Source organism: Engystomops pustulosus, chromosome 10 (genome assembly GCF_040894005.1).
Source record: "Engystomops pustulosus chromosome 10, aEngPut4.maternal, whole genome shotgun sequence".
Classification (NCBI taxonomy): Eukaryota; Metazoa; Chordata; class Amphibia; order Anura; family Leptodactylidae; genus Engystomops; species Engystomops pustulosus.
In genome coordinates this window covers 30,980,721-31,044,056 of record NC_092420.1, presented here as the reverse complement: position 1 = coordinate 31,044,056, position 63,336 = coordinate 30,980,721, and the positions used below count along the sequence as shown (strand labels likewise).

At 44.1% G+C, this 63,336-nt stretch overlaps 3 protein-coding genes across 5 annotated transcripts; 2 read left to right on the top strand and 1 right to left on the bottom strand.

The window, feature by feature from the left end:
- The first annotated feature begins 8,963 nt into the window (after window positions 1-8,963).
- Window positions 8,964-30,706, top strand: STIMATE (STIM activating enhancer). The gene is made up of 8 exons (XM_072128743.1): window positions 8,964-9,284; window positions 18,166-18,214; window positions 20,933-21,028; window positions 24,783-24,904; window positions 26,826-26,938; window positions 27,617-27,700; window positions 27,842-27,991; window positions 30,307-30,706. Exons 1-8 carry the CDS (start codon window positions 9,140-9,142, stop codon window positions 30,421-30,423), a joined length of 876 nt encoding a protein of 291 aa, XP_071984844.1. The 5' UTR covers window positions 8,964-9,139; the 3' UTR covers window positions 30,424-30,706.
- A 6,998-nt stretch (window positions 30,707-37,704) lies between these two features.
- Window positions 37,705-44,948, top strand: MUSTN1 (musculoskeletal, embryonic nuclear protein 1). Of its 2 annotated transcripts, XM_072128744.1 has the most exons (4): window positions 37,705-37,864; window positions 43,104-43,224; window positions 43,753-43,844; window positions 44,102-44,948. In XM_072128744.1, the coding sequence occupies exons 1-4, from the start codon at window positions 37,850-37,852 to the stop codon at window positions 44,267-44,269; spliced, it is 396 nt and encodes a 131-aa protein (XP_071984845.1). In that variant the 5' UTR covers window positions 37,705-37,849; the 3' UTR covers window positions 44,270-44,948. The 2 variants fall into 2 exon arrangements, with proteins under 2 accessions (XP_071984845.1, XP_071984846.1); XM_072128745.1 differs by lacking the exon at window positions 43,753-43,844 and having other exon boundaries at window positions 37,706-37,864.
- Window positions 44,949-47,752: 2,804 nt separating this feature from the next.
- Window positions 47,753-61,560, bottom strand: EIF3D (eukaryotic translation initiation factor 3 subunit D). Of its 2 annotated transcripts, XM_072128742.1 has the most exons (17): window positions 61,336-61,560; window positions 55,498-55,556; window positions 53,749-53,881; window positions 53,337-53,382; window positions 52,763-52,899; window positions 52,556-52,641; window positions 52,372-52,444; window positions 51,543-51,664; window positions 51,231-51,363; window positions 50,967-51,114; window positions 50,483-50,613; window positions 49,742-49,827; window positions 49,530-49,659; window positions 49,300-49,442; window positions 49,010-49,202; window positions 48,422-48,515; window positions 47,753-47,869 (listed from the first exon to the last, which is right to left on the bottom strand). In XM_072128742.1, exons 3-17 carry the CDS (start codon window positions 53,869-53,871, stop codon window positions 47,856-47,858), a joined length of 1,659 nt encoding a protein of 552 aa, XP_071984843.1. In that variant the 5' UTR covers window positions 53,872-53,881; window positions 55,498-55,556; window positions 61,336-61,560; the 3' UTR covers window positions 47,753-47,855. The 2 variants fall into 2 exon arrangements, with proteins under 2 accessions (XP_071984843.1, XP_071984842.1); XM_072128741.1 differs by lacking the exon at window positions 55,498-55,556 and having other exon boundaries at window positions 61,336-61,559.
- Between the last annotated feature and the right edge of the window lie 1,776 nt (window positions 61,561-63,336).

Below are 63,336 nucleotides of genomic sequence, written 5' to 3'. Positions count from 1 at the left end.
AAATGTAATGATAAAACTTTAATGAAAAGAATTTACAAAAAATAAAGACCATTTCAGGTGACTACCTCTTGAAGCTCATCAAGAGAATGCAGAAGAGTGTACAAAGCAATAATCAAAGCAAAAGGAAGAAACTAGAACATAAGACATATTTTCAGTTGTTTCACACTTTTTTGTTAAGTATATAATTCCACGTGTGTTAATTCATAGTTTTGATGCGTTCAGTGTGAATCTACAATTTTTATAGTCATGAATATTCTGAAAACTCTTTGAACGAGAAGGGGTGTCCAAACTTTTGGTCTGTATAGTATATCAAATATAAAATAGCGCTGAATATGGCACGTCCTGGGCTGCCTGTGACTGCAGGAGGAAGTCTTGAGTCCTGTATGGCTGGGTAATGGCCTGGGTGCCCACAGAGTGGGCTCCGAGTGCCATAGGTTTGCCATTGCTGCTATAGACAGTACAGCGAATGCCATAGGAACTGCAGCTATGTCACATTGAAGAGAACAGGATAGCGCTGTAATTCCCTGCACAACTGCTACAATGTAGGTAAGAAGCTTTTGCATTATTTGTTGGATCTCTGAAGCCCACAGCTGATTGGTGGGGAGCCCACAATCTGATATTGATAAAGTTAAGCAGATGATCAACCTAGAACTCAACATAGAGAAGCAACATAATTAATAAAAAAAAAAAAACGATAGATGAAAAAGTTTTATTGGTTTATGTCACACACATGCCACATACTTACACCAATGTGCACTATTTACCAGTGGGAGGTGTGTGAAAACATTCATGATTAGCATTTCTCTCCATGTTATTTGCTATGTCAATAAAATCTTTCATAACACATGTTCTTTCTTTCCCGTTCCTGAAATATCCTACCCAGTTTAAGGGAAAAAGAAGTAAGACCTGTCTGTTTTATTTTTTATAACAATGTCTCATAAAGAAATTGGAAGCCATAAGTGACATTATAAGCTATTAAAACCTTACATTGGCATATGTAAATTTACTTTGACTAGTCATGGGGGCGTGGCAGCCTCACCTAGTCACGCTGTCATCCAGGTCCAGCATTAGGGGGCGGCAAACTTGGCATTTGCCCAGGGCCCCCTGTCCTAAAGGGGTCACTTGCATGTGGACTTTAGTGGGCATAGGAGGTATTGCTCCTTTAATACCCGTTGGTTGAATGCCTGGGTAAAGATGCTGATCATCTGTCTCCTGTCTATATATCTATTACCTATCCGTCTAGTTATCCATCTCCTATAATGGGCAACTTTTACTTACCGATCCGGAGTTGTTCATCGAGAGTATATTATCCTATGATAATGCACTCTGCTGCGATTCACTAAGATTGTGCACCCGATATCCTGCATGTGTCGCTTCCCCGCTCAGGTCCGCCGGAGTTCACTTTCTTCTTCCTGGTGCATGTAAGTGCATTGTCTGTTAAATCCTGTGCTCAGTCCGAATCAGTCGGATCGTCTGACGGGCCGCCCCCCAATTTCTGTCGCATGAAAGCCAGCTCATCTGCCCCAAAATCCGATCTACTGTTTGTTACTTATCAAAACGATTCTGATTGCTCCAGCCAGAGACACTCAACTCACATCTGACTGTACGGGACTCGCGGCAGCAGCGAATAAAGTAGACCTGTAATTTGGGGCACACATTAAAATCCAAACCCACAAGAAATGGTGCAAATGTGTTTTTTCATCATTTTCACTGCATTCAGAATTTTTTCCCGCTTCCCAGTACACGGCATAGAATATTAAATACCGTTCAATTTGTTACACAGAAAACAAGCCCTCACACAGCTCTTTACATGGAAAAATAAAAAAGATTTTTGAAGGTGGGGAGTGAAAAATAAAGACGCAAAAACAAAAAAGGGCCAGGTCCTTAAGGGGTTAAGGACGCAGGCAGTGTATAGCTTAAGGCTCAGCCCCATTTTATGGATTCTGACATGTCGCTTTATATGGTTATAACTTTTGAACACTGTTACTTGTTTTTTTCCTCACGTTGTACTTCATTTTAGTGGTAAATGTTGGCTGAAAAATCGATTTTCCATATTTTCAGAATTGACTATATTGGGGATAAATACCGTTATGAATGAAATTTTATATATTTAACATAAAAAAAAACCCTATATAATCAACCCATTTTAAAATCTGCACCCCTCAAACTATCAGAAACAGCTTTTAGGAAGATTGTTAACCCCTTCATAGTAATTACCGTATATACTCGAGTATAAGCCGAGTTTTTCAGCACAATTTTTGTGCTGAAAATTCCCCACTCGGCTTATACTCGGGTATATTAAAAAAAATAAACTCAATACTCACTATTCCGACGGCCCGGGCAGCTCCGCTTCCATCTTCATGTCCGCGGCGGGTCCGCGGCATCTCCGTCTGCAGCGCCTCTTCTCCTTCAGACCGGCGCTAGGACCGCGACATCCCCGTACACACGACCCGGCCGGCACACAACTGTGACATCAGCAACTGTGATGTCACAGTTATGTGCCGACCGGGCCGTGCGTACTGAGACATCGCGATCCTAGCGCTGGCCTAAAGGAGAAGAGGCGCTGCAGACGGAGATGCCGCGGACCCGCCGCGGACATGAAGATGGAAGCGGAGCTGCCCGGGCTGTTGGAATGGTGAGTACTGAGTTTATTATTTTTGGGGGCTGGCAGGCTGGCTGTATACAACGGGGGGCTGACAGGCTGGCTGTATACAACGGGGGGCTGGCAGGCTGGCTGTATACAACGGGGGGCTGACAGGCTGGCTGTATACAACAGGGGGCTGACAGGCTGGCTGTATACAACAGGGGGCTAACAGGCTGGCTGTATACAACAGGGGGCTGACAGGCTGGCTGTATACAACAGGGGGCTAACAGGCTTGCTGTATACAACAGAGGGCTGACAGGCTGGCTGTATACAACAGGGGGCTAACAGGCTGGCTGTATACAACAGGGGGCTGACTGGCTGGCTGTATACAACAGGGGGCTAACAGGCTGGCTGTATACAACAGGGGGCTGACAGGCTGGCTGTATACAACAGGGGGCTAACAGGCTGGCTGTATACAACAGGGGGCTGACAGGCTGGCTGTATACAACAGGGGGCTGACTGTATACAACAGGGGGCTGACAGGCTGACTGTATACAACAGGGGGCTGACAGGCTGACTGTATACCACAGGGGGCTCACAGGCTGGCTGTATACAACAGGGGGCTGACAGGCTGGCTGTATACAACAGGGGGTGGCTATATACTGGGGAGGCTGTGACCAATGCATTTCCCACCCTCGGCTTATACTCGAGTCAATAGGTTTTTCCAGTTTTTTGTGTTAAAATTAGGGGTCTTGGCTTATACTCGGGTCGGCTTATACTCGAGTATATACGGTACATCAAAATGGAGGTGAAATTTAGAATGGTCAAATTGTGTCGGTTATACGTTCATTTAGCCCTAAAATGTGCACATTTCCAAAAGATAAAAAGAGAAAACCCATCTTACAATTTGTTCTATAATTTCTCTGTGGGTGAACAGAGACCCCCCACACGTGGCCGTTACTTGTTTTATGGGCACACAGCGAGATGCGGGAGTGAAGGAGGGACCTGCAGCTGCCAGGATTTTACTTTCCTCATTGGCCCCTTTTGTATGCTATAAAATTTTCGCTTTATTGTTATTGGGGCCATGTGATGGCATTTTTTTTGCGGGATGAGAAGCTTTTTTCAGTGTTACCATTTTGTTAAAAATTTAGGAACTTTTGAGGGCAGGAGTAGAAAAGCATCAATTCTGTACTGAATTTTTTACTTTTTTCTGGTGTTCACCGTGTAGCCTAAGGCCCCTTCCACACTAGCGAGTGTGATGCGATGAACTCGCATCACACTCGCAACGCAAGCTGCCGGGAACGCACGGCCCGAACGCTGCACCGCGGGAGTGAACTCAGCATGTCAGTTCACTCCCGCGGTGCAGCGTTCGGGCCGTGCGTTCCCGGCAGCTTGCGTTGCGAGTGTGATGCGAGTTCATCGCATCACACTCGCTAGTGTGGAAGGGGCCTAATAATCATGTTATCTTTATTCCATGGGTCGATTACAGGGATACCAGACTTGTTTTATTAAATTTGCCAAATAAAACCCTAATGTGGGGGAAAATCTATCATTTTGTATTGCCGTCTTACAAGTGGCATAACATTGTTACTTTTTTGGCTACAGAGCTGGTTGATGGCTTGTTTTTTTGCGGGACATGTTGTACTTTGTAACAGTATCGTTCTGGAGTACATATGTTCTTTGATCACTTTTTATCATCTGGTTGCTTGTTCATGATAATACTCTGCAATACTGACAACTGTGCCTTTAAGAAGACGTCATCTTACAGTCACTGCCTGCAGGCAGCTCTGGGGTTAAACACCCGCAATCTGAGCCCACTCCGACCGCGGGTGTTACACTGGGGTGTTGGCTATTAGTTACAGCCGGCACTACGTTTGTTCCGATGCCGGTTTGGCTCAGATCTTGAGTTCAACCGTTATCAGCTCTGCGTCCTATATATCGGACACTGAGCGCTAAGTCAGTGCGCTCAGTGTCATATATATCATACGCTGAGCGCCAAGAGGTTAATGAGGATGTTTGCTAGCCTCTGATGAAACAGCTAGCACACATCCTGAACTCCTTGCCAAAATGGATCCAAAATGGATTCAAAACGCCATGTGTGGCATCACCCTTAGGCCACGTATACAAGTCTTCTACTGAATGTGAGCTTAAAGGGGTTGTCCGGGACCTAGGTTCCCCTGTCTAATCTAAAGCTATGGGTGCATTAACTAACTTTCTAATATACTTACCGTTCCCGAAGTGGCTGGTTCCCCTCGATCCGGAGCCGGTCACGTGACATCGCGTCTTCTTCTTTCTTCACTTCCGCTGACGTCACGTCCACAGCTCTCGCTTCCAAACGTTGCCGCCCCCGGGACGGATAGGCGGAGTCTTCTCCTCTTCGTCACTGGACGGGCGGGGAAGACGGCATCTGTCCGACGCATGCGCAGTAGAGGCAGCGCTTCGATGCGCCCACTGCGCATGCCCGGAATATTAATAATCTGCAATGCCGGGTTGCGCATGGCACGTCCGCTGCTGCGTATTCTCGTCCAATCACAGCCCAGCTTGCTTGCTTAGGTGCGGAGTGGCTTGCTGGGCTTGAGAATTGGACGAGAATAGAGAATATTACAAGAGCAAATTACCTTATTTTGTTAATGTATGTATATATACCTAATATGCCTTATGTAATTTTGTCTTGGGCTGTGGGTGGCCCGTGTAATGGAGGTCATTGACACATATGAGGTCCATTTAATATTTTTCTTTTGTCACATATGACATGGACCTCATATGTGACAATCCTCTCCATTACATATGTGACCACACACATCCCAAAACAAAATGTCATAACCCCATCACCCCTATGGCATGGTCCATGTTTATTAGTCATAGGTCACATATGAGCCATAACATATATGACCACCCCCCTATAGGTACACAGTGTATGGTGGAATTTATATAGTGCTTGTATGCCAGTTTCTGGTATACAAGCACTGAAATGATTGCAATTACTTGCAGACTGTTCATCAGAGTAATGGAGCAGACGTCCGGGCATGACGGTTCTGCTCCATTAATCTCTATGGAGCTGACGGAGATTGCTGAGCGCAGCGCCCAGCAATCTCTGTCAGCTCCATAGAGATGAATGGAGCAAACCGGTCATGCACAGCGGTCTGTTCCATTACTCTAATGGCTCCGTCGGAGGTACATGGGACCTCATCGAGCTCCTCGTTTTTTATATGTTTGGGGGTAACGGAAAATACCACCCAAAGTCGGAATTTTTTTGCCATTTTGAAAAATTAAAAAATTCAATAAAAAGTGATCAAAAGGTTGGACAGTCCTAAAAATGGTAGCATCGAAAACGCCATCAAAAGTCGCACAAAATGACACCACCCACAGGTTTTAATTTTTGTAAATGTATAAAAACATTATAAAACACATTTGGTGTCCCTGTGATCGTACTGACCAAAAGAATAAATTAGACATTTCATTTGGGACACACAGTGAAAGCCGTAAAATCCAAGCCCACAAGAAAAGCACTCAAATGTCTGTTTCACAATTTTCACGGCATGTCGAATTTTTTTTCCCACTTCACAGTGCACGGCATAGAATATTAAATACCATCACTATGCAGTGCAATTTGTTACGCAGATCACAGCCCTGTATGTGTAAAAATAAAAAAATTATATATTTTGTGGAGTGAAAAATTAAAATGAAAAAACAGGATGAGGAGATGACACAAGAGCTTACAGTCTAGGAGGATGAGGGAGTGACACAAGAGCTTACAGTCTATGAGGATGAGGAGGACACAAGAGCTTACAGTCTATGAGGATGAGGGGGGACACGAGCTTACAGTCTATGAGGATGAGGGGGTGACACAAGCTTACAGTCTATGAACATGAGATGTGACACAAGAGCTTACAGTCTACTCTATGAGGATTAGAGGTGACACAAGAGCTTACAGTCTATGAGGATGAGGAGGGACACAAGAGCTTACAGTCTATGAAGATGAGGGGGTGACACAAGAACTTACAGTCTATGCGGATGAGGAGGTGACACAAGAGCTTACAGTCTATGAGGATAAGGGTGGACACAAGAGCTTACAGTCTATGAGGATGAGGGGGGACACAAGAGCTTACAGTCTATGAAGATGAGGGGGTGACACAAGAACTTACAGTCTATGCGGATGAGGAGGTGACACAAGAGCTTACAGTCTATGAGGATGAGAGGTGACACAAGAGCTTACAGTCTATGAGGATGAGGGGGGACACAAGAGCTTACAGTCTATGAAGATGAGGGGGTGACACAAGAACTTACAGTTTATGAGGATGAGGGGGTGACACAAGAGCTTACAGTCTATTGAATATAGAGTAAAAAAAAATATATATAATATATAGAACAAATCAGGGGCATAAATAAAGTAGTAGTAGCCATAGCAGCTACTATGGGGCCAGCTGTGTCATGGGCCCCAGCATCTGGCCTGGCACATGGTCTTGCTGCGGCAGGGTACCACCAGGTCGTTCCGCAGGTGCGACTAGCCCGTGGTGGCTGCCAAGGTAGTAATGCAGGAGACAATCTGTACCCGGGGTGATGGCAGGAGAATAGCACAGAAAGGCACACTAGGACACTAGGAATCGCAGGAGCTGGAACATGGATCAGGAATACAGGAACTGCCTGGCACACAGGAACGGCCTGGCACACAGGAACGCAGGAGACACAGGAACGGCCTGGCACACAGGAACGGCCTGGCACACAGGAACGCAGGAGACACAGGAACGGCCTGGCACACAGGAACGCAGGAGACACAGGAACGGCCTGGCACACAGGAACGCAGGAGACACACGAACGGCCTGGCACGCAGGATACACAGGAACGGCCTGGCACACAGGAACGCAGGAGACACAGGAACGGCCTGGCACACAGGAACGCAGGAGACACAGGAACGGCCTGGCACACAGGAACGCAGGAGACACAGGAACGGCCTGGCACACAGGAACGCAGGAGACACAGGAACGGCCTGGCACACAGGAACGCAGGAGACACAGGAACGGCCTGGCACACAGGAACGCAGGAGACACAGGAACGGCCTGGCACACAGGAACGCAGGAGACACAGGAACGGCCTGGCACACAGGAACGCAGGAGACACAGGAACGGCCTGGCACACAGGAACGCAGGATAAATAGGGGAGCTTTCTCTTCAGGAGAAGGCTTGAAGATCCGACAAGGGTCACAGGAAGGGGCAGGAATTTATATGAGACCAGCTGCAATTATCCTAGGAGACGGACATGGCATGATCAAAAGACTATTGCGGTGCCAGGGACAGAATGCATCATATCATGGAAGATGATTTTTGCTTCACAAAATGTTGCAGAGGCAACACTAGAATGATTAGAGTGTCAGCTCTTCTACAAATGCAACAGATATTGAATTCTGTCCCCGTTAGTGCATTTAGCACTTTACACTGCACTTCTCACGTTCTGTCCTTTGATAAATAGAATATCTATATATATCTATATCTATATATATACACATAGATAATTTGATAAAAACAGCAGATTGATATATAATACCTAGATATAAATATATACATAGATGTGTAGTAGGATGCATATCATATAGCATAGAACTAAGAGAGCCCTGCCGTTACAGATACTAATTTATAGTATAGTATTACAGTATCATTCATAACACTTTGCTATCATTACCATTATTTTATTGTGTGAGGGATCTATTGCCTTTGCCTTGAAAATCTGACTGACACTTTGCTGAGGAAAGATGCAGTAGCTGGACAGGATGGAATATTCTCTGTGCACTGTGTAGGAAATAGGAAGGTGTAGTGGGCGGGATGCAGCAGAGCCTGGAAGGTGTAGTGGGTGGGGTTACCAGCACCGTGTAGGCTGGAATGGGTGGATACACTCCCTGCTGTGTTTACAGTACAATGCACTGTGGGGAGTGTAGTTTCTGCAGCACAAAAACGTCCATACAGGAAGCTGAGATTGTAAACATTTGCAGGCTGATGTGTAACCCCATATGCAGGGAGGATTCAAAGTTTGAATCAAGGTAAGGCATGGTCATTAGGGTGATGATTGATGACTACTGGGAACATCTGGTGAATTTTTATAGTCCCGGATAACCCCTTTAATGTGAGATCAAAGCCGCCTGCTATTTTCAATAACTTATTTTTCCATCCCCTTTAAATGTGCATCCATAATCATCAGCCAATCAGAAAGCAGCTTTCATTTTTGGTACTAAGCTTTGACTATAAAACAAGTGATCTGATAGGTTTCCAACCCCTCATAACATATTTAAACGCATGGGACCCCTGCTCCTTCCATGTAATGTATACAAGAATCTGAGTAACAATGGGTTAAGCGACGGCACCAATTACTACGTCCTGACGGTGACGGCCTTGACGTGTCTCCTGCTGACAGCCCCGCCCCCTGAGTGTCTGACAGAACGCCCTGGGTAGTGTCACGTGTCTCTACGGGACCCCATGTGACCACCTGACACGTCCCCTCCCGGCTACCGTCCTGTGGTTGCCGCGGTGACCAGCTGGGGCTGGCTCCGGGCCCGGTAACGGAGCCATGGGCCCGATCACCGGGAGCAGGAACATGACCACCGGAGCTGGCCCCACCACCTCCCCGGGATGCAGCAGCGGCGCTCTCATGGGCAGCTTTGGGATCTTTCTGCAGGGCCTCCTGGCGGTGATGGCCTTCAGCATCCTCATGTGTAAGTAACGGAGGGGGAGAGAGGCGGGCATTGTGTCCTGTGTAACCGCAGTGCTGGAAAGTTATTAACATTACACAGACAGTATGGTCACCCCCCCCCCCCCCCCCATAGTGTAATGTGCCGGGGGTATAGTCACCCCCCATAGTGTAATGTGCCGGGACTATGGTCACCCCCCATAGTGTAATGTGCCGGGACTATGGTCACCCCCCGTAGTGTAATGTGCCGGGGGGTATAGTCCCCCCCATAGTGTAATGTGCCGGGGGGTATAGTCACCCCCCGTAGTGTAATGTGCCGGGGGGGATAGTCACCCCCCATAGTGTAATGTGCCGGGGGTATGGTCACCCCCCGTAGTGTAATGTGCCGGGGGGTATAGTCACCCCCCGTAGTGTAATGTGCCGGGGGTGATAGTCACCCCCCATAGTGTAATGTGCCGGGGGTATGGTCACCCCCCGTAGTGTAATGTACCCGGGGGTGTAGTCACCCCCCGTAGGGTAATATGCCGGGGGTATAGTCACCCCCCATAGTGTAATGTGCCGGGGGGTATGGTCACCTCCCGTAGTGTAATATGCCGGGGGTATGGTCACCCCCTGTAGTGTAATATGCCGGGGGTATGGTCACCCCCCGTAGTGTAATGTGCCGGGGGGTATGGTCACCCCCCGTAGTGTAATGTACCCGGGGGTATAGTCACCCCCCGTAGTGTAATATGCCGGGGGTATAGTCACCCCCCGTAGTGTAATATGCCGGGGGTATAGTCACCCCCCATAGTGTAATGTGCCGGGGGGTATGGTCACCCCCCGTAGTGTAATATGCCGGGGGTATAGTCACCCCCCATAGTGTAATGTGCCGGGGGGTATGGTCACCCCCCGTAGTGTAATATGCCGGGGGTATGGTCACCCCCCGTAGTGTAATGTGCCGGGACTATGGTCACCCCCCGTAGTGTAATGTGCGGGGGGTATGGTCACCCCCCCCCATAGTGTAATGTGCCGGGGGGTATAGTCACCCCCCGTAGTGTAATGTGCCGGGGGGGATAGTCACCCCCCATAGTGTAATGTGCCGGGGGTATGGTCACCCCCCATAGTGTAATGTGCCGGGGGTATGGTCACCCCCCGTAGTGTAATGTGCCGGGGGGTATAGTCACCCCCCTGTAGTGTAATGTGCCGGGGGGGGATAGTCACCCCCCTGTAGTGTAATGTGCCGGGGGGGGATAGTCACCCCCCATAGTGTAATGTGCCGGGGGGTATGGTCACCCCCCCGTAGTGTAATGTGCGGGGGGTATGGTCACCCCCCGTAGTGTAATGTACCCGGGGGTATAGTCACCCCTCGTAGTGTAATATGCCGGGGGGTATGGTCACCCCCCTAGTGTAATATGCCGGGGGTATGGTCACCCCCCGTAGTGTAATGTGCCGGGGGTATGGTCACCCCCCGTAGTGTAATGTGCCGGGGGGTATGGTCACCCCCCGTAGTGTAATGTGCCGGGGGGTATGGTCACCCCCCGTAGTGTAATGTGCCGGGGGGTATGGTCACCCCCCGTAGTGTAATGTGCCGGGGGGTATGGTCACCCCCCGTAGTGTAATGTGCCGGGGGGTATGGTCACCCCCCGTAGTGTAATGTGCCGGGGGGTATGGTCACCCCCCCGTAGTGTAATGTGCCGGGGGGTATGGTCACCCCCCCCCCCCCGTAGTGTAATGTGCCGGGGGGTATGGTCACCCCCCCGTAGTGTAATGTGCCGGGGGGTATGGTCACCCCCCCTTGTGTAATGTGCCGGGGGGTATGGTCACCCCCCCCCTTGTGTAATGTGCCGGGGGGTATGGTCACCCCCCCCCCCTTGTGTAATGTGCCGGGGGGTATGGTCACCCCCCCCCCCTTGTGTAATGTGCCGGGGGGTATGGTCACCCCCCCCCCCCCTTGTGTAATGTGCCGGGGGGTATGGTCACCCCCCCCCCCTTGTGTAATGTGCCGGGGGGTATGGTCACCCCCCCCCTTGTGTAATGTGCCGGGGGGTATGGTCACCCCCCCCCCCCTTGTGTAATGTGCCGGGGGGTATGGTCACCCCCCCCCCCCCTTGTGTAATGTGCCGGGGGGTATGGTCACCCCCCCCCTTGTGTAATGTGCCGGGGGGTATGGTCACCCCCCCCCCCCCTTGTGTAATGTGCCGGGGGGTATGGTCACCCCCCCCCCCCCCCTTGTGTAATGTGCCGGGGGGTATGGTCACCCCCCCCCCCCCTTGTGTAATGTGCCGGGGGGTATGGTCACCCCCCCCCCCCTTGTGTAATGTGCCGGGGGGTATGGTCACCCCCCCCCCCTTGTGTAATGTGCCGGGGGGTATGGTCACCCCCCCCCCCCCTTGTGTAATGTGCCGGGGGGTATGGTCACCCCCCCCGTAGTGTAATGTGCCGGGGGCTATGGCCACCCCCCCGTAGTGTAATGTCCCGGGGGGTATGGACACCCCCGTAGAGTAATGTGCCAGTGCAGGGGGTATAGCCACCGCTACATGTTGTGTGCCCCTCTACCAGTCCTGGGGGTGTATACTATACCCCATAAGCCATGTCCTTCCTGGTCCCTTTTCCTGCGATGCCTATGGGCTCCGCTCTCCGGCTCCAGGACCTGTATAATCTCCCAGTGTACCGGGTGCCTGTGTATATGGTAATGCACAGCTGTGCGAGCTCTCCCCGCAGGCTACTACTTAGGGTGATCCCGTGGGTGACAGTCTTGTTTTTCTATAGTTTCCTTGTAGTTTTTGGAATAAATTGTCCTGCACTTATGTTGTCAATTTAAATAATTGAATGAATATTCCAATGATGCAGATAATAATGGCCGCCATCATTCCTCCCCAAATGTGTCTCTGCGGTGCTATGGGTGCCATGCAGCAGCTGGGAACAGGGTGTAGTCCTTATGACTTGGCTACGTTATAACCTCTCAGTCCTTGGAAAACAGCTGATGTTTGCTTGGTGAGAAGGCTCAGCGCTGGGGCGGCAGGGGATCTGTCACAGCTGTAAGGTGCATACATTGCCCCATGCAAATACTGCATGTACAACACAAACAATTTTTGGGGATTTAACCGTATCCTGAGTTTGGGACAATCTGCACCTCACCGGATGTGGAGGGAGGCCACAGTCTGCAGATGATAACACAAAAAATACATTGTGTCCTCTGTGTGTTGGGGGTAGGGGCACTTGATTTTTGTAAGGGACTTTCTCTTTTGCACATACCCGTTACTGGTGCTCGCTTCTGCTTGTAGAGTCAGCATTTTCTGTAGTTTTTTTTTTGCTTTAAAAACAGAACCCCGCATCACCATCTTCCTCTTTTTCTAGTTTGGTGAAAAGTTTTCCATTACATCTAAATTTTCTATATTTTAATTTAAAGGGATAGCACCAACCTAAAGGCAGCCCTATGTATTAGTTAGCAGGAGAGGGGAACCACAAATCCATTCTTTCTAAGTTTGACTTAATCTGTCTTATGTTTTATCCTGTTGAAAACACCAGATTTGGTTAACCTTTGTTGTTGGGTATGGAATGGGAAGTTTCCTCTTAGATCACTGGGGACACTCTGAGAGCAATGCATTGTCTATGAATTGTACAAAGCAGAACACCCCTTTAAAGGAAATCTGCCTACAAAATATATACACTTAACTACAGTCACGATGCCTGGATCTATGAGTATCTTCTTATATTGGTTTTGCATGGACTCCTCCTTTGTAAAAGCAACTTTCAGAATTTTGATTTTGGTGGTAGATTTCTTTTAAGCACCAGTGTGAGCGCTATAATATTATTCATGAGATCACTAAATTATTAACTATTCTGAAATGTGAGCAGCTTGTGCCATGCGGCAGTATAACCGGCTTGTCCTGGCTCACTGATGTTTTCTCATGAGAGCGGAAAGTAGGAGACCGCGGTGACATCACTGAGTGCAGGACATCTGTTACAGGAGATGTCCAGGAGCCTGCCCTCCTCCTGCTCCATTCTGCTTCTAGGCCCACAATCTTGACACATGGATACTTTTTCTTAAAATGTTTAATACTGAAAAAAAAACATGTAGCAAAAAGACAAAAAAAAAACAGATTTGCAGTGACGTCCTCAGTACAAATGGTCCTTTGGGTTTAATGGCACGCAGGTTCTCTTCTTCGACCCAATACTGCTGTAAAAGAGAAGGCAGCTTCCTGTATAATATTTCAAATTAAAGAAGGCTTCTTTTTTTTCCAGCAACTAGATTTAAGGTACATTCAGACGACTGTCTATGGGGACGTATATGCGGTCGCATATACGTCCCCATAGACGGCAAAGGATGCCCGGTGGCGGTACGGTGCCAGACGTGTGGCACCCCTCCGAGCCATACGCCTCAAACAGATAGAGCCTGCCGCCGCTGTTTCTTATGGAGGGAGGTGGGTCACCGCCTCCTCTCCAGCACACGGCAGTATGCCATGCGTGAATGCACCCTTAGTTTGTTTAAAGAAAAGTTGATGCTTTCCGTATCCAATTCCTCACTGTTTTCTAGATCTCTGCTTGCTGTAATTTTAAAGGAAGCTTTCTTGTTTATGTCCTGTGGATAAAAAAAACGGTCCATGGTCATGTGATGTCATCCAGGTGCACGTCTCGTTATATATCCCTGGTCATGTGATGTCATACTGGTGCACGGCTCGTTATATCCCTGGTCATGTGATGGCACACTGGTGCACGGCTCGTTATATCCCTGGTCATGTGATGGCACACTGGTGCACGGCTCGTTATATCCCTGGTCATGTGATGGCACACTGGTGCACGGCTCGTTATATCCCTGGTCATGTGATGGCACACTGGTGCACGGCTCGTTATATCCCTGGTCATGTGATGGCACACTGGTGCACGGCTCGTTATATCCCTGGTCATGTGATGGCACACTGGTGCACGGCTCGTTATATCCCTGGTCATGTGATGGCACACTGTTGCACGGCTTGTTAAATACCTGGTCATGTTATGTCACACTGGTGCACGGCTCATTAAATACCTGGTCATGTGATGTCACACTGGTGCACAGCTCGTTATATCCCTGGTCATGTGATGTCACACTGGTGCACGGCTCGTTATATCCCCGGTCATGTGATGTCACAATGGTGCACGGCTCGTTATATCCCTGGTCATGTGATGTCACAATGGTGCACGGCTCGTTATATCCCCGGTCATGTGATGTCACAATGGTGCACGGCTCGTTATATCCCCGGTCATGTGATGTCACAATGGTGCACGGCTCGTTATATCCCCGGTCATGTGATGTCACAATGGTGCACGGCTCGTTATATCCCCGGTCATGTGATGTCACAATGGTGCACGGCTCGTTATATCCCCGGTCATGTGATGTCACAATGGTGCACGGCTCGTTATATCCCTGGTCATGTGATGGCACACTGTTGCACGGCTCGTTAAATACCTGGTCATGTTATGTCACACTGGTGCACGGCTCGTTAAATACCTGGTCATGTGATGTCACACTGGTGCACGGCTCGTTATATCCCTGGTCATGTGATGTCACACTGGTGCACGGCTCGTTATGTCCCTGGTCATGTGATGTCACAATGGTGCACGGCTCGTTATATCCCTGGTCATGTGATGTCACACTGGTGCACGGCTCGTTATATCCCTGGTCATGTGATGTCACACTGGTGCACGGCTCGTTATATCCCTGGTCATGTGATGTCACAATGGTGCACGGCTCGTTATATCCCCGGTCATGTGATGTCACAATGGTGCACGGCTCGTTATATCCCCGGTCATGTGATGTCACACTGGTGCACGGCTCGTTATATCCCTGGTCATGTGATGTCACACTGGTGCACGGCTCGTTATATCCCTGGTCATGTGATGTCACAATGGTGCACCGTTCGTTATATCCTCGGTCATGTGATGTCACAATGGTGCACGGCTCGTTATATCCCCGGTCATGTGATGTCACAATGGTGCACGGCTCGTTATATCCCCGGTCATGTGATGGCACAATGGTGCACGGCTCGTTATATCCCTGGTCATGCGAAGAGACTAGGCGACCACGCGGCCATCTTTATGAGGCCTTATAAGATATCACATGACCATGGACAGGTTTCTGTCCAATGGAAGTAAACAATGAAGCCTCCTATAGGATGAAAGCAAGCAGAGATCTATAGAGGAATTGATACAGAATTTTTTGGGAAAGTTGTATAACTTTTCATTGCACAAACAATATTGATAATTTGGACACCCCTTTAATGCTTTATTAGTAAGGTTATCTATGAAAATGCAATGTTTCAGCCAGTGGGACCTTCTTCAGACACATTGATGCATGAAGCTTCAGCATTCCCGGGTGCTATGTAGCAGAGCATTGTATGGGTGCCTATGCATTCTGGACATTCAGCTCCTCTTCATAGCATCAGTGGTGTCTGAGGAATGTCCAAAGGTCTGAACGTTGCGTTTCTGTGAATTACCATCCTAGTTAAACCTGAGCAATGTTACCTGGGATGCCGAGTCCTGCAATAGAGATGGGTGGGAAGGTTTTATTGGTGAATTGTTGCTTGGAATACTTGGCTGCTATTTGACTTTCTGTGGGTGAGTGAGGAACCTATCGGAGACCTCTCCCTCGCCTGCCTATAACACCAATGACACAACCTCTGACTTGTAAAGAGCGGGGCACACCTTAATCTAAGTAAGGGAGGTTTCGGACGGATGTGGCCGTGCAGACCAACAATTGTCTTGTCTCCCCGGGTCCCTTCCTCCACCTATGGCAATAATGATTACAGTTGGGGCTGCTGTTTAGCTGGGAGCAGAGACTGTGCATATACCGGGTGTAACAAAAGCATTGGGATGCTGGAATATCTCATGAAATACACATCGGAATGAAAGTCTAGAAATGTACTTGTTAAAAAAATTTTCAAAAATCTATCGAATGATCCCAAACCCGGCCCCTTACCCATACCCTAACCCCTATAGGCATGGGGGGGGGGGGGATCTTAGTTAGTGCAGGGTCTGGGCTGTGATGTCTTATTGCTCTGTAACAATGTGAACACTGTTTCCTTTGTTATCCCGTTACATGGTTTGCAGTCTGCGATATGAATCCATGTTGTATTATGTAGTGTTTTATTATTTTACTGTAATGTACAACGTTCTGTTTTCTTTCCTATGAAACCGTCTTTAAAAAAAAAAAAAAAAAAAAAAGTCTCACCTTTCAGTCGGCATCAGGCTTTTGGTTCTGTGTGCTACAGAACCAGAGATGTGTGCAATTAAACACATTCTTGGAAATGCAAATTCACACATAAAGATCCATTTCCCGCCTATGTCTGTAAAGGGGTTTTCCCACGAGCCAAGTTAGGGCCTAACCTGTGGAAAGGGCCCATCTACCGTTCTACATCTAAATGACAGAAATTGCTGCGTGCAGCGCTTGGCGATCTCTATCAGCTCCATAGAGATGAATGGAGCAGAACAGTCATGTGCGCCAGTCTGCTCCATCTCCGGGAGCGACGAGGGTCCGACTGAGATACCTGGGACCCCATCGGACCCCTCGTGATCTGTGGGCTCTCATCGCTGAGACCTCCACCGATCAGTAAGTTAGGCCCGATCCTGTGGTTAGGGCTTAACTTGGTTAGTGGGAAAACCCCTTTAACTGTCGGTGTCTCAGGTTCTGTAGAACACAAAACCACAAGCCTGATGGGATGCGAAAGAAGAGATTCTTATCTTTAATTTGACACAATGTTTCTAGCTACTATACAACAGAAAATAAGGTGTATGAAATCACACTCCCCCTGCAGCCTCTAAACTTGGCTCATCTCGGGATGATATCTCAGATATACTGTTTGAAAAAAAGTATCATTTCTGGTGTGTATGTAGCTATTGGTGGCCTGGATTGCCCTTCCGCCTCCTCCCTATGCATGTTATATGTATGGTGTCGGGCAGGTCCATGTTGACTGGATACACGGCTCGGCTCGCTGACCTTTCCACTCGTTCCACTGTGTAAATAACATGGAGTGTGCAGACACAGAGCAGTTCCGTCTTACTGCCCTCATTTCTCTGTGTCTTGATGAAGATTACTACACTGCTTTGGGTCGTTGCTTCTTATGGTCAGGATTCATGGCTCTGACGAGTGACACAACCATTGGGCACAGTCATGTTGCAGCACTTGCACAATTAACACCATCTGGGTTCATGTTTATGGAGCCACATAGTGTCCTTCATGTCATGTGACCAAGGCTGGTACGCAGCCATCACCTTAGGGGTAACATATCCTTGATCCAAAACTGTGGGCTGGAGCTGGATTGTCTCCATAATGCATCCATATCACCCTACAAGATGTCTGAAACCAGTCAGATATTGCCATTGTATATGTTAAAGGGGTTGTCCAGAGGTTGGAAAATATGGCTTATTTCTTTCAAACACAGTTCCTCTCCTGACCATGGATAATGCGTGGCGTTGCAGCTAATCTCCATTCACCTCCATTTACCTGAGCTGTAATACCGACACTAACCATTGTTGGGTGTTTTTGGAAGAAATTAGTTTTTTAATCAAAGAACAACCTACTTAGCCATTGGCATACGGGACTAAACTCTACAACTGTCTATGAGCATGGCAGCCTCTGGACAAAGATGTACAACTCGTTGAGAAAAGACTAGGGGAGCAGCTTAACCCCTTCCCCTTTTTGGCATAAAAGGGTGATCTGAGTGTGTATGGGTGAGGAACTCATTAATGGCCAGAAAAATAAAGGTTCATATCGCAACCTATAGGCATCCTCAGTAATCCGCTGGTTGGGTCTGAAGATGTAATCATGTACGACCCCCATTAATACTGACCATGTGTGATCATATATTGTGCTGAAATGTTTGCTCCTTTTACCTGCATGTAGTGATGTGGTACACAGCGCCCATGGATAACGGTTGTGTCTCTATTTACAGTGAAACGTTTCCGAGAACCAAAGCACGAGCGGCGTCCCTGGCGAATTTGGTAAGTTTTAAATGAATTGCTTTGTGTATTCTGATTTGTGCGCTGATAGTTTAACTCTGTTTGGGATACCAAGATGGCTACACTAAAACGCTACACAATTGACTTATTTTTCGGACTATAAGACATGCCTTACTATGAGACACTTTAGATTAGGTCCTCCAAAAAAAGGAAGAATATATTTGACGTCAATTAATACATCTGTTTCCCGTGCACGCTCGGCTCGGCTACATCTGTTTCTCGTGTCCGCAAAAGGGTTTAAGGACCTTTCAGCGAGGCTGAAAGCATGTGATCGGTCACTTGCGTCTGACATCACACTAGTTCCTTCCGTCGGGACGGCCAGGTAAGAGCAGGGGAAAAAAAGCGAGTCGGAAAAACTGTACTTATAATGGCCTTTGTAGGTTGTGACAATTCACAACAATGCTTTCATATAATGGGCTGGGTGCCTTGTGTAGGTACTCGCTGCTCTCTTGAGGGGTCCACTATGGGTTGGGTTGTGTGTAGGACCGCAGTATCATGTAACTCATGGGAGAGGAGGCTGTGCTCATACAGACTTCTCCATAGAAATGTATTATGCTTTTTTAGCAGCTGCTATGAATCAGTAAATGGGCAGGAAAGAGACATAATGGAAGAGGATGTAGATGTGGCATCATATAGTCACCAATGAAATGTATAAATAGTAATAGGTGACACTTCTGGCTAGCTGAATAATCTTCTTACATACAGGTCCTTCTCGACATAGAATTATCATTGCCGGGATTATATGAATTTTCCCCAATTCACCTTTCAAAGGGCTTTGGCTCAGTATAGAACCAGTGGAGGGCTGAAGCTTAAAGGAAATCTACCTCCAAAATCCAGCATGATAAAGCAGGGACACATCTTATTTATGTTGACCATAGCCTCTTTAATTCTAAAATCAACTTTTCAAATTATGCTAATCAGTCTAAGGGAGTGGTGGGGGTTTACCAAAACCCCTTCACGCAGTATCTTCACAGGCTGTTAGTGTGCAAGAACAGACTGTAAACTCTTGTGTCACCCCTTCAGCCTCATAGACTGTAAGCTCTTGTGTCACCCCCTTCAGCCTCAGACTGTAAGCTCTTGTGTCTCCCCCTCATCCTTATAGACTGTAAGCTCTTGTGTCGCCCCCTCATCCTCATAGACTGTAAGCTCTTGTGTTACCACCTCATCCTCATAGACTGTAAGCTCTTGTGTTACCACCTCATCCTCATAGACTGTAAGCTCTTGTGTCGCCCCCTCATCCTCATAGACTGTAAGCTCTTGTGTCGCCCCCTCATCCTCAGACTGTAAGCTCTTGTGTTACCACCTCATCCTCATAGACTGTAAGCTCTTGTGTCACCCCCTCATCCTCATAGACTGTAAGCTCTTGTGTCACCCCCTCATCCTCATAGACTGTAAGCTCTTGTGTCACCCCCTCATCCTCATAGACTGTAAGCTCTTGTGTTACCACCTCATCCTCATAGACTGTAAGCTCTTGTGTCTCCCCCTCATCCTCATAGACTGTAAGCTCTTGTGTTACCACCTCATCCTCATAGACTGTAAGCTCTTGTGTCACCCCCTCATCCTCATAGACTGTAAGCTCTTGTGTCACCCCCTCATCCTCATAGACTGTAAGCTCGTGTCACCTCTTCATCCTCATAGACTGTAAGCTCTTGTGTCACCCCCTCATCCTCAAAGACTGTAAGCTCTTGTGTCACCCCCTCACATCCTCATAGACTGTAAGCTCTTGTGTCACCCCCTCACATCCTCATAGACTGTAAGCTCTTGTGTCACCCCCTCACATCCTCATAGACTCTAAGCTCTTGTGTCACCCCCTCACATCCTCATAGACTGTAAGCTCTTGTGTCACCCCCTCACATCCTCATAGACTGTAAGCTCTTGTGAGCAGGGCCCTCACTCCATATGTTTGTACTCTGTAATGTAATATTATATTTTGTATATATCCCCTTTTGATTTGTAAAGCTATGAAATTTTTATGTTGTTATATAAATAAAGATTATTATTATTAGGGTCAGCAAATGTACACCCCCTAATGTGCATATACCGTACAGATTGGGGAGATCTTGATTTTTGGATCTCCTCTTCTTTTCTTGATGGCCGGTCTGATAATGTTACGTTTATAATGACATGGGACGAGTGTAATGTAAGGTACAGAGGACGAGGGTTATGGGAAAAGTCCATACATTACTGGAATAAAAGCTTCCAGATAGGGAGACAATCCCCGGGGATGTGATAAATGTGCACTCTGCGATCGAACTCTGCTACATAAACATAATGGTCACGGATACAGACACAAATAGAAAGCGCTGAGCTCATTCCTCAGGCCTTTCCTATGGGAGGAGAGGCCGGTGTCTGTATCGTGGCCATCACATAACACAGGCATTACACATACTTCTTATATTAGAGGCGCAGAGAATGGCGCACATCCCAATGTTCACCGGTGTGAAGGTTTTGTTGATGCAAGTGAGCGACTACGGTATATCTTATCGCCCAAAACACAGCGAGATTTATCAGCGGTGTCTGAGAGCAGAACCAATCAGAACCGAGCTTTCGTTTTCCCACAGCTATCTATATCAAAGTTGAACCCTGATTGGTTTCCATGGGCAGCCAGAACAGAGACTTCTGATGAATTTTTCCCAGTGTCTGTAATGTGAGGATTTAAAAAAAAAAATTAAAAAATTTTTATGTTTTTTTTTTCTGCAGGTTCCTAGATACGTCTAAGCAAGCGATTGGAATGCTGTTCATCCACTTTGCTAATATCTACTTATCAGATCTTACAAGAGAAGACCCGTGCTCACTGTAAGATTCCTGCACCTCTTTCTTTTCCCTCTGTGGTATTCCTATCTTATTCCCATTTTAGTTTTACTATTTGTAGGTTATCAAGAAAAAAATCTTGGTATTATTATTCCTTATAATGTTTGTAGTCGACCGGCAGGGTATGCCTGCAGTATTACTGACCACAAAGGATAGGTTCACCATCTGGCCAAAAACACGCTCTTATAAGATGCAGACATGGTTGTCAGTAAATTCAGTGCATGTTAACACTTTAGATGCCTTGGTAGATTGCAGCCATGGCACCTAAGGGGGTTTTAGACAGGTGAGTGCCCTCCTTAATGTTGATTGGGGTCCTTGCTGTCTTGTTTAAGGACTTCTACAGGCTGCCAGTGTTATCAATACATTCTCTCTTACCCAATAGTCATAGAATTATAGTTGATCTAGTATGAGAAGTGCAATAATAGGAAGAATAAATAGTTGATATTTGTAAAAAGTTTGGCTTGTCTTTTTTTTTTTTTTTTTTACAGTTCCATAATTTTTATGTACAAAAGCATAAAAATACTATACAAATAAAGTTGCCAATAATAAACGCTCAAATAACTAACTTATTTATTTTCAGGCAGTCCCCGGGTTACGTACAAGATAGGTTCTGTAGGTTTGTTCTTAAGTTGAATTTGTATGCAAGTTGGAACTGTATATTTTATAATTGTAGCCCCAACCAAAATTTTTTTTGGTCTCTGTGACAATTGGATTTTAACAATGTTGGGTTATCATAAGAACCAGGATTAACAATAAAGCCTCATTGCAGACACCTGTGATAACTGTTACAGCCGATCATTGTAGCCTAGGGCTAAAGTACAGTAAATTACCAATATCCAGAAGTCTGTTTGTAACTAGGGGACATCTGTAAGTCGGGTGTTCTTAACCCCTTAACGCTCTGCGCCGTAGCTCTACGGCGCAGAGGTACAGGGACTGTATGAAGAGGGCTCACGGGCTGAGTCCTCTTCATACAAGGTTGGGGGTTGTTGCATATTGCAGTAAACCCCCACCGCTAAAAACCATGGTTGGTGCTTGCACCGATCGCGGCTATTAACCTTTCCGTTGCCGCCGGCAAAGTCATTTAAAAGATGGCAGCGCGTGGGCGCCGCCATCTTTATTCCAATCGTCGCTCCCCCGAACGCGATCGTTTGCCATGGTAGCCTCGGGTCTTCGTTTGACCTGAGGCTACATGGCTTCTGCAGATTCTGCCAGTGGCTCATTGTAATGAATGAGCTGCAAAAATGCCATATATTGTAATACAGAAGTATTGCAATATATGGTAGGAACGATCTGACCATCTAGGGTTAATGTACCCTAGATGGTCTAAGAAATAGTGGAAAAAAAAAAAAGTTAATAAAATTTATAAATATTTCAAATCGCCCCCCTTTCTCTAGAACTGATATAAAACATAATAAACAGTAAAAATCACAGACTCATTAGGTATCGCCGCGTCCCAAAATGCCCGATCTATCAAAATATAAAAACGGTTACGGCTGGCGGTGACCTCCGAGGCGGGAAATGGCGCCCAAATGTCCGAAATGCAACTTTTGCACCTTTTTACATCACATAAAAAATGGAATAAAATGTGATCAAAATGTCGCACAGACCTCAAAATGGTAGCAATGATGACGTTGGCTCATTTCGCAAAAAAAGAAACCTCACACCTCTCCGTGCGCCAAAGTATGAAAAAGTTATTCGCGTCAGAAGATGGCAAAAATTTTTTTTTCTTTTTTGTACACATTCGTTTAATTTTTGAAAATGTATTAAAACGCAATTAAACCTGTAAAAATTTGGTATCACCGCGATCGCACTGAACCAAAGAATAAAGCTGAGGTGTTATTTGGAGCGCACAGTCAGTCGTAAAAACTGAGCCCACACGTGCGTTTTTTTTTTTTTTTTTCAATTTTTCCACATTTGGAATTTTTTTCCAGCTTCGCAGTACACGGCCCTCACACAGCTTTGTACACGGAAAAATGAAAAAGTTATGGATTTTTGAAGGTGGAGAGCGAGAAATGAGTGAAAAAACCCTGCGTCCTTAAGGGGTTAAAGGAAACCTACCATTTCATTTGATGCATTATGAAGCTGTCATACCTTGAGAATGCTGTTGCTACACTGATGCAGGATCATATCTTGGTTAATCCCTGAGCTGAGTGGTTTTTCTGAAAAAAAAAAAAAAAAAAAAAAACAATTATAACATTCAGGACCTTGGGAAAGCTGAGTCAAGCTAGATCAACACATTAGACTTGGAGACTAACCTCCATTTGTAATTACAAGCTCTAAGTTAGACATGACTACTCAACCTCAGCTGGATCACTCATACACAGCAGTTGGGGGATGGTGCAGCAATTGATTATTTTGCCTTCAGGCACAATCCAGGGATTACATCATCCTCTCCTGCAGAGAAAATCTCAAGTGCTAGGAGAAGAGCTGAACCAGCCATAGAAGTGACACACATAATGTTATATCTGGTTTTTCAGCAAAACCACTCAGCACGGGGATTAACCAAGATATGATCCTGCATCAGTGTAGCTTCTGCATTCTCAAGGTATGTTTGCTTCATAATGCATCAAATCAATTGGTAGATTTCCTTTAATTAGAGGACTTCCTGTATTTATTTTAATAGAAATAACCACCGGATGTCAATACAACCTGTCCTTCATAGAATAAGCCGCCCCTGGCAGTGTTGAAGGAAACATTTAAATGTCTATTTAAAGGTGGGAAGGGGAAAACAAAAACAAAAGTTAAATAGTTCTGTCCCTGAAGGGGTTTATACACATAATAGTATTATACAGAAACTGGTTTTAAACATACTAATATTCTTTAAAACGATGTAGAAGTTTTCTTGCATAGAATTTCCCTTCCACAATTCTTTGGCCCCTTTTAACCTTGACATGATGACTCCTGATATGAGAACGCAAACACGGAGCTCCCGCCGCAGGAGGCAGGAGGGTTTTACTGATTGTCAGCGAATCGGTGATGAAACAGACTTACATTTTCTCACTGAAAATTCCAGAAGACGAGACTGCGGCTATTCATAGTCAGAGATAATAGCATGAACCCACAGGTATTTTTACAATATTTATGCTTCTGCTTCCTGCTGAAACCATCACAATCCGATTTCTTTGAGCCTGTGTCATAAGGTGATAAAACATAGAAAATGGTGACCCAACAAGCTTATCCTCTTCCTCCGCTGAAAATTAGAGGGCCAGCTCTCAGAAACGTGCAAAAATAATTCTTTTTGTTTTTTAATTTAATTTCATATGGATCCTTGTTACTAAAGCAACATCAGCAATAGATGACCCAGGCCAACCTGATGCAGGACCTCTTCTTGAATTCAGCTTTTAGCTTGCTATCACACGGTGCATTTTTAGCGCGTTTTTAAACACACTGAAGCTGCATCCGTTTTTTTGCATGTTTACCATGGCTGCGTTTGCCTGGTTTGAATCTGTTTTTCTTAGTTTGTGGAAGTTTAAGTGGCGTTGAAAGTGTTAATATAGGATTCAAACAAGCCAAACGCATGGTAAACAAAAATGCACCCTCAGGCTCTCCCTTTCTGTAAAAAAAACAACAAAAAAACCCACTTTTAAAAAGACGCTAGGCAGTTCCCAGTATATTATTCTTCCTATTTTGCATATATATATATATATATATATATATATATCTATATATATCTTTTATATGGACGTTTTCTGCTTTCCGCTCACATTTCTTGACTGTTGCTCTCTTTCACATTCGGCAGCTATCTCATCAACTTCCTCCTGGACGCCACCCTGGGCATGTTACTTATTTATGCAGGGGTGCGAGCAGTCAGCTGTGTGGTTGAATGGAGGCAGTGGGACTCCTTAAGATTTGGAGAATATGGTACGTGGTATAAATACTTCTGTATGACACTTTTTTTTTTTTAAGGGTACAGTATAGATACTTGGACGCCGATGAGTTGTTGTTTCTGTTCTTGTTTATTTTTTTGTTGTGGTTTCTTTTTTTTTTAATTGACATAACCCTGACATCAACTCCAACTCAAAATTACGATCATATTAGAAAATGACTAAAAATTACTCTTAAAGGTCCTTTAAAGGGGTTGTTCCATAGTTTGACTTTAATGAAAATCTGGGGTCCAAGTGGTGGGACCCCTGCTGATATCCCCTCCCCCACCCCCAAACTTGGTACAGTTTGTTATAGTTCTATTCTATTGCTAGGAACAGATATTAATCCTATAAAGAGGTTGTAACAAGTTAGAAATCGGAACCTTACCAGTCACCTGTGGACAGGGGATTAATTCCTAAGACATCACAAAAGCAGCACCCCCCCCCCCCAGCAATGAGGAGAACAGGTGTTGAGAGCTAGGGTAAGCATGTGTCCTGCCACTCCATTAACTAATATTGGAGAGCAGCACTCTGGTATCTCCAGCGCTCTCATTTACAGTCATGAGGGTTCTGGAGATATCTGAGCGCTGTGCTCAGAAATTTCTGACACTCCTATGCTATGGAATGGAGCGGTGGGATGCATGATCCTCCAGCTGCTCCACCCATCAGTGAGTACAAGACCCTTGTGCTCCAGATCGCTGGGGGTTTGGTTTTCGTAATTGGTGGGGTGCCAGCAGTTGGACCCTCACCTATCATCTTGTCCCCTATCCAGCATTTAAAGGGTTGGGTTATAATCGCTATAAAGGAGTAAGTGCCCCTGTACGCCATCTTAGTGCACCTGTTGGATCATGTCAGAGGTAAATTGTAGTTGGATTTCCGTCAGTGTTAGTTCTCATGCACCCACCTGTATGCTTTGTGGTCGTGTATGTGACCTGTAACCTCCTGTATGCAGCCTGTTTTGTTTACACTCCATAGACTTCTATAGAGAGGCTGAAACCCAAAAATGTCCTACTTTTAGTTCTATTTTGTTTTACGTCTGATGTCCACTTCCCGTTGTGGTAATAAAACCAGTGATCGGATACGTAGCCGTCTTTCCTATTAAAGGCAATAAGGCCGTTTTTTTTAGACACCAGAAAGAAACTTGCGGGGGCCATTTTTACGTCTTGTGTGCATGAGGCCTTCACCTGACTACAGTATCAAAGTTTTACAGCTTCTAACTAATGATCCATTCCACTAATACAAGTCCTGTCATTCTATATTACCGGTCGCCCCCTACAAAAAAAAACAGTAACCCAAAATGATGTCTTTAAAAACTACACTTCATCCCATAATAGAAAAGATTTCATACATTTATGTGCAAAAAGGGACGTCTTTTATCATGCAACTAAAATTCTTGATCAGTTAATCTAGTTACTAAGGGGTTAAGGGGTCGCCTCTTCAGATTTTTATTGGATTCAGCAAAAAGTTTTCTTGGTTGGGTCAGGTTTGGACATTGCTCTCATACACTTGTATTATGCAATTGTTGGCTGAGGTTAGAAAAAGTAGCGGTTTTCACAAAAACATTAATTCCCTATCCATAGGATGGATGATATTTATCTGATTGTGAGATCCCCAGTGCTAGAAGAAAAAACTCTACCTAATATCACCAAACCCCCTGTGTGAATGGATTTGTAGTGCACATGCGTGGCCTTTACTATGAGACTGGTAAAGCGCCACCTCCATCAGGGATCAGAGGTCGTGTTGTGCTCTACTAGTTTATTCACTGAGGGAACTTATGCGCCTCATATCTTATTAGTAGTGGGGGTTTCTGGGGGCTAGATCGTGACTTTGTAAATAACCCACACATATTTATAAGGAAACTGGGGAGTAAAATACTAATAGCAAGTCATTGGTAACCATGGCAGTATTTCCTTCTATAGGGGATCCTATACAGTGTAAGGCCTGGGTTGGACAGTGTGCGCTTTATATCCTCATCATGATGTTTGAGAAGACCGCGATAGTCCTTGTCCTGCTTATACCCAATCTAAAGGAGGTAAGTTGTCATTTTTATTATAGTCCCAGTTAAGTGAACATACCGGTGTCTTATGTGCAGTAAAGATGACCAAAAGTTTTTATTTCATTCTTAACTAAGGCGGCAATGGGGGGGGGGGGGGGACTTTTGAGACGGCGCACTGTAGCCATTGTATATCCTCATGATTAGTATAGACAGGAGAATTGTGAGGTCATCACTACGAGAGGATACAGATTACAATATAGGGTCAGACCAGGCATAGTCCAAGTACTATGTACCACAAGGTAAGATTGTAATCCAGGAGCAGGCAGAAAGGAGATAAAATGCACAACAATACATGAACCAGTCTGCACCGTACCTTCAACTACTGAGGAGCAGAAAATAGAAATCCTCCTTAATTACTCCTCAGGTGCTGCGCGCTGTATGGGGGGGCCGGCGCTGCGCGCTGTATGGGGGGCACGGCCGTTCCGCGCTGTATGGGGGGCCCTTTACCCTGGATACATCTCAAAAACTGTTCACTACAGACTGTATGGCTCAAACCTGTGATCACCATGTACCTAAATGGTTAATCTGCAATTGGAGATGTATGTAATCTGCATCAAAATCTTCAAACCTATATCCAGTGTATACATACATAATTACTTGAGCTCACATAGATGGAGCAAAATATCCTAATGCTTTCTCTTGTCTCCTGTACAGGTGGCCATGATACGGCCGGTTACTTTTCCTAATCCTGAGGTGGAGCTGGCCATAGTAATGCTCATTGTACCCTTCTTTGTTAATGTGAGTTACCTTTCCTTTTATGGCTTTCTATGAACATCTAGAAGTTGATATAAACTTACTATTTCTTGATGTATACTATAGCCCTATGGAATCCATTCCCTCAATAAGCTCTTGTTTCTGATGGGTTTTTTCTACCAACAGGCATTAATGTTCTGGGTGGTGGACAACTTTCTGATGAAGAAGGGCAAGACAAAAGCCAAAATAGAAGAAAAAGAAGGAAGCCCAGAGTCCCGGAATGGGAATAAGATCCGGTATCGACGGGCGGCCTCGTATGATGATTCTGAATCTGAAGTGAGTGTGGATTATTAACTTTTTATACCACATCTGTTCATAAATCATTGCTTCATGTAAAGGGCTTGTGCACACAAATAACACTCATCCCCAAGCTGATGACATAGGGGTCTAACCAGTGACACCACTACAGATCACAAGACGCAGAGGGGCAGATTTATCAAAAGTGTCTAAAAGACAGACCGTGCAAGAGAACACGAGAGCCTTCTGCTGCACCACATTTTTTATAGTGTCTGCGGCTGGATGATAAATCCGTCTTGTCGCACTTTTCATCTCATTTTAATTGGTGCATAAAAAAAAATAAAAAATTTTGGTGCAATTTGGGCACCAAATCTGACCAATCAGCCCAAAAATGGCTTTGATCCGACAATCACTTAAAACCTATTTTACCCAATCTACTGACAGTCAATAATTAAAGTATATTTAACCTTTAAAATGAGTTCAGTATTTGTGTTTTTGCGTAGGAGTAACAGGCCGTATCATGGCCCCCTGTATATGAGACGAGAGGGGAAAGCATTAGGACATTTTGCTCCATCTATGTGAGCTCAAGCAATTATGTACAAAAATACAGAGACATGGACTCTGTATATACACTGGTAGATGTCAGTCAAGCATTCATAGAATATATTCCAGGCACACAAATTCAGATTGAAGTTTAGAAATCGATCTTTATTGTGGCAATCCAGAATTTCGGCTAATAAATAGCCTTTGTCAAACACTGTAAGTACTCAAAATAAAGGGAAAATCAGTCTTTGCTCTATGACATAGAAAGCTGTCAAAACAAATACTTGTGCAGGTTTATAATTGGAGTTCAGAGTTCTCAGTATAATACATCCATGTATACAAGGAGACCATCATGGCGCTTGGCAATTTCCCTCAGCTCCATAGAGATTAAGGGAGCAGAACGGTCTGAAGGTCCCCTCGTTTTCACGATCTGTGGGGGTCTCTGCACTGAGACCCCCACTGATCAGTAAGTTCTTAACTTTAGTTTGTGGCAAAACCCCTTTAAGGAACTGAGATGATTAAACAAGATCAATGATACCGTAATCAGAAGCTGAGGTCAGCCTGTATATGAACAGAGGACCTGGGCTTACCATGTGCCTCTGTAGAGGAAAAGTAAGAGAAAATCAGACATATTGGAGATCGTAGTGCTGAGTGATACGCCAGAGGAGGGTGCGGCAAGAAGTGACCTATCAGATATCCGTAGGTGTGAAACGCCAATGGATCCATCAATCTTCGCAACAGGCCAGAATGGTGACGTAAGTGGTTGAGAGAGGGGGAGAAAGACCGGCTGCCTATTCCCTGCACCTGAGGCATATACTATATGTAGGACGTGTCTACCAATGATCTGTTTGGACCATGTGTATAGATAATGAACTGATTTTCACTTTTTGACTACTTACAGTGTTTGACAAAGGCCATTTTTTAGCAGAAATGTTACAATTCTGGATTGCCGCAATAAAGTTTGATTCATAAATTCAATCTGAATTTGTATGCCTGGAAAATATTTAGTGATCGTCTGATGGGTTAGGATCCCTTCCAGAGCACCTATCAATCTTAAGGGAGTGCCCAGCAAGGACAAAAGTGCTTCTATGTCACGCAACTCAGGGAGTCAATTCGGCCGCCGGCTGCATGTGTGTCAGGGTTGTCTGTGCCGTCTTCTATCTCCTACACAAATCTGTAGTACAATGTAAACGAAGCCCAGAACACTTAGCCATCCGTGTTACGTCAGTGTGACAGTGGCACAGCCGGAGGCACCGCTGCCTTGGCATACGTTCCTCTGTTTCCATCTTCCTGCTTCATGTGAAGGTTTAAAGCCTTTAAAAGGGAAAGTATTGCCTTAAGTGTTGTAGATGTGAGTCTGTAGGACAATAACGCCTTGTCCTCCTGTCTCCAGACACAATGCTGTCTTGTATTCTGCTATATGTTTGCCACGGTGAGGAAACCGAACGTCCGCAGTACATTTCTGAAATATTAAATGGGGTATTTATAGGAATTTACATAATCCATTGTATCTCCCATCTGAATACATTTCTTATTTGGGTTGATACAGGTTCATTTCATGACAGTCAGTGGAGATTTGGGACACAAAGCTTATGTACACACCCTCACAGATATCCTCACCACCTAACATTAAGAAGCAGTGAATTAGCAGGGGTATTGCCCCTTTTTATTATTATTTCAAAACCACTGGAAATGCTGGAAACGCCCTTTAAGACCAGTCCTGCACTTTGCCGGACACCTTACTTTTTGCATCCCTTTTTTTACTCCTCTTTGCTCTTGCCTGAAATTCTCCAATTTTTTTCCCCCGTTAGATTCTCATTTCAGCAGATGACGAAATGGAAGAGTCTGAGGGCGACGAGGATCTGCGCCGACTAACGAATTCCAAGTCGGTGAAGAAAAAGAAGCATCGCTTTGGCCTCCCGGTATGAGGATCCTCTAGGTTTTGCACAATTCTGCCTCCACTGAACTGAGGTTTACAGGAGTAAGCAAGGTCTGGCTTCTTGGCACAATTCTTCTTCGAGCCACTACCTCTACTGTCTTGTCAGCATTCAGAGATGGAGGTGACGAGGCTGCGTGGGGAGCGCGGCAGAATGGGCGCTGGACTTTATATTAGAAGCTGCTGCCCACTGCTCCACCTGTACAAGTCCTGCAAATGTAAAAAAACTGCAGAGGTCAAGGTCAAGAAATGTTTGCTGGCATTTCCAATCTGAATTTGCTTGTTACATTATTTTCTCTTTTAATTTCTTAATATTTCTTATTCTTCTTATCACCAGAAGAAAGAGGTTGTTCGCATTGCCCCCTATAATGCTGGACTCGTGCCTATGACGGTGTGGTGAGGGCATGTGCTGTGGCTTGATGTCATTGGCTCTGAACTGTATTAATCTGTAGAGCTATTTATCACAATGTGAAGATAACCCGACCTAAGACCTCTGGGGCATAACCTTTGGCATTCCAATATATTCCTTTCTATGCATTATTACTCTTTTAACCGGGGCCTAAGTTGGCATTTTGTGCCACTACTACATAAAATCACCAGTTTTCATTTAATGATCTTGGCTAGATCATGCTGCGACTGAATTTGCAAGGATCTCCAGCTCTATGTGTCGCACTTAGGCCCTAGTATCTAAGGTGGGCCAAAAATACCCACGTCACATATTGGAGATAAGGGGTCCTGCTACAAATTTGGCATCTGAGCCACAACCCCAGTTACTACAATGCCTTTACTTGTGTTATACTAGTATATTCAATGCCTTTAAGGCAGTTTTCCCTACATTGATGTGGGTCCTGATAAGATGTGGGTCTTGCACCTATATTAAGAATGGGACATGTGGACCATCTTGCTATGATACAGGAAAAGAGTGGGGTGGGCATGTGCAGATTTCTCCATTCATTTCTATGGGTGTTCCAGATACGGACACAAGTGTTGTTGTCGCAACTCCCAGAGAAGATGATGGAAAGAGCTGTGCATGTGTAGCTCCTGAATCGGGAAAGCCTGATTGCAGGGGTGCCTTATCCTCTTATCCTAGATGGGTGTTGGACCTATACATGTCTTGGATCGTAATAACCCTTTTAGTGCCCACTATTCTGGTGTATGACCTAATACATTACCTTTAACTATGGACTTTTAAACATATTGCCACATAATGATGGTGTTAAACACTAACATGGACTCCAAACCATATCTGTAGGTGGCTTAATACAGAGCTGCTGAGTAGAATTCCCTAATGTCATGGTCGTTATGAACAATTGCTTAAAGCATAACTAATCCTTTCAAGCTGGTGTTTTTTCAGTAATGAAGATAGGAGGTGGTAATAGTAAGTTTTGTAATATACTTCATTTAGTGAAGCCCATTCTCTCTGTGCCTTGTTTTGTTCCTCCTTTCTCCTGTAGTGTGCAGTGTATCAGAAACTCTTCTCAAATCTGTACATTTCAGACAGATAAGGAGGCTAATAGTCACCTCTTTCCATACCTAGAGAATATTTTCCTTGATGATTCATTGATTGACTGTACATTTTATTATTTGGGCTTCTTTATCTCTCAGCTGTCAGTAGATATGGGGACAAAAAAGCTGATTTACACAAACTGGTTAAGGAAGAAAGGAGGGGGGAAAAGATGGGCTCATAATGAAGCGTACTACAAAGTGTACTATTACCTGCACCATTCATCTATACAATTTTGTTTAAAGATTAGTTATGCTTTAAATCTTTTATAGTTGAGTGATATCCAGGGTCATGTAAGCCCCTCTCCTAATCCTATATGGAAAACTTTGCCTTAACTTTGTTTTACTGTTACAGTCACCTCTGCGTTAGATCATTCCCAGACTCCCTTGTCCCCGGCAGGGATGGCGGCCATTGCTGCGCATTGCGTTGCTCTTCCCTCCGGCAGCACGGCGGGGTCTTGCAGTACGCCTGGTGGCGTTTTGAGCCTTTTAATTTATATTTTCATACAAATAAAAAAGTTTTTTTTTTCGAAAAAGGTCAAAAAGGGGAACAGAAGAAATGTCTGTTTTTTATTTTTTCATGAGTTACCAGGAACATGCTGGAGGTAAAGAGTATTTCAGTTTTTGGGTTTGGTATTTTGCACATACTTTTACGTGGATGAAGACTCATTCTGCTATACGGACGTTCAGTATGTAGAGGATGTTTTTTCAGGGATTCTTGACCCATCCTGCCACATGAAGCCACAATCCCATTGTAAAGCATTGGTGGCCACTTGGCGGACATGAGGTTATAGAACAAGTGCTTTCCTGTGCGGGATCAGTGTATCGGATGTGTGCACTTTTTTGGGAGGCCGAGGGGCTTCTCTGAAGATTTTCTTTCCCTTCTGTTACCTCCTGTTTTCTATCCGTGTCTGAAGTTCCGCTGACGGGATTGTTTGGGAATATTTGACGTTTGGTTTTGGATTTGCCACTTTTCATGTGGAGAAATACCTGCTACCCCCTCATTAAACTGAAAATAAAAGTTTGCTTATAAAAAATGTATGGAATGTGTTATTGTAGCCATCCCAGAGAGATGCTTTCATTATTGGGAAATCCTTAAAAATTGTGACTTATATAATAATAATAATTTTAGTAAATTACATAACAGTTATTATTGTACAAGGTAAGTACAAATGCCCCTGATTTATCATGATGGATTTATATGGCAGATTTCTTTTAAGGTAAAACCTTTTCTCTAGTTCAAGTAGGACGGAGTTTCAAAGTTGCAAAGGGTTGGGGGAGGGGGGACGGGCATGACATAATTTAAAGGCTATGATACAAATAAGGCTTAATACAAATAAAATTATGCTAAAGAGTGTGAAGGGCTACTGGGGTGAGTCCCAGAGCCCCACATTTTGTTGATTCATAGGCTGTTGCACTCTTCCCCCCTCCCTCTGCCTGGTGAAATTTCCAGAACACAGTTGGGGTGGGGGGGGGAGTGCTTCTTAACAGTGTAACAGCCTGTAAATTTGTATCATAGTATCATAGTATAAAAGGCTGGAAAAAGAAGCAAGTCCATCAACTCCAACCTTAAAGAATTAAATAAATGTTTTATCCCCATAACCGGTGATATTTTTTCTCTCCAGAAAGGCATCCAGGCAACCTGTTAAACTTAACTTCTTGGTACTGCTTACAAGTTTGACACATTCTAGGTATTAATGACCTCAGTTCTAGAGGCTTCCTCAGGAAGTTGTGTTAAATGTCCATACGGTTTGGCATATACGGCGTATAGTGTACGTGATAGCCGTGTCAGTCACCTTCATCATTGTGCTGTAGTTATAAACATGGTTCCTCCTGCGGCTAAAAGTCATTGCAATGGATCCCACTACTCTCTCCCACAGTGTTGTAATTGTTCAATTGGTTAAGCAGTGTTTCCAGAAGATGTTAAGACCATCCGGAAGAATGTGGAAGGAAATAATAATAATTCCTTTATTTATATACCCCAGCGCTGCAAGGCTTTAGTGCTAACCACTGATACACCATGCTGTCTCCTTGACGTGCTCGAAAGTAGTAGATCACATTTACTCCAGCCATTGGCCGACACATTAATAAATGGTTAACGTTTGACCTTCGTTAGACTAATTATCCCATGTAGAATTCAAATTGTAGATGTGTCACTGATCAGGTCTTGGGGTCCTGTGTGAAAGTAACAATAATGACCAGTATGTGTCTTCTCTATGGAGCTGTCTGTACCTTCTATCACTGTGACTCACTAACACAGGAGATCTGATCCCTGCAAGAAATGGTGGAAGCGCTCTAGGTGTCATGTGAACAGCTAGAACACGTTCCCGTGTGTGGCTATTGGATGATGTAACCCTCATATACACGACCGTAAATTGTGGCCCCAAAATATAGCAGCTAGCTCACAGGGTGGTAAGTACACCGTGTATTGATGCACTGTGATCAACCTGCACGGCCATTCAGCTCCCCCTTCCATCTCCACCTTCCCAAAAAGGGGCGCCAATGTCCTCCTGTGTGAGAAGATGAGTCGTGTTATACAGAGATATGGCAGCAGGGAAAGACCAGCTCCCAAATCGCCACATTGTAAAGGGTTTGCACCAATTGTAGGATAGGGGATAACTAGATGATCGGTGCGGGTGATGGGGGTCCATTCTCACTAATGGATGAACAATTGTGCATTCTGCTGCTCTTCAATTCTATGGGAATAACTGAGCACTGCGCTTTCCTGTGCCATCATTCGTTGTGACGTGGTCTCCTCTCCCTGTATGGTTGCATCCAAGATAAAAGCAGGACTCATCACTGAAGAAGGAATTCCAGCCTCCATTGTCAATGTAATTCTATCAAGTGGAGGTGTTTTGATGGTTTGTGCAGAGACAATGGGGCACATTTACTGAGGGTCCGTGGACCGCATTTTCGTTGAGTTTCACAACTTTTTCCATTTTGTGCCGCATTTAACTGGGTTTTTTGGCGCACGCGATCAGATTTTGGCCGACATTCATGCGACACAAATCGGGCGCTTGGCCATCGGACAACCTGACTTATTCGGACTAAGCGCGGGATTTAAAATTCAAAATTGTGTCGCAAGCCAAGCACTTGCATGCATCGGGAAGAAGATGTTGATACACGATCTTAGCGAATCGCGGCAGGTCCGAATACTCATCGGACAGCGGACCTCGGGGTTCACGACGGGTTGGGTAAGTAAATGTGCCCCGATGTTATTCCCTTGGTGTGTGAGTTTCACTTGCAGTACAGAATGGCTTCACCTTTCTCCTATCTTATCCCTGTATGGGGTCTCATGCCTCTGTGCACATCTCGTTGTCATTCCAGTTTGTCGCTGTACTTACACACAACATTATATTATTATTTATTTAGGCTGCAGCTTCTATTAGGTCAAATTTCTCAGCAAATCACTGAGATGGCTGCTCCGTCTTGCTTCTGCCGTCTCTAAGGGCCTAGAAATCACAGAGGAACATCTGGATGAATACAAATTTAGATCCCAAATTTAGAGGGGTTGTCTGGGGAATGAAAGATATGGCTTCTTTCTGCCAAAGCAGCACAATTTCTGACCATAGTTTGGAGCAGTATTGCAGCTCAGCTGTCTGGAAAGCGATGGAGGTAATCCGCTATACCAAGCACTCCCCATGGTCACGTGTGGGGCTGTTTTTGGAAGAAAGCAGACATTTTTTTAAACCCTTAATAACGGCTTTAATTCAGATCCCAGAACAGGTTACAAAATAATTTTTACCCAAAATGAAGATCCTAAAATGTATTCAGATTCAACATAGACCACCCGAAAACATCATTTAACAGAGAACAACAGAGATTATTATTGTGCATATGTTCCTCACGTACTTGGCTATTTTATTCATCATGTGCAGAGAGAGCCTCCAGAGGATTTACAATAGTTTCCTACAAGTCCCACAAAGCCTACGGTACTTGTGACCCCCTATCCCAATCATATTGGTAATACCACTGGGCATTTTTTTTGGTGGGTCATTACTGTGAAAAATTGGCTTGGTAACAATGTTCATTGGAAACGCTACTTAAACCATCACAAATATTTGAAAACATCAATGAAGAATATAGATAATTTATTTGTATTGATAGTAGAATGGGCCCCAGTAGCACAAGTCCAGCTCCCTCAGGATAAGCTTTACTTGCTTATTCTTCCAACCAGACCCGACTGCTCTTATCTCCTTCCTCCATCTCAATTCTGCTCATTCTTTGTACTTTTATTAACTTGTATTTTACTCATTGGTGATTTTATATGTATCTGTAGAGTCATGAAAATCACAGATAATGCTGCCTGGTGGTCTCCGAAGCTCAGCAATAGCAGAAATCTTATTGAATAAACAATAGGTTAGACTCAATCCCTTCCCACACCTATAGATCAATCTCTTCATGCTCTATAACAGTGGTGGTAAACCTATGGCATAGGTGTTAGAGATGGCACTAGGAGCCCTCATGTGGGCACCCAGGCTGTCACCCTAGCACAGAGTTCGACAGACGGTCTCAAGGCCTCCTCCTGCTGTCCGAGGAAGCCCAGGACATGCCGTGCTGACTTATATTCTAAAGCAATACATCCTGGAGGGAAGGTACAATGATGCACCAAACGTCTCCACTTTACCGTCCTCAGGACGCTGTTACAATGGAAAGTTGTGGCAGAGGGGGCCTAACTCAGGGACACAGGGTCCCCTAGAAGACTTCTGAATGGGGCCCCCCTACACCTTCAGAAATGATAAATATTTGTATACTCACATATTTATACACTCTTATTGTACATTCAGACGGCCGTCTGGGGGGATGTATATGTGGCATATACGTCTCCATAGATGGCAATGGCGGCCTGGCGTACACACGGAAAAGATAGAGCATGCTATGGGGGGGAGGGGCAACTTCCTCCTCTCCAGCGCACAGCGATATGCCCACCTGGTTGCGGCTGGGCAGGCATACGACTTTGTGAATGTACCCTTAGGGTACATTCACACACCTATACCTGGCCAAAGCCGTGCAAGCACACGTCAGCTAGGAGGAGAGGTGAGCTTTGAATGTACCTGTACACACATTTATACACTTACAAGGGCACTGTGGGCCCCATAGCAGCTGTTAGCACTGCAGTTACGCCCCTGTGTGGAAGAACCTGCTTAAATTGCCATGTTGGCAGGTGTAGTTTGGACACTAAGGGGCTCATTTACTAAGGGTCCGAATATATCCGTTTTGCGCCGAATTGCCCCGGGATTTTGGCGCATTGGTGGCGGCTTGCACGCAACAGAAATCGGGGGGCAGGCCCTCGGTCAACCCGACGGATTCGGACAAACTGCGGAATTTAAAAAAGGATTTGTGTCGCAAGATCAAGCACTCACATGCACTGGGAAAAAGCAGGCGAACCTCAGCGCAGCAGCGACACATGCAGGAACTTGGGTGCACGATCTTAGTGAATCACGCCGGACCCGAATCCTCGTTGGACAACGCACCGCGGGATCGCGACGGGACCAGGTAATAAAATCTGCCCCATTGTCTCTAAAAGGTTCCCCCTCACTGCTCTATAACATGATGCCCATAAATTGCCCTTTATTTCTGAGTTAACAGGTTCCCTTTAAGAATGAATAATTTCAGCATATTGTGGACTCTTATTTCCTCGTCTCTTCGTGTTCTACAGGAATTGATGATGCGTTTTATAAATTTGGGAGCTGTGGTGACATGTAGCTCCTTTTGAACAACAGTTGCTTGGATTCTTTGCACTGCAGTCATCTTACAGAATAAACCTCATGAGCGTCTTACTTCTCTGGGTAAGACTCCCACCCACTGCCCGCGTCACCCCCTTCCCTACATATATAGACGCAGCTGTCAAGCAGTGGACTGCAGAGCCCTCTGTGCAGTATTGTGCCTCGCTGTTTAACCAATTGTGAGCAGCAATGTCCCAACCTCAGGTATGTCACATTATTATTATTATTATTATTATTATTATTATTATTATTATTATTATGTTGGGTTGGATCTATTAAATATTACCATAAGAGCTTGGGTGGAGAGAATATCTATAATGGGCACACAGAGTGTCATTGTGTCATTGTTTTACCAACTCTTGTCACTAAAGTGATGCATTTGATGATCTTCTTCTAATTATTTTTCTATATATCAAACTTGTCTCTGAATAAATCAACAACCTCATCCAAATGGAAATAGTTTTTAGATGTTTACTATAAAGTGAATATAGACAAAGTTTACAGAAAATCTTAATATAACATTTCATGTATAAGTTACTTAAGGTTTCCCCCAAATATGACAATACTACTGTCAGTGCCTAAATCACTGAAGCCCCAAATACAACAGCTGTAGAGTTCTATAGGTTCATACTGTGCCCGTGTGTGATTGTGTAGTGAAAATACATTGGGGCACATGAAGGCCCTTGCGCCGGTTTTCTTTCTAGTGCAGACTCCTTGCAGAGGTATTTAAGAAGTGTCTACTCCAAAATTGTGTCGCCCACAACCCTTTTGTGGCACGACTGCACTAGGCAACATGCGACACAAATTAGGGGCGTTCTGGTGCTCAGTCGGACCGTGCGCCAGATTTATCATGCAAGTCTGACAGAAATGTGTTGCACGCCCCATGTTAAAGGTGTACCGAAAAAAAGGTTGGTGCACTAAGTCAGCGCAGTGCAGAGGATGCCAGATTCATGAAGAACGGGCGCCAAAAATCCTGAATCTGGCGCCCCCTGCGCTATACACAGACATTTAGTGCAGTTTGCCCTGTTCTTAGTAAATGTGCCCCATGTGGTTTAATAGGAATCAGAACATCCTCCATTATTTCTAACAACATAGCTCTTCAGGGATATCAAATCAAAAATACTGCTTTTATTTGATATCAGTAGGCCACTAATAGGTCGGGTTCAGACACAGCTTTTCGGTCCAGTTCTCTCCAAGTGTTTGGGCCATTAACTCTTTTCTAAATGGTCCGATTTTTTAGGTTTTCCATGAGGTTTGTATCCAGCTGTATCTTCAACTTGTTGAATTAATGTGGAGGTTAGTAGACTGTACTTAAGTCTCTGCTCCAGCTACTCCCTTTCCTGTAACACAATGCCTAAACAGTCTCTAAAGAATACAAGTCCAAGATACAGGCCCTTAGTTACAATCATTTTTACAGACACCTGAGCAGATGGAGATATGTGGAGATATAACTAAGGTATAACACCAGTGTGGTAACTTCATCATTCCACAAACCTTTGAATAAGTCTTCACTACAGTGTACATGAGGAATAACACAGTCTATGTGACTTGTAATTTTCATTTTTCTGCAGTTTTCCCCTCTACAGCCGTTATATGTCTTCTGGGAAAAGATCTAGCTGCAGTCAGTCACTCATCCCCCTCCCATCTCAGCTGACCTTCCACCTAATCTGCTGGACGGAGAACTAGCTGCTGTGACGCACTCCTCCGCTTATCCTCCAGCAGAACTTCTTCTTAATCTGCTGGAAGGAGAACTAGCTCCAGTCAGTCACTCATCCCCCTCCCATCTCAGGTGGAAGGAGAACAAGCTTTTGCACTCCTCCTCTTCTCCAGCAGAACTTCTTCCTTATCTGCTGGAAGGAGATTATTATTATTATTATTATTATTATTATTATTATTGTACTACTGATTTATGCCACGTTTGTATAAAAGTTAGGGAACATGTAAAGAGGTCCCTTATTTCTCTGAGACAGTTGTCTCCATTAATTATTAATTCACACTTTTCTTAAAAATCGATGTTACACTAATTCTCCACGTGTTCATATGTATGAGTAATCTGGGGGGTTGGCGGATACCATTTTCCAGTGTCAGAGTGTGAGGGTAGACCCCCCTTATCTAATACACAATGTCAATGTATTTGTATAGATCCAGGAGGAATAACAGAGGAATTGGGCAGGGCACAGTTATGGGACAATATGATCTAGAATGACTATGTATAAACAGCATGGAGTGACAACAGGTCCTCAGACATCTGTCCTACATATGTACAATCACTAAAACTATGCAGAGAGCCACAGCCACACAGCTTAGGTACAAGTACGCAGCATAGCATCCTTACTGCTCTGTGATGTAGGCAGTAATATTCTACACATTATAGCTGCTCAGACTGGTGGTGGCATAGACATCTTCAAGGTGACCTCATGACTCACTGTGTCCAAATTAGAAATGTTTGTCATCTGTGCCCCTCTTCATCCTCTGTAGTGTGACATCAAAATCTCCAGACCTTTCTCCAGAGATGAGAGTCAGTTTCGTGCCAACTCTGGAGAGTAAAACTATGGCCTCCCCTCCCCATCCAAATTTCTGTTGCATGCCATAATGACTCTGTAAAGGGTGAGTGGCTTCTGTTATCCAACAACATGAAGATTTCTCTCCCCGTATTTATACTGCAGCCGCTCACTTTATGTAAACGCATTTGCTAAATCCAAGTGAGATCCTGCAAAGACTTTAAGAAGGCAAAGAGCTACCCAGCGTATGGCCCCATGTACCTACATTACAGTCGTATCAAAGGGGTTTTCAAGCATAAAACATACAGGTTATTACTAGGGATGAGTGGACCTGTTCAGGTTTGGCCTAAACCGTAAATGAAAGTTCTGTTTGGGTTTCAAATTCGGACACTAACCCCCACAAGTATCATGATTGGGCCATCTAATGAGTTATCAGCAGGGGGTTTTGGCAGCAAAAACTGCACCAACAAAGGCTAAATGTGTTCCTTTACCAGTAGTTGGGCGGTAGCCTTTTAGGGGGCCCATGGCCAGCCACTAAATTTTATATTGTATAATAATTATAATGTATAATAATACAAAATATATATTAATAATGTATATATATATATTATAATGTATAATAATTGTATTATTTTATACAAACTTTATACCTTCACCCATTAATTCCTCGTGAATCTGTTCCTGCACTCAATACACATGTACACATTTCAGGACTTTTAAAGGTCCTCCAACAGTCCTGGAACCGCAGATTGAAAGCAACAGAATCCTCCATCCTCCGTTGCCTAAGAAGCTTGATTTTAGAGTACCATATGTAGGAAGTGATTGCAGACATAATATTCATACAGCCCAGGGAAAGTCTAAATCTACTATTGTCCTTCTCTCTCATTTTATTAATCCATTTTTCTGCATACAGTTTTTATAAACTTTTATTTTTACCCATGACAGGGGCAGCATTTGCCAAAAAAAATCTAAATATACCATATTCTCAGCAGGAATTGGCTGAGCTCTAAAGGGTACATTGGAAATGATAATGCCCTCCAGAGAAGCAGTCTAGCTTTTTACCTCCTTCTACTAAAATGCTTTTGAAATCTCGGCTGAATTCCGTCTTGCTAGATAGAATCCTAATGAGGTGTAATAGTACATAGAACGTTTGATGGAGAAATGAGTTACAGCAGCTGGGTCTCCATCCAGAAACAACTGGGAATAACACATAGACTGCGGAGAGGAGTGAGATTACTAGGGAAATAGTATAATGCACATTGGATAAGTGATTTGTGTCAGTTTGTTAATAGGGGAGCGGGTTCTGCAGGTCAATACTGCGCCACTGTCTAGTGCTTGTTACCGTAGGTTGACTGGTTTGTATACTGCTTACTCTGTGAGATGTGTAGTAGCAAATTAAATCTTTCTTGAACAGAATAGCAATGACAGGAAGGAGATGGACTTTGTCTGAACTGATGGTGTTCTCCATACTGGGGCAATGACCTGATTTCCTGGTTTTAGTATAATAATTCCTTTATTTATAATAATTCCTTTACAGTATTTATATAGCGCACACATATTACGCAGCGCTGTACAAACCTTGCCAAATCAGTCCCTGTCCCCAATGGGGCTCACAATCTAGTCAACCTACCAGTATGTATTGGAGTGTGGGAGGAAACATGAGGACACGGAGGAAACCCACGCAAACCCGGAGAGGACATAAAAACTTCATGCAGATGTTGACCTGGATGGGACTTGAACCCTGGACCCCAGCACTTTAGTATAGATAGGAGATACCGAGGAAGGTTCTTCAGTATTAACTTATGATGGCCTAGTCGCAGGATAGGTCATTAATAGCTGACCACCCATGTTACACCCATGCACTGATCAACATAAACAGATAGCACGCACCCAGAAAAAGTAGCTTCCATGATCCTGTAGAGAAGCTAAAAATAACAAGTACTCTGTAAAAAGTCACCTTTGTCTGCACTGTTACATAAATCAAAACTGACCTACAGAAACCAGAGCAGCACAGGTCCATGTTTTCAAAATTCACTCTCCTGCCTTAGTTTCCTCCGGGTCCTCAAGTTTCCTCCCACACTCCAAAACATACTGGTAGGTTGATTAGATTGGGAGCCCCACGGGGACAGGGACTGATGTGACAAGCTCTGGGCAGTGCTGCGTAATCTGTGTGCGCTATATAAATAAAGAATTATTATTATTATAGGAGAACAAAAGCAGGACACCCATCGCCTCCCCAACCATGACCTCCTCAAAGGTCCTTTACCGGGGAATAATCATCTATATTCTGCGCAGTGGTGTAACTTGAAGCTGATGGGCCCCAGTGCAAAGTCTGTGCCAGGACCCGACTACAATGTATGGTTTATAGTAATAGTCTTTTCATATGAGAAAGTGACACCATAAGGGCTCCCTAAACCTCTTGGGCCCTGGTGCGACCGCAACCTCTGCACCCCCTCAAGTTACGCCCCTGGTTCTGTGCTTTGCATTGTTGATGCAACTTCTAGTGGTCAAAATTAGTATGTATTATTCTCAAACTTTTTATATTTCCCAAAATGGGGGCAAAAATTGATATGCCCAATTAAGTTACTAGACAATAATTTACAATAATAGTCAATTTAAGTAATATCAATAGTTATACATCTCCCAAGGACATAAGTAAGAGAGAAGCGAACAAGATTTTCCAGCAGCTTGTATGAAGCTTCCAAGATTCCTTCATCCCTTACTTGATTTTTCACAGATGGATAGAACCTATTTATTACCGTTCCGTTATTTGCTGGGAATGAACCTCTTGTTTGGAACAAAACTCTGAGTAATGAAGACTCCATCGCCATCCGGAGCCGCTGCCTTGTGTTACTATTTATTGTAGCATCACGTGTATAAATGATTGGTGACAAGATGTGTACTGCTATATTTAGATTGCTGGTCTCTTCTCCCTTTACCAGGACGCCCCAGTTATAAAGAAGAGGCCAAAGGTGAAGGAGGAAGATCTGAAAGGAGCAAAAAATAAGCTTGTACAGCAAACTCCAGTCAAATCCAAGACTTACCAAGTCATGCAGCAATGTGGTGAGTACGGGCCATGTGTACATCACATTACATATGGAATAGTCCTTATAGGTCGTATATTGTTGGATCCTACCAAGCCCCATCAGCCTGACATGATAGGGTCATAAGTCATATGTACATTACCATCATTGATGCATGAAAAACGCATTGCACTTGCATGTGTCTCAGAGTGCAATGCGTTTTTGATGCATCTCCATGTGTATGGTGCGTTTTTCACGCGCGTGACTTGCAAAAGTAGAGCATGTCGAGATTTAAACGTGCGTTAAAAAAATTGCAAGTCTGAAAAAGCGCATTGATTACAATGGGTCAGAGTGCAATGCAAGTTCTGCGCGTCAAAAGCACGCGCAGAACACGAGCATGAAAAAAACACAAGTGTAGAAGGGGCCTTAAAGCTGTTGGCTGCATTTTTCCTCTTATCAAATAAAATATCATTTCTGCCAGAGGCTTCTCACAGATCCCTGATACAAGTGGAAACAATTGTCCAATGACTAAAATAAATGTTTTTTTAACTAAAGCCTTATATTCCAGTGCGCCTTATGTATGAACCGTACTTACAGACAAGAGCTGCCTTGAACTGTGCACAGGTCTGCCACCTGCTGGTCATTCATCCTTATAATCAGGTGCGCCTTATAATCTGATGCGCCTTCTATATGAACCTAGATGTTTTAGCAGGCATTTATTGATGGTGCGTCTTATAATCTGGTGCGCCTTTTATAGTCCGAAAAATACGGTACTTTTCTGATCCACTTTTCAAGCAATGTTATTTATGGACACAATAACATGATGATGTAAAGCGCTGCAGAGTATGATGGCGCTTTATAAAGATTATTATTATATCCCATGAGCTGTAATGTATTTTGTGTATCTTCCTTTGTAGAACAAGCGGGACGCGCTGCTCCGTCTGTGTTTAGTGGGGTCAGAACAGGAACGGAGACGGCCTTTGAGAAGGACAAGAAAGCGCCAGCAAAAAGTGTGTTTGGATGATACTTTACAGAATGGACTGGGTGCAACGTCTGATTTTTTTATCCTTTCGCCTTTGAAGTAGCTTGTCATCTTTGTGTATGTGAACATTAATGAAGCCTCGTTATTGGTGGTCACTTCTTTCCACGGCCTCCAAATGGTGATCCTCCAGCAAAAACAAGGCAACATATTAATCCCTATGCCTTCTATTTACATGTGTGGAACCGTTCTATGGCTTAGTTATCAAATGTCATCATCTTCTAACCAAAGATCTCCTCCTGGTGCAAAAGCATCACCAACGCCAAAGATCTGGGTGAAGACGAGTAGTTGTCTTTAGTAACTTATCACTTAGGCCTCACACACACAATCTTATATGGGGGCAGTGATCTAGCTGAACAAATATCAGTGGCCCCATTGAGGTCTATGCTGCACGCGTCATGTCCCACTATACTATGAGTGAGGGGAGCAGCTCCGCCACAAATTAAGCCACAGTTCCTATTCCTGCCCATATTTGTGTTGCGGCCACCATTTAAATGGACATCAGTGGGACTCACCTGCCCCACGGTTGTGTGCATGAAGGTTTATTCTGTCACCAAGATGTAGGATTCCAGTTGCTACGAACAACATCTACATGCACTCACCCAAAGTAAAGCCTAAATGTAATCCTCATAGTGAGAAGATGTTCAGGACATCTTGGTTCTGCTTCTTTATGTGCCTTTTCTACATGTTAGTAGACCAATAAAATGATACTGTGTTTACAACCAGATGACAATGACTTATTTTTTTTGCTGGCCATATTATTCAATCTACATAGAGGACCCAAGAACAGAATGTATGCTAATGGGGGGGCATACATCAACAGACACCACCTAGAACAGTGATGGTGAACCTTTTATAGACTGAGTGCCCAAACTACAACCAAAACCCACTTATTTATCGCAAAGTGCCAGCATTCCAATTTAAGCAGTAAACTTATTGCTCCCTGCTCTTTCATAGCTTTCACTCATATCTATATCCTGAGAACACCAGTAAAAAGAAGGAGCACAAATTCAGGTTCCCCTGAACAGAAGGAATTGTCAGGCCTGGAGCCAGGGCTACAATGATAATACAGATCTGCCCAGCCCTTCCAATCCCTCCAGTAGTCTCAGGCAGTGCTGGTGCTTTAAATGAGTTAACCAGAGATTGATTTCTTCCAAAAACAGCACCACACCTGACCATGGTTTGTACCAGTATTGGGACTCCGCTCAAATCATCTCTATCCAGCAGAGTTGCAATACCGACACAAACCATACTCAGGTGTGGCACTGTTTTTGGAAGAAAGCAGCCAAGTTTTTCAACCTCCTGCCAATGCTTTTAAGATAGCACTGAGTGCGGCAAGTCCTTGGCATGAAGATGCCTTGTGTCCTTTCTGGTGATGGCCTGGGTGCCCACAGAGAGGGCTCAGAGTTCCACCTCTGGCACCCGTGCCATAGGTTCGCCCCCACTGACCTAGAACTAATTTGTAAAATATGAAATATGGATCATTTGCGTGTTTGGTTTAAGAAATTTTCACATTTTCTTATGTTGTGGCCTTCCTATTGCACTCAATAACCCATAATGGCAAGTGAAAACAGAAGAGTTACATGTGTTGGAAGGACTAGGGCTCCACCACTGTACAGCTACATGCAATTACCCAGCACCCATCTGAATGGGTGACACAAGTAGTAACTTGCTTCCTAGTCTAGCCATTTTGATTTTCCATGGATTCACAAGACCTGATTCGGCATCAGCAGACACTCAGAAATGTCACTTGTGGTGTGGGAAGAAGTGATTGGGCTGCTCCAGATTGGGAGATGGTCCAGATTGTACCCGTCTTATACAGGGTCATAGATTGTAATTTGCAGATTTACTTCCCTTTCAAGTGCAATAGGTTGACCAGAATTTTTAAAAGTTTCCTGCACATTCATTTTCTGTAGATTATAATCAAGTATTTATATCATTCCATCAATGGACCTGGTTACAAGATTGAAAGTACAACATTGAGCAGCTGCTGATACACTGTCCACACATGTAAATCTTTGGTGGTCATCTAGAAAAAAAAAACCCTTTCCCTCTAAATTCCCATAAATCTATTTATATAATACTAATGGCCAACACAAATCTTTATTACCCCAATTATGGCCCTTCTGTAGCACAGACATTCCAGCCATTCTAAAATTATGATGATTCCTGAGGGAACACAAGATCCAGGCCGGAAACTCAGATACTAAACTGCAAAAGTATCAGTCTGGGGAAGAGGTCTCATCTAAGTGACCCCTTTAAGGCGGCTTCACACTTGCAGTGTCACCCACTGCCAGGGACTGGACGTTGAGCACCATATCGATACATGGAGTTCCTTCTCCCCCCCCCCCCCCCCACTTAATATCTGCAATGACAAATATGACTAAATATCTGCAATCACAAATTATCACAGTGTCTTCTCTACCGCATATCGGGGAAGCAGGACCTATGTGCATCTTATCAATATGGTGTTCAGGGTCCCATCTATGAGGAAAGACCCTGTAACACAGTGTAAAACCCATGATTGTATTGTTTTTCAGCAATAAGCTGTTGGGGAATCCAGGAGCGATAAACTACAGCAGCGCAGCAACCGAACACATCAGCTTTCATGAGATCACAGATAAAAGCTCTGATGGATCTGAAGTAATAAAGCCATTTTAATTCACCTTGATTTTTTTTAATTTTTGGGTACTTTAACATTGAACTTTTTTAAAATATAGAAATATATATTCATGGTTGATCAGTAAGGACATGAAATGTCTCATTTATAAGAGATTGTTAAAAATAAAGAAGTTTTACCACTGGAGTTCCAAGATTCTGAGTTCTGGATCCACCTGTTCTATAGTATATTGCAATAGTGGCTGTTCTAACAAAGTGTCTGATGGCACAACTCCTGACCCAACGCCAGTGTCATGCTGTACCTAGCCCTGCTGGTATATTTACAGCACTTTTTATGGAGGTAGTAGGTCTAAGCAGACCTCAATCACAAATGTGCGTCTTGGGCTCCATACACAGGTTTATGGGGCCCTTGAGCTAGCCGCAAAACGTCCGTCATCTCACAGCCACCACAGCGGTGCACACCATGTCTCAGCCGTGTAGCCGCAAAATATAAGATAGCGCGATCCTACTGGCCTGGGATATTGTGGTGCGTTCACTCTGTTCCCTGGAGAGGGAAGGAGTGAGGAGCGCTCGTCCCCTTCCTTCCCATCCAGGTGGGTGACCATACGGATTTGTATATGGGGCCTAAACATAGCTTTTTGGTCATGGAGTCCCTCATCGTATCTTAAGTCCCTCAAGTTCAACCCCCTCCCTTCTTGTCAGTAAGTCTCCTTGCACGGCTCATATCTCAGGCTGGGGAAAAAAAAATTATACACTAGGCGCGCATGGCAGGATTTGAACAGGGAGATGCAAGGAGGGACTCCAGGATCCGTCTCAATGACACATTTTTGGCAGTTTTAAACAGGGAACCTGTCAGAGGAAAAACAAAAAAACCTTGGATTTAGAAATCTTAGCACACAGGAGGCACGAGTGGTGTTGTGTGGATAATCTTTATTTGTTTCTGATAATACAACTTATGAAGTATCTGTGATAGATGACGTATTTTGAAGAGGAACTCTGACACATCCGGACACTTAGCTTTCTTCTTCTGCAATAAGGAAGGGGGAAAAAAAAGATGTTAGACCTTTCTCTGTATAAATAAATCACACATATATACCTACACAAGCATGGCATGTTTATTTCCTTCATGCTATGAAAGCTACAGTGAAAATGGCAACAGCACAACTGTTCTCCATGGCCTCCATCTGGTAGCAATACGCAGCTCTACTCACAAGAATCAGGTTTTTAGCTATATCATCAGGTATTTTTTTAATAAATCTCGAAAATACACACCTCCGATGCCGACGAATAGAGAATAATACACACAAATCAACCAAATATGGCTTAGAGAGTATGTGAACATAAGTATAGCACTTGGGTGCTAGAAACCCACACCCTGCACACTGAAAGGGGGGAGAATCAGCTCACCTAGAAGCATCAACTAGCTCATATAGGACATTATAGAGCACCGACTATCAAAAACATGAATGAAAACACTATTTCCTTGCACTAGAGGTTTAACAAAAAGTGAATAATTCAAAAAGTTTGTGTAACCCGAGGAGGGGAGGGAATGAGAGGTGTAAAAAGACCGCTTATGTACCTTCCGCATCTTCCTCCTCTTCTTCATCGTCATCATCTTCATCCTCATCTGAGCTAAATGTGCCATCAGGCAGGCTGTATATCCGAATAACTTGCTGTAAAAAAAGAAAGTGACAATAATACATCAGCACTCATAGTGGGTTTGTGTGGCCAGTGTATAAAATGCCTCAGCTAGAACCACATAAAATCAGCACGGATTTATAGAGTATAGATTAAAAGAATGATTGCCTTGTATACAGGATGCAACACAAGTATTTGATCCCTGTGGGCATGACCATGACCACTGCAATATCTGACAACTTCCATAGCAAGGGGGACTTTTGCCCTTATCGTTTGGATAGGCAGTAAATGGTTATTTGTGGTATAAAGTCCTTAAAGTTTGTATGCTTCCACATGAATCCAGAGACATGTGAAGGTGCATGAAAGCCTCAACAACTTCCATGTAACAGCTCAAGGTTTGCATATTCTACAACTTTGCTTCTGTATCTCAGGGAATTTTGCTTACAAAGATGTACTGCCACCAAAACCTACAGGATGAACTCTATAACGGCACCCAAAACAGCCACCCGCTTATCCATCCTGTCCTTACCTTGTTGGGATCCTTGAGAATTAGGTATTTGCCTTCGTCCAGCTTCATACAAATGTCAATCACGCAGCGCAGGATACCCCAGGCGTTCTCCATACTCAAATTTATTTGGTTGGCAAATTCACTGGGTTTGAACTGTTGTGTGCCAAGGACAACGTGCCGAGAGGAATCCTTTACATGGTATCGGGACACATACCTTCAAGGTAGAAGAAATAGTATCATATCATTACAGAGCATTCCCCTGATATACAGTAAAACGTTATTTTGCTTTGTATTCAGTTATCAATGCTTACCCCAGTTTCAGGTACTCTGAGCCTGCAAGCAAAGCACAACAGGTCCACCGTGCCAATTTGTAGCTGTTGTTCTTCAGCTCGGTGGCGATCACAGCTCCCCTCTGAGAGTCCAACTTCTGTCTCCAGTCCACACCATTACAGTGCTGAGGTCACAAGAAAACATGGTGTCAGCAAGAGCAGAACAACCCTGACGACTGGAGGGTACAATTCATCTACTCGTCATGACTTACCCTGGAATCCCACTCGTTCAAGGTTTTGATATTGATAAACGAAACCTCAGCATTTGCACCCGTCATTACTCCGTCATGTTCACATCGCACCACGAGGTCAATATCATCTCCCAACTTCCAGCGACGATACCTGACATCATAAAGATCGAGTGAGACAATTTGCAGATTTTTTTTTTCTTTAAAAACCATCAACATGCGAGCAAGTCGCTTACCTGTATGCTACAGATGCCACTTCACTTTTATCCACATCGTCTTCTATGAAAGGATTTGGGTTGGGAAATTTGTATTTCTCTTTACCCTGCAGGATAGAACATCAGTTAGTAAAAATAATCTATTTTGAAACTTTCTGCTGACATTTTCACACAACTCTAGGCATTGTAACTACTACTGTCATTTATAGAAGCCGAGCGCCATTTTATCAGCTGCACTGATATTTCCAGCGCAGGAATAGCACAACGATAATAACTGTTGTATTAGATCCAACAAATTACACCAACAACACAAGCTGGACCCCTCTGCCTGCAATACATTGGTACCAGTGCCTAAATGTAGGCCCTCCTCCAGATGTAATTTCAATTTTAACAGCCTTGTAAGGCCTATTCACTGCAGACACAGGAGCTAAAAAGTGGTTGTCGGAAATGGACCATTAAAATGTACATTGAGCTTATAGCTTATCAGTTCACATCTCTGCCAGGTCTTCAGTTTTTTGCATTAGTTATTGTGAGAAAAAAAAACAAACAGGTGTTTGAACACACAGAACAGGTGCAAGTATTTCCATTATACCTCTTACCTCAGTAAAGTCAACGGACAGACTTCTACCTGTTCTGTTCAACCACTTCTGGTTTTGGCACTGAATAACTGACGCCAATAACTGAAGAAATGTGAACTGGTCCCTAATAAAATATTTACATATTTGCTGCTTGTTATCTCAAGCATAAGAGGGTAATACTCACCATCTGCAAACACTGTTGGGAGAAGTTGTGGTTGATGTATGTTGCCTCCATGGCCAGGTTTCTGGGAGAGTTGAAGGAGTTCACTTCGTCCTGGGGGGGTTCGTTTGCAGTTTCACTGACAGTCAATAAGTCTGGATTCATAGGAAAAACAGGATTATAGAAAGGAGTTTAAAAAGGGAAAGGGGATTCTCTAAATGTATCACATTTCCTAGATTACCGTCACTAAGCCTCCCTGCACATATACACTGAATATAAAAGTTCGACTCATTAATTCAACGGATAGCACTAGGACAAATAAGGGCTCATACACATAGCCGCACCGCGTAACTTCAGTCATCGGTGTGCGAGTACACATGACATGCTGAAGACAAACAGCCCACCAAAAACAACAGACCGCTGAGTAGTTGTTTGCAGCCACAGTGGAAAAATATGCATAGCCTCATATTGATACTAAGACAAATACTACAAAAATTAGGGTCCTTACCAAAGTCTGAGTTGTCTCTCTTGTCGAAGAAAATTTTGGAGCCCACTCTTTGAACCACAATGTCCCAAGAGTTGACAGACCGGGTGCAGCACATCAGGGTGGCAAGAATGGCATCCGTGGCAAAAACATTTCCTTGTGTCTTCGCAAGCTATGGACAGGAAAATATCACAGGAGTTGTAAGACAATTGTATATGGAAGGTCAATCCACACTGACATGGGCTTCAATGGTGCAGCATAAGTGGCAGAGAGCATAAAATAGATCACCTTTCTGATGACAGGATCATCTGTTGTAGTCACAGTATGGAAAATCCTCTTGATGCTCTTTAAAGGTCTTTCATTCCTAGTAGTAATTCGGTCAAAGGCTTTGTCATAATATTCCAGGGCGCCACAGCATTCACTATTGTAAAGAAAGAATAAAATATGTCCGTTATTCATATTCATGTTATATGCACTACTCAAGCACATAACAACTGTCCCATGGATTGCGAAGAATCGGTTACAGAGCGGCTTGAATTTTTTAAAATACAAAACAATTTAAAATAAAGAGTTTAAAAAATAAAATAATCAGGTACTTACATGTCTAGAGGTTCAGCCACCTCCAGGTAACGCATTTTCATCAAACGGGGGAAATCCATTTCTTCCTTGACTTCCCAGTCACTGCGGACCTCCACGGAGGAGTCTCTTGGTTTCAGCTGAGCCTAAAAGGTTACAATAGAGTCACAATGTATTACATGCATTTCTACGGAAAGCACTAAGGGCCCATGCACACGAACGGCCACACATGTGCCCTCCATGGCACATGTGCTCAATAGGGTGAGCACATGTTGTGCCGTGTACCACACCATGGGCGGAAAAAAAACAAAAACAAAAAACCCTGCGCTAGCTTTTAGTTGTAAGCACGGCGTGCGCCACCATTTTCCAAGGAGAGGGGAGGGGCTAGCAGTGCTCCCTTCTCTTCCTCTCCAGCGTACTCGATGTGTGCCCAAACAGCCGTAACCGTGTGGGCACACATTACTGTGCATGCACCTGATATATTTTTTAAAAAATTATTTTCGTGATCTGCTCCTCTAAGGATTGTGTTACAAGTCCCAATGATTTAAAGAAGTCTAACATTTTACATGAAACCCCCCCAATCCCCCCCCCCCCAACAAAAACACACATTACACTTGGATATGTTGGTCTTGATGGACCAATGTCTTTCTTCAACTTTATTTTAATAGAGCATGCAGTGAGTTAAAGATTCAGCCTCACACTATGTGTCAACCCCTATTTGTTAGATTTTTATAATGAGAGAACATTTACCGACAACTATGTTTTATGTACTTCAGTAACACTGTCTGTAATCTGCCGGGAGATTGGTCCTGCACCCAATTAGTAGTAGCCCCGGCACACACACCCCATGTACCTGAGATTTTTGGTCCCACTTCTGGCGCACACCAAACTGCTTCTGAAATTTCTTCTGGAGTCTCAAACGATCCCTAAAATGGTAGGAAATGGATTTTTACTATAGAAGTAATGCTCTATGCTGTGCCATTCACTACCTCCATAGCGCAGTAACTAATCAGGGCAGCACAGTGGTTTCCTCTTACCTCTCCTTCTGTTTGGCGCTCTTAGGCAAGGTCTGCATGTTGAATTGCAGCATGTTCCTTCTGTCTTTATCACGACGCAGGTTTCTCTGCAAGCACAGCCATGAAAAACCTTTAGAATGATGTATTTATAACCAACAAAAAAAACGGAAGACTGGTCTACAATTGTAAGCTTATGGCACTGATCTCTACCCTGAAAGCTTCAGTTACCTGTGCAAAGCGCAGCCGGTTCCTCTGGTATGCAGTTTTCTGCATCTTGGTGGTGTCCACAAGCTGGAAGCTGGTCTCATCCTCCTCATGGAAATATGCATACTGACTGCCACCGCCGAACTGAGAAGAATATTTATCTAGAAGGATGAAAAAATAAATCATTAATTTAGTTTTTCACATTCAACTATAGGAAAGTCTGGTAGTTACAATGATAAATGCACACTCATGGCTAAATACAGGTCCTGTAAAAGTTTATAGGTAAAAGTCATAGTCTCTCTCAGTGCTTCAGGTCTTTGTCCTGTCCCTTGTTGCCTGTATTTAATCACTGACCCCTCTGCTTCTACACCTTTAGGCTACACAATAAGCACAGGTGGAAGCTGGTGAGCAGCAGTGCTTGTCATACAAAAACCTGATGCAAAGGAATATCCAGTGATTCAGGTACCATTATAGATAATGGTCTCCAAATTCATTAGACCAGAAAAATGTAAATCACTGGTGCCTTCATGGGACCATTATGCTTCACAGAGAGCCGACTCCAACCACATTATTCATTTCAGCAAACTCTCATACTTACTGGTGTATCTCTTGTCTTGATAGGTGGCCCCTGTCCAGTCTGCAACCTTATCAGCAAAAACAGAAAGAACACACCCAGTTAGTCTATGGTGATACAGTGGTTATTAGGCTTAGTACACACAATGTTTAATGCCTACACTGGGGGTACATAACATATACATATTCTGGCTCAAAGGAGGCCAAAGAGACACCTATTTGTCCCCCACTGGTAAATGAAGATCTAAGAATATTATTCACATAAATTCCTGCAGATTTTCCCAGCATTAACACAAGAGCAATCTGCACAGATCCTTACAGAAAAAGATCAGGACTTTAAAAAGGTTTTCCAGGATGTAGGAAAAAGCCTTATACAGATGGCAAATCAATCCATATAGAATAAAGGCGTCATAGTCTATAAAGAAGATGTGAAATACCTTTCCCAGCCGATCTCCTTTGCTAAAGGGTTGGTAGGGCATGTCCTTGAACTGATCAGGTACGGCACAGGGTCCCCAGCCCAGGGGGTTGTCATTGATCACGGGCGCTTGGAATTTCGCCATGCTGTAAGACCTAGGATGTAAAGTTAAAATAATCTTGATTTATATATTTACAAATCATACAGGACATATACAAAGGAAATACGACATAACAGAGCACAAACAGTCATATGGAACAATAAAATAAATTGCATCACAGTGGATTTACCGATCATCAGTAGGAAGTCTCCACAACAACGACCACTACTCATCTATAGCATCATCCTCCTCCTACAAGTCTTATTTAGCAGACCTTTATGTAATTATATAACAATTATGTATAAACACTTGGACCTTTCTCAGACATTCACTTTACAACTTGTTATATATGTCCCCTTCCTGTAATTTCTAGTCTGATAATTTGGGTGAAACTCTACCGACTACAGGAATATTTAACTTGTTTTTAACAATCCAAAAAAGAAAAAAATGTTCCAATTTCAGTATCTGTGCCCTGCCTGCTCGGTCCTAAATTTCCCCTATGAAAGCATAGTTATACATTTACTTGAATTGGAGGGCCTGGAGAAAGGTCTCATCTCCCTTCTGTATGTGAATGTCTTGGATAAATTGACTGCAACATGTCTAAATAGTCTCTGGGAAGGCCGGTCACATGATGTTGGTCTTATTGATTCAGATACCGGACACGATATGTTAGTTTAGGTTCCCAAAAGTTAGCCCAGAAGTGCCAAATCAATCCTTATCACGTAGGGTTTATAAGGGAAAACAGGGTATTGTGCAGATGTTTTCTGTACATTGAGGCATTTACTGCCCTTTTACACCTGTTGTAGATGCCCCACTACACTGACTTTTCATAGAAAATCTTCCATTTATTGCATAGGACGTCTCAGATTGTGGTTCCTGGGAACTTACCACTTGCAAATCATTTGAAACTGCTGCTCCAGAAGATTTTACTGCAATACACTGCAACCCCAACCATATAACTGCAAAGCTGGGTAGAAATTTACTAAACAGTGGTTGCCTATAGACACCCTGGTCTAGTCTGTGCCCCCCCCCCCTAGGGTAAACTTCCTTGTTAGTAGAAACACAATGTAAACACCCAGGGGCGGCCTGATTGCATATGTGGTTTTCATTGAAATGCGCATGATTGCTAATGAGCTCTAGTTGCTTGTTGGCATTCACATGCAGTTCAATGGAAACACATATGTGACTGGGCAGCCCCCGGCCTGATCACCTATGCATTTCCAATTCAAATACATGTAATCAGTAACCAGCGCCCGGGGTCTTGTATTTACTACACAAGTCTCTGGCTATCGCTCACATGCGCTTTTGCGATCGGGTCAAGGCGCACCCCTTGTTAGGAAAAGCAAAACTAACGGCACATAAGACAACACCCTTATACTGCGTTCACATTGCATTTTAAAAAACCCATACAACATCCGAGGGGAGGTTTGCCTTATTACATCTGCATTTAGTTTAAGTGCAATGTTAGGGTAATGTAAATGTAACAAGTGTAAATACCCTCAGATGTTGTATTGTGTTTCAGGGCGCAGTGTAAACATCACACGTGAACCCAACCTCAATTTTGTGTTGTTTTAAAACACAAAATTTCAATAAAAATTAATTGGAGCAAAGAAACTGCTGCTTTGACAAACACAAACTACAGAGAACATGTAAGATCTAAATTTTGCTTACCTGAAAATTTCTTTTCCTCGAAGTCCAAAGGCAGCACTGATGGGTAAGAGTCTGGAGTCCTAATTATGACAGAAGAACACAATAACAATGTTAATTAACAATAAATCAATTAACCGACTGCCCTATAAGTATCCTAGGAGTCAAGGAAGAGGCGTGTTTTATGCAGCAAAAAAAAAAAAAATTATTTTATTGGGAGGGAATATAATAGTGCTGCCTTTGGACTTCGAGGAAAAGAAATTTTCAGGTAAGCAAAATTTAGATCTTCCTCTCGTCCTACAGGCAGCACTGATGGGATTTAGGTAGCAAATCAAAGGGGGGGGACAAATTTTCGAAGCCACTGTAGATAGCACCGATACGCCAAAGGCTGAGCCAGCTGAGGAGACATCCAGCCTGTAATGTTTAGCAAAAGTATTAGAAGAAGTCCAAGAAGCTGCTTGACAGATGTGATCTATAGAGAGCATTGCATACTCTGCCCAGGAAGTAGCAGTAGATCTTGTAGAATGAGCCCTAATCTGTAACGGTGAAGGTTGTCCCAAGGCTCTGTAAGCCATAGAAATACTCTGCTTTATCCATCGAGAGAGAGAGGCTGCAGAGGCCTTCATCCCTTTTCTTGGACATTGAAATTGGAGAAACAGAGATTCAGATTTTCTAAAAGATTTTGTCTTCTCTAGATAAGTCAAGACGGATCTTCTAACATCCAGAAGATGCAGAACTTGCTGATGAGCATTAGCAGGAGTTGGACACAAAGCTGGAAGATAATATTCCTGATTTAAATTAGAAACTGAGGCCACTTTAGGAAGAAACGATGGAACGGTTCTTAGTATGATGCAGTCTGGTCTTATCTGTAAGTATGGCTCTTTGCAGGATAAGGCTTGCAGCTCTGAAAAAAAGAAGATCTTCCACGATAAACATTTGAGAGAAGCTTCCTGTATAGGCTCAAAGGGAGGTTCTGTGAGATGATGTAGGACCAAGGAAAGATCCCACTGTGGACATGGTGGCCTAATAGGAGGTTTGATGTTCCTTAAAGCCTTGAAGAATCTCCGTACTAAATGATTAGATGAGAATCTATTGTTATTTAAAGCATTGATTGCAGCAACCTGAAGCTTCAAGGTAGCAGGTTTTAAACCTTTATCAAGGCCATCCTGTAGAAAAGTAAGAATATCTGAGACTGAAGGTTCAGATACAGAATTATCTGAACACCAGGATGTGAAGACTTTCCAAACTCTACCATAGGACTTAATGGTCGCTGGTCTTCTAGCTGACAACAATGTCTTTATAACTCTGGATGAAAGACCTAGACCTGTTAGGGTCTTCTTCTCAATCTCCAGGCCGTAAGCTGTAGCTTCTTTGGTGATGGATGGAAAAACCCCATCTGTTCCAAGAGATGTGGAACTGCAGGAAGTTTCCAATATTCGCCCTTGGACAACCTCATTACAAGAGGAAACCATACTCTGCGTGGCCAAAATGGTAGGATCAGAATTGCATTTGGTTTCTCTTCTTTGATTTTGTAAAGTATCCTCTGAATGAGCGGTATCGGAGGAAATATGTAAATGAACAGGTTGGTCCAGGGAAGAGACAGGGTATCCACTGCATAGGGTTGGTCTGACCTGTAAAGAGAGCAAAACATTGGCAACTTCGAGTTCTGTTTGGTCGCCATCATGTCCATTTGTGGACAACCGAACCGACTGACAATCTGTTGGAAGATAACACTGTTCAGGGACCATTCCCCTGGTCTTAGTTGAGAGCGGCTTAAAATGTCTGCCTGAGTGTTCAGAGACCCTCGAATGTGGACTGCTGACAGACTCTGAAGGTTTTCCTCGGCCCAGGAGATAATCTTTTGACACAGTTTGATGAGGGGTGTGCTCCTGGTACCCCCTTGCTTGTTTATGTAATAAACACATGACAGATTGTCGGTCTGTACCTTCACATGCTGTTTTTTCAGCTGGGTCTGAAAGAATTTCAGGGCTAAATAAATGGCTTTCAATTCTCTTTGATTTGAGGACAGAGTCCTGTCTGTGTAATTCCATTTGTCCTGAACCCAGAGATTGCCGAGGTGGGCCCCCCAACCTGAGGATGAGGCATCGGTTGTCAGGATCTGGGGTTGAACAAAACGTAAAGATCTGCCGGACGCCAAATTCTTCCTCAACCACCAACCGAGGCTGACTCTGGTCTGAGGAGTTAGTACAATCGGTTTGTCGAATCCTGCTGGAGATTTGTTCCAAACAGCCAGAATGTTGAGTTGTAGCTGTCTGAAATGTGCCTTTGCCCAAGGAACTGCTTCTATTATTGAAGTCATCAGACCCAGGACCCTCATGGCTGTTCTGACCGTTGTGCATCTTGTCTTGATAAGGTAGTGCACGGACTGCTTGATTTTCAAGATTCTCTCCTGAGGAAGATGAATAGTCATACTGCACGAGTCGAGAATATACCCCAGGAACTGAATTCTGGTTGTTGGAATAAGAAGGGATTTTTCCCAATTGATTAGGAAACCCAGTTGTTGTAGAAGATCGATTGTCATCTGAAGATGAAGTTTCAAGAGAGATTGATTCTCTGCTATGATCAGCCAGTCGTCCAAATAGGGCACGATCTGAATCCCCCGAAGTCTCAGTGCAGCCGCCAGAACTATGGTGGTCTTGGTGAAGACGCGAGGGGCTGATGTAATGCTGAATGGCAGACAGGTGAACTGGTAGTGAAGAGTTCTTGAATTGGTCACAATTGCTATTCTCAGATATTTTCTGTGACCTCTCCTGATGGGAATGTGGAGATAAGCATCGGCCAGGTCTATTTTGGCCATGTAGTTGCTTTGCTGTAGAATGGCGGTGGCTGATTTTATGGAGTCCATCTTGATTGCAATTTTGGTCAAGAATCTGTTTAGATAGCGGAGGTCTATAATTAATCTCCACCTGTTGTTTGGCTTTGGTACAGCAAATATGGCGGAGTACACTCCTTTTCCTCTTTCTGACAAAGGGACTTCATCTAGAGCTCTTTTTTGGATAAATTCGTGCAACAAGGGAAGGATCTGAGATTTCTCGATTTTTGTACTCAAAAATCTTTCTGGCGGAATCTTGTCGAATTCCAAAGCGTATCCGTTTTTTACTGTGGACAGTACCCAAGCATCGGATGTGATGTCTGTCCATAAGTGAGCGAAGTCTGCCACCCTTGCACCTACTGGAGACAGACCTGGCATGGCGTCAGAAGTCAGGCTTCTCGTTTTTTTTACTGTGGAAGACAGTTCTGTCTTTAGACTTCTGAACTCCTCTACGTCGGTTACGAAATGCACGAAAAGGTCTTTCCGGTCTTGCTTTTCTAGGAGGAAAGCTCGGTTTTTTGGAGGTACTGGCTAATTGTGGAAAAGAGTTCCCCTTATCTTCACTAAGATTTTTCAACACCTCCTTCAGGTCTTTCCCAAACAAGGAAGATGGGTGGAAGGGAAGTGAACAGAAGTGATGTTTGGAGGCTACATCCCCTGTCCAGGGCTTTAACCACAGGGCACGACGTGCAGAGTTAGCCGTTAGCATGTTCTTAGATGCAAGTTTTAAAGAGTCAAGAGAAAAATCACACAGAAAATCGCCTGCAAGTTTAACAGAAGACAAATTCTCATAAATTTCTTCTCTAGGGACTCCATCCAAAATGTCCCGACCAATCTGGCTTAGCCATAACCTTAAGGCTTGTGCAACAGGCACAGTAGCAAGAGATGCCTTAGCCATGGCTGCTGAGAGTTGATAGCTTCTGCGGAGCATAGCGCAGCTTTCCTGTCAAGAGGGTCTTTAAGTAAAGAAGATTCATCTGCAGGAAAAATAGATTTTTTAGATAGTTTAGCCACTGGGATATCAATCTTGGGAGGCAATTCCCATTCTTCAGATTCTTTAGGGTCGATTTTGTATACTGCTCGAAAACGAGACCCCAAATCAAATCTTTTTTCAGGCTTAGACCAACCCTGTTCAAAGAGGACTTTAAGATCAGGATGACTAGGCAATACTTTGGCTTTTTTTTCTGGGAAAATAAAAAGTGCATCTTGGTTAACAGAGTCATTATGAGACTCATCTGTCTCCATTACACTTTTAACCGCCTTGATCAATTTAGAGGTTTTATCTTTGTGAAACAGAAAAAAATCCTCAGATACATCTGGCCCAGAACCTTCCGATTCAGGGCTATCCCCAGAAATTATCTGGGCTTCTGAGCAGCCACTAGAAGGCAAAGATATAGAAGATGATTGCCTATGATGTTTTCTACGTTTATGATGTCTTTTAGACTTCTTTTTCTTTGAACTCATCTCATCAAATACAGCAGACATTTTTTCCTTCATCCACTGAAAAAATACGTCTCCTCCTGAAGTCTGAGCAGGAGCTGCACAAGGGGCACAAACATCATCAGGGCAATCATCCAGTATAGGCTGCTCACAGCTAATACAGTCTCTATGATGAGACTTTCTCTTCCTTTTACCAAGGCTGGACATCTGTAACACAAACAACAAGTGTTAGGACATGCCAAATGAAGGAACAAGGGCACTCATGAAAGGAACAAACCTTAAGCTCAGACTGACTCTGCTGCCTGGCAGGTGCAGAGAGCATACCTGAACAGTACAGCCTTAAAACATTCCCATCAGGAAATGCAATGCACCTGGTCAGAGGCGACACCCGGGCTAACAACCAAATCCTTCTAACATAAGAAAAGGATGCAGGGGACGCGCTGAGCCCTAAGGTTAGCAAGAGCTTTGTTCACAACAATATAGAAACCACCTTACGGTACATTGTAGATGGTGGCTTCAGGAAGGGGGAGATGCGGCAAAACAGCAGCTATACCCCAAAGTATTGAGTGCAACACAAATCTGACCTCCACTTCTCTGCTTATTCAAAAGCCGTACCTGAGAATACAGCGGTTCCCGCTTCCAATGGGAGACGCAGTAGGAGGGGAGTTTATCCAGAAACTCCGAAAATACTGGACTTCCGCCACCACGGGGGGAAGGACAGCCTCAGAATGTAGTTTCACCAAGATTGCCACTGGTAAGACATTTGCTTCTACCCTGCTGGACGTGCACCACAGCCCAGGCCTCAGGGGAGCAAGAGGATACTGGCAGTAAACCTAATTAGGACAGAAGAAAAAAACACGCCTCTTCCTTGACTCCTAGGATACTTATAGGGCAGTCGGTTAATTGATTTATTGTTAATTAACATTGTTATTGTGTTCTTCTGTCATAATTAGGACTCCAGACTCTTACCCATCAGTGCTGCCTGTAGGACGAGAGGAAGAGGGGAATATCAGATGGGAATTTGCAGGACCCCAGTGATCACTAGGAGGGGGACCCCCACCACAAACAATGGAGTTTACAAGCAGCTGATCATTGTAGTCCTGCAGTCTATAGGCTGGGGGCATCCATCACCTGCACTAGATTGCAGAGGAAGGGGGTCTGGGACCAAATAATTGGGATCAGCAGGAGCCTTAATGGTGGGGAAACATTTGGGGACACCCCCTTATAATCAGCTGACTGCAGCACAGACGTGGCACCATTCACACAGCCCCCTGTTATACTGGGGGGGCACGGGGTCCTCCATATTGGCTTCCCCTCCCCCATGAGCACACTTTCGTATTATTACATAAGGAGAGGTTGCACCCCGAGTTATCAGGGGGGGTCACATCTGTGTCTCCTCTCGCAACGCACAAGTAAGAGCCACACAAAGGGCTGCACTAGGTACTAGTTCACACTGACGCCGCGACCACTACCGGCATTATACCGCGTCTCCAAGGCCTCCGTCCTAACATCACTGCTCTATACATCAAATAAATAATCACTCCAGACCCTCCCGCCTCAGCCCCCTTCCTCATACACCTTCACCTTACCGGCTTGTACCGCTCTCTCCACCGGATGTCTGCGGATTTCTTGTAGGCCGCACACCCACCCGCTCTCAGGAACCGGCTCTAGTCACAGGAGAGTGCAAAGAGAGCACTTTACGCCAATCCGCCAACACTGTCGCAAAACTTCCTGAAAGAGTGTAACCAGAACGTGCCAGGAGTGTCGTGAAAGCGAACGTGATGACGTTACGTACACACCATAGAGATCCTAATCGTCTCTGCTAGCGCGCCGCCAGGTACAATAGAGTTAAAAGTACGTGTCTGTGTGCTAGGAAGACCGCAGTGCGCAGGCGCCCTGCCGAGGGTTATACGCATAGTATATATGGCTTCTATGTTGTATCTTTTGGTGTCGCTGCTGAAGTAGAATGGAGCGGGATCTAGTTGCATCCAAATGATCAACTAATAGGTGTAGACTATACACTAAAAAGGAAACTAGGATGTACAATAGATTTACTGAGGGGGGATTTAGCATCAAGTGTCTGAGGTAAAACTGTTGTAGTTGGCCATGGAAACCAATCCGAGCTCAGCTTTAATTTTATAAACACCTATGACAGATTGAAAGCTGAGCTCTGATTGGTTGCTGGGCATTTCTGCCCTAATAGACTTATGATAAATTTCTATTTAAACATCTCCAGACATTGAGAAGAGGAGTATTTAATGGGTTAATCTCCACCGCTGCAAGAAAGATCGGAAATACGGCAACTTTTGCAGCAGTACATATAGTGCAGATTATTTTGCCTGGAAGTTTGAGGGTGATGGCACACGTGGCGTTTTGAGCAATCTGTCAAAAAACGCGTGTTTTTGACCAGTTTGAATTAAGAGAATTAGTCAAACCGTTCAAAAACTGATACGTTTAAAAAAAAAATGCACATGTTTTTCAAAACCGCATGCGTTTTTCGACGGACTGCATAAAAAAAAAAGGGGCCAAAAACGCGTTCAAAACTCCACATTTGCCATCACTTTGCTTCATATAAGTGAGATTTGGTTAAAGGAATATTGTGGGAGCGGCACCGTAAGGAAGAGCGATGTGGTCTCCCTTACCGTTCTTACAACACCAGACATGGGGGCTTATTTACTAAAGGTCTGCGGCCGCACTTTAATCCGTTATTCTGGGATTTGCGGCGCTGGGACAGGTATTTAACTGTGGATTGTGTCGCACGCGATCAGATTTTGGCGCGGGGGGGGTGTATGGCGGGTTGTAGGACGTGCAATTCGATGATCCAATGGATTCGGACTGAGCGCGGGATTTAACTTTCAAATTGTGTCGCAAGACAATGCACTCACATACACCAGGAAGAAGAAGGTGAACTTCGGCGGACCTGAGAGGGGAAGTGAAACATGCAGGATATTGGGCGCACAATCTTAGTGTATCGCGGCAGGTTTATTGCATTTTTGCATACATATTGCATACATTTTCAAAAATTAAACGAATGTGTACAAAAATGAAAAAAAACTTTTTCTCCATCTTCTGAGGCTAATAACTTTTTCATACTTTAGTGTACGGAGCTGTGGGAGGTGACATTTTTTGCAAAATGAGCCGATGTTTTCATTGCTACCATTTTAAGGACTGCAACATTTTGATCATTTTTTTATGTGATGTAAAATTGTGCAAAACTCGCATTTCCGACATTTGGACGCTATTTTCCGTTATGGGGGTCACCGTTGGCAATAACCTTTTTATATTTTGATAGATCGGGCATTTTGGGATGTGGTGATACCTAATGTGTCTATGCTTTTTACTGTTTATTACATTTTATATCAGTTCTAGGGAAAGGGGGCTGATTTGAACGTTTAGGTTTTTTACTTTTTTACATAATTTTTGAAACTTTTTTTTTTACGATTTTTTTAGACCCTCAAGGGTACATTAACTCTAGAGGGTCTCATGGTTCCTACCATATACTGCAATACTACTGTACTACTTTTTGAAGAGTATTCATTACAATGAGGCACTGGTTCATTGAAACGAATCTGCAGAAACCAGACAGCCCC

Excerpts from the sequence above, each read along its gene's own strand:
- STIMATE (XM_072128743.1), top strand. The coding sequence starts at position 9,140 with ATGGGCCCGATCACCGGGAGCAGGAACATGACCACCGGAGCTGGCCCC. Across the intron at positions 27,701-27,841 it reads TTGTACCCTTCTTTGTTAAT|GCATTAATGTTCTGGGTGGT; the intron begins GTGAGTTACCTT and ends TTCTACCAACAG. Across the intron at positions 27,992-30,306 it reads ATGATGATTCTGAATCTGAA|ATTCTCATTTCAGCAGATGA; the intron begins GTGAGTGTGGAT and ends TTCCCCCGTTAG.
- MUSTN1 (XM_072128744.1), top strand. Across the intron at positions 43,225-43,752 it reads CCAAGTCATGCAGCAATGTG|TGCGCCTTATGTATGAACCG; the intron begins GTGAGTACGGGC and ends CTTATATTCCAG. Across the intron at positions 43,845-44,101 it reads TCATTCATCCTTATAATCAG|AACAAGCGGGACGCGCTGCT; the intron begins GTGCGCCTTATA and ends CTTCCTTTGTAG.
- EIF3D (XM_072128742.1), bottom strand. The coding sequence starts at position 53,871 with ATGGCGAAATTCCAAGCGCCCGTGATCAATGACAACCCCCTGGGCTGG. Across the intron at positions 51,364-51,542 it reads GTGGCTGAACCTCTAGACAT|TGAATGCTGTGGCGCCCTGG; the intron begins GTAAGTACCTGA and ends TCTTTACAATAG. Across the intron at positions 49,443-49,529 it reads TGAACGAGTGGGATTCCAGG|CACTGTAATGGTGTGGACTG; the intron begins GTAAGTCATGAC and ends TTGTGACCTCAG.